This window comes from Cololabis saira, chromosome 2 (assembly GCF_033807715.1).
Source record: "Cololabis saira isolate AMF1-May2022 chromosome 2, fColSai1.1, whole genome shotgun sequence".
Lineage (NCBI taxonomy): Eukaryota > Metazoa > Chordata > Actinopteri > Beloniformes > Belonidae > Cololabis > Cololabis saira.
This window is the reverse complement of record NC_084588.1, coordinates 22,387,481-22,448,428: the sequence shown is the minus strand read 5'-3', so window position 1 is coordinate 22,448,428 and position 60,948 is coordinate 22,387,481. Positions and strand designations below refer to the sequence as shown.

General features: G+C 40.0%; 3 protein-coding genes across 3 annotated transcripts in view; 1 reads left to right on the top strand and 2 right to left on the bottom strand.

Annotated features, from left to right (window-relative positions):
• Nucleotides 1-2,443: 2,443 nt before the first annotated feature.
• On the top strand, nt 2,444-9,469 carry marchf7 (membrane-associated ring finger (C3HC4) 7). The gene is made up of 11 exons (XM_061741009.1): nt 2,444-2,479; nt 4,183-4,397; nt 5,341-5,484; nt 5,606-5,777; nt 6,130-6,318; nt 6,436-7,567; nt 7,772-7,941; nt 8,040-8,143; nt 8,278-8,382; nt 8,607-8,655; nt 8,813-9,469. The coding sequence occupies exons 2-11, from the start codon at nt 4,197-4,199 to the stop codon at nt 8,890-8,892; spliced, it is 2,346 nt and encodes a 781-aa protein (XP_061596993.1). The 5' UTR covers nt 2,444-2,479; nt 4,183-4,196; the 3' UTR covers nt 8,893-9,469.
• Nucleotides 9,470-13,966: 4,497 nt separating this feature from the next.
• ly75 (lymphocyte antigen 75) lies at nt 13,967-48,115 on the bottom strand. The gene is made up of 35 exons (XM_061740984.1): nt 47,862-48,115; nt 45,366-45,737; nt 39,443-39,616; nt 39,076-39,237; nt 37,519-37,638; nt 36,688-36,825; nt 36,371-36,565; nt 33,616-33,776; nt 32,419-32,526; nt 31,857-31,945; nt 31,577-31,734; nt 30,754-30,953; nt 30,088-30,230; nt 28,784-28,862; nt 28,261-28,332; nt 27,751-27,874; nt 27,465-27,500; nt 27,190-27,359; nt 25,151-25,215; nt 24,970-25,046; nt 24,028-24,164; nt 22,615-22,729; nt 21,888-22,048; nt 21,523-21,652; nt 20,885-21,105; nt 20,607-20,769; nt 19,390-19,554; nt 19,161-19,283; nt 18,214-18,399; nt 17,871-18,091; nt 17,526-17,733; nt 17,212-17,373; nt 16,553-16,669; nt 15,451-15,645; nt 13,967-15,135 (listed from the first exon to the last, which is right to left on the bottom strand). The coding sequence occupies exons 1-35, from the start codon at nt 47,962-47,964 to the stop codon at nt 14,963-14,965; spliced, it is 5,223 nt and encodes a 1,740-aa protein (XP_061596968.1). The 5' UTR covers nt 47,965-48,115; the 3' UTR covers nt 13,967-14,962.
• Nucleotides 48,116-50,244: 2,129 nt separating this feature from the next.
• The window catches only part of pla2r1 (phospholipase A2 receptor 1), a 33,437-nt gene continuing 22,733 nt past the window's right edge, over nt 50,245-60,948 (bottom strand). The window contains exons 19-30 of the mRNA XM_061740996.1: nt 60,626-60,729; nt 60,403-60,539; nt 59,407-59,524; nt 59,134-59,273; nt 58,734-58,875; nt 57,541-57,776; nt 54,928-55,108; nt 54,675-54,809; nt 54,185-54,307; nt 53,937-54,107; nt 51,493-51,528; nt 50,245-51,228 (exon numbers count right to left, since the gene is read on the bottom strand). Of these exons, the coding sequence (XP_061596980.1) occupies nt 51,011-51,228; nt 51,493-51,528; nt 53,937-54,107; nt 54,185-54,307; nt 54,675-54,809; nt 54,928-55,108; nt 57,541-57,776; nt 58,734-58,875; nt 59,134-59,273; nt 59,407-59,524; nt 60,403-60,539; nt 60,626-60,729 (1,741 nt within the window). The 3' untranslated portion in view covers nt 50,245-51,010. The remainder of the gene's footprint in view (nt 51,229-51,492; nt 51,529-53,936; nt 54,108-54,184; nt 54,308-54,674; nt 54,810-54,927; nt 55,109-57,540; nt 57,777-58,733; nt 58,876-59,133; nt 59,274-59,406; nt 59,525-60,402; nt 60,540-60,625; nt 60,730-60,948) is intronic.

Here is a 60,948-nt window from a genome sequence, read left to right as displayed (position 1 = left end):
TGAAAAGTAAAACTCTATTTTAGCTGTTGTTGACTTGTTCTAATTCCATAGACTTAATTTTGTTGCTATGTGTTTAGTTGTGAGATGTTAACACAATACGGTGTGATCCATGAAGCAGCAGGACTTTTTTTTAGGTCTATAGACACTGATCGTAATAGTGCAATTTGAGTCCCTTCACTTTAAAGCTAGACTACTCAACTCTGATGTGGAAAAAGAAAACCAAATAAAGTTTGAGACAGTAAATGTAAACATTTTAAGATATTTCTAATATCATATTTGTACTAGGGGACCACACTGTGTGCTTGCATAATCACAGACACTTTTATGGTTGTGTAGCTACTTTTTACATGAAATAACATTCTTAACACAGACTGTAAATATTACTTGACAGACTAGGAAGGCAAATGTTGCAAATGGGCAAAACAAACAGCCCAGGGAAGCTGACTGGAACATGGCCAAATGATCAAAGTTAGCGTGGCTACCAGACCTTCAGCTGATCCATGCCGGAGGAGCTGGAGAGCTGTTCATGAACGACAATGTCCTGTCTCAGATGTTGTTTTGGTGGCGAAAGCAGAAGTGACTGTTTTCGCCACCAAAACTGAAGCTCATGCTGGGTTGGTACAGACTACCAACTGCCTTGCTATGCTCGGTAGCATGACAATGGCTAATGAGGAAATAATGATGATGACTACACATTGGCTAAGCCTGGACTGTTGTGTAGGGTGGGAAGGGAAAAATCGAGCACTGGCATGGCTGTGTCCAACTGGACTCTCAGCAGTCTGATCAGTACTTATCCATGATAGACCCTCCTATTTGATTTCTTGCTTGTGTTGTTCTCTCAGATGTAAGTCGCTTTGGATACAAGCGTCTGCTAAATGACAGTAGTAGTGGTAGTAGTAGTAGTAGTAGTAAGCCAAATGCTAATCATATGGAGGTGCCCGTGTTATAAATAGACTGAACTAGGCTGTAAATATGTTTTTTGTTCTGCTGTTTAATTGGGCGCTTTGACAAGAGAATCAGTGGAAATTGACTCGCTTTGAGAGCCAGCCCCCAGTGATCAGTTAATGAATTACAATTTTTGTCACTTCTGTGTTGGCTTAAACCCAGAAAGATTACTGGTGTTTGACTTGGTACTGTGGCAAAAAATGAGAACATGTTTGATTACTTGCACCACATTTTATTACTTTTTTTAATGCCATTGTTTGGATCACAACATTGAGATAGTTCCTGTTAAGATAAAGAACAAACACAACTGTTCGATGATTTATTTCAAATTCTTATTTAAATTTTTCAATTTTAATTCAATTTTATTTATATAGCGTCTATTACAACAGAAGTTGTCTCTAGGCGCTTTCCAGAGACCCAGAACATGACCCCCGAGCAATTATTACATAAACATAATATAAACAATGGCAGATTAAAACTCCCCTAGTGGGAGAAAAACCTTAAGCCAAACAGTGGCAAGGAAAAACTCTGATAAGTAATAATAATAATAATAATAATAATAATAATAATAATAATAATAATAATAATAATATTATATTATTATATCTATGCAATATCTATGCAATATCTGTCTGTCTACCTCACACACATTCTACCTGCTTTTTTTGCACTGTTTTTTTTCTTTTGCACTACTTTTACTTCCATTGCAATGTACTGTATACTGTTTATATTTTGTAATTATATATATTTTTTAATTTTTACTTTTTTTTACCCCTCCCCTGCATGTGTGTTAAGTGTACTGCTGCTAAACAAGTGAGTTTCCCCATTGAGGGAGAAATAAAGGATTATCTTATCTTATCTTATCTTATCTTATCTTATCTTATCTTATCTTAATAATACTGTAATACATAATAATACAACAGAACTGCATAATAATAATAATAATAATAATAATAATAATAATAATAATAATAATAATAATAATAATAATAATAATAATAATAATAATAATAATAATAATACACAGAATCATACATCCTTGATAATAAGCCAGTCTGTCAATTAAAATAAAAAAATGAAAAAATGAAATGACTATTTTCAGCTCCATGACTGTGTTGGCGATCTCTGAGGAACCCGTTTACAGACTGAAATGCAGCCACAACGACGTCTCAGTAGTGAATAATCTTTCAAAAATGAAAAAACATCGTTCTTTGGCAATTTGGCAAAGGGATGATGAGCAGCGGTAGAAAAGTGTTTTTATGTGGCCTTGGTCTAAACTAAAGCCTGAATTATGGTTCCGCGTTAAATCGACGCAGAGTCTACGCCGTAGGATTCAGCGTAGCCTACGGTTGGCGTTGGTGTAACGCGGAACCATAAATCAGCCTTAACAGTGGGATGAACCTACTGCACAGACCGGTCCGTGAACGCACCGCTGTAGCCTCGCCCCCGGGCAGCGCGTCACGGTGACGTCACCGCGTCACCTTCAGCAGAGTGAAAACAGCCGCTAGCGCAGCCGCATCCTCCTGCACGGAAGGTGAGCGCAAATCATCCACACGCACAGTTTGTTGTGTTTGCTTTATGTAATTCCCCCACTTTGTGCCGAGAATTACTCAAACGAACGGCAGTCAATGTTCGCCTGACATTAATTGCATGAAATGTTAGGGGTTAAGGAAAACCAGCTAGCCGCGGAAGCTAACCGAGCTGTCATCCGCCGTTGCTGGGTGTTATTGATCGATTAAAAAATAGGTAATAACCTTCTATTACCGCCTCTGGGGGCAGGTAAATTGGCAGCGACGAGGTTGTTGACACAAAACGTACTTTTCTTCCCCATCTGAAGCCTGAATTATGGTTCCGCGTTTAAATCGACGCCGTACCCTACGCCGTAGTCTACGCCGTAGCCCACGGCGTAGTATGCCGTAGGCTCTGCGTTGGTGTAACGCGGAACCATAAATCAGTCTTTACTCCATCTCAATCCCAGGGCGTCGCCTGATCAGGATAACATGTTTTTGTGGCACCTGGATTTAAATATTCAATTTTCTATGCTCTGTTTTCTTTAAGTAGGCACTTAATTGTATGTTTTGAATAAATGTGCAGGATCTCTACGTGTTTCCGTGTATAGTTTTTAAGGAGGTTGGAGTTTGTTTTTGTCTTGAATTTCATCACCACGAGTGATACTAGAGTATTAATTTAGGTCATCATGACCCAACGCTTGAAACACCTTTCTCTCTAGGAAAAGATGTTTCTAAACATCGTCTCAATAACCTTTTGATGTGAATACGTTGTTTTTTTTAAATAATTAAATAGGCTGTAATGAAAGTGGTGCAGATAAGACACAAATATGAAACGTTTGAACTAGTAATGAACCACATCACTGTGCAAAAATGTATTATAGTTAGACTTTCTTGCCTTCCTAGGTCTTCTTGAAACATTTTTTGTCATTTAATGATGATAATCCAGTTAGATTTTTCTTGGATTATGTTGTGTTTTGGTCATAGAGTACATTGCTACCCTTTTTAAATGAAATAGTTTTGGCCATATTTACTATACATCATCCAGCCTGACAACCTGGTGGCGATCCAAGCTATAATTGACCACAGGTGTTGTAGTTTGCGTCGTCAGTCCACTAGGGAGTAGCTCTGCTGGACCAGCTCATGTCAAACTCTCAAGCACCAAATCAAGTCATCTGGCTCTGATGATCTTTCATTTCTTAGGGTTACCTGTAAAATATCTGAAATAACTTAACTATTCACTATCATGCTGCCATATATTAGATTAACATAATTTTAAGAGAATCTTGCTGATGTACGCCTTATCCAACAGTAAGACTTGGTCGTGTCATGTTCATGTGACAGAGTTCATAGTCCCAAATATAGGCACGGTAACTTTGATACCTAGTCCAGGAAGCAACATGCTGGCTTGTTTTTAGTGTTTACAGATGCAGACACGTGTGCCCCATCAACAAATCAAACGTGCAAGCTCACTTCCCCACCAAGCCTTGTTATCGAACGGACTGAGAAGTCAGACAGCTCAGCAGTCTTTGCAGTGAAGTGTAGAGATCCTGTCTGGTGACTGAGTTTGGAGTAATGGAAACGCTTATGAGAAAGCCAACCCCCTGTTTACTCCTCTGAGCTTTCAAATACACAAGCAGTTTTTCGATAGTGCTTTCTGATAACAACGCATCTTTTGAAAGGAGAATAATTTTTTATTTTTTATTTTTTCCAATCTTGAATTTACAAGGTTCGAGGCGATTCATGATGGACTCCAGGTCTCGCAGACTTCCTTTTTGCCTATCTGGCTCAAGGTCCTCCTACTCAACCAGTCCAACAGTGTCCTCATCTTTGGGCTCCAGCAGGGAGACAGTGCTAAGTAATGACCGCTTCCCAAGGGTATCATCATCATCATTATCATCATCATCTTCTTCAACAACTTACAAAGCAGACGTGGACAGACAGGTAAGCAGATGACGCACCCAACAGAGTGGTTTTACAGAAATGATTAAAGGCTTTGAATCAAACACATAATTGCCGTTTTATATGCAGTGCACTCCATCCTCTGAAAGATTGCCCAAATTATTTGTAATCAACAATAATTTATGGCACCAATTTTTGAGTTTTTATTGTGTGACATTTACAGTTTCATATGGCATTGACGGTGTTGAATGGAAAAGTGTTTGTATTGGGTGGATCAAACAATTCAGACCAACTACAACACTTCCTGTCCCTCTCATAGCATTTCTGATGACCTTTTAGTGTATTGTAGAGAGAGGGACCTTTCAAATTAGCTATTTTCTCACATGTTCTTTTGGGAGCATGATACAGTAGCTGAATACGCATATCAGGGTTGCAACAGCCGACACTTTGGAGGTCTTTTTATAGGACAGCCTAGATTCCTTGTGTGTATTTAAAGTCCTGCCTCTCATCAAGGTCCGTTTCAGAAGATTGTGTTACTATTTGCCAGCGCCCTTTTTCTGGTCGATCCCTATTTTGTTTTTTCACAAGATCAGGGTTGTTGGGTGGAACAAACACCCAGTTATAAATAGTAGTTAGATTAGCACAGACTCTGTTTATTTACTGGAAATACTAGTATTGTTTACAACCTTTTTTATACCCCCCCTTACCACAGCTTGGATAACATGATTGATTACCTGAAATCCATCCAGGAATGTTGACGAGTATATAGTGGATGTGTCGATTTGTAAAACGGATACAAAAACACGTTGACTCTGCACCAACCTGCTCACTGCATGTGGTTTTTTTAGTATTCTTTTTGGAGTATTTTTTGCATCCACGTGTCATGCTTATGCTTGTAGAACTGAGGTTTGAAACGCGATAAATGAAACCACTTTGGAACAAACAGGAGCACAGACTGACAATGTGTGATTTCCTTCTTTTGAAGAGTTCTCGTTTTCTGAGCTCGTCAAGAGATTACAGCAGTTCTGACTCCCGCAGCCCCAGCTGGAAGCTGCCATCTCTGGCGTCGTCCAACAGATCTTACGGGCGCCCGTGGGCTGAGTCATCTCTCAGCACCAGGAGCAAACTGGTACTGAAGTTAATTCTCTCATTTCTGTTCACAGCAGGCAATGATATAATTGGTAAATAGTTTAAGGACTGTTGCTGAACAGAGGTCAATTCAAGAGGAATTATTGTATTTGTTGTTTCAGACGGATTCTGATGGGAGATTTGGGATCTGCTCGGGGATTTTGAATGCCAATGATGATGCTGATTCTAAAAGGGCCAAACTTTCGTACACCAACAGAGGACTGTACTCAAGAACAGCTGGCACATCGGTTACAGGATCCACTTATTACAATAATGGCCTCAGCAGTAGCAGAGGTATGCAGTAATAACTCCTCAAGGTCACACAAAACAAAACAAGATAAAAAAAGATCAGAGGATAGGTTCAATTTTCTAATATGCACAATTTTTGTCCGATACTGGAAGGACATGAGACGTTGTGGCTTTATTTCAGTCTGTAAACGGGTTTCTCAGAGATTGCCAACACAATCATGGAGCTGAAAATTGTAATTTCCTTTTTTAATTGACAGACTAGCTTATTATTAAGGATGTATGATTCTGTGTGTTTATTATTCTTATTATTATTGTCATTATGCAGTTCTGTTGTATGTCATCAGTATTAGAACTTGAAATAAATCATTGAACAGTTGTTTGTTCTTTATCTGAACAGGAACAGGTGAAACCAAAAGTAGCTTACTTGATTCATCATGGAGCTCATGCCGTTTACTGTCGCGACCATCATCATCATCCTCTTCAAAGCCACTGCTGTCAAGGAGAGAGGAAGAGCCGAAAAATGAGCCTCGTCTGTCAAATTTAGGAGAAAGAAGAGTCCGGACTCCTGGATTGGTTTCATCATCGTGTAGGCATATTTGTTTTTAATCACACATGTATAATATGCACACCGCACACAACCTAAGTGTGCAATTAAACCCAGGTACTTCTACATCCGTTTTATTTATTTCTTCCTTTATTTCAGATCAAACAGACAGAGTAATGTCCACATATGCACAAGGAGCCCGCCCTAAGGAAACAAGCTACACTCCTTCTTTTTCCTCCTCCACAACGAGAGCAAGCTCACTGAATCGCCACATATCATCTTCTACTTCTCAGCGGACCTCTCCTTTGGTGCAGGATTACAGCAGCAGGAAAACAACCCCTTTGAACGGCTCATCCTCTTTCCACTCATCTCATCAACGGGCAGGACATCCTGACTCCTCCATTTCCTCCTCCTACTCCTCCCACACCCCCTGGTACTCCTCTTCCCGTGCCAGATCAGAAGCGGTGCCTCCGAGGGCGGTCCCTGAAAGTGCAGAGCCAGAGGGCCGTACCTCCACGCGGCGCCTTTTGTCCCGTCTCTTTTCCAGACGATCCAGCCAAGATTCTTCAAGTGGATCTTCCAGTTTTCGCTCCCTTGACGATGACAGTCCATCAACTAGTGGGGAGTCCGTGGACAGTGATGAAGGAACCAGGATATCAAACGTAGACCCGGACATTCAAGGCCCAGAGACGACGTTGGGCAGCCTCAGGAGTCATCGATCATACCTCTCTCCTATCCAGGAAAACAGGGACCGGTATAGCCGCGGCCCGCCTCGGCCCAGGTTGGCGTTGTGGAGAGAGCCTGGCAGTAGTAATGGGAGCAGCAGCGGAGGAGGAGGCTCTTCTGGGATCTCTTCCACTTTCCGTGGCCGCTGCCCTCCCCTCCTCTCTCGCCTCAGAAGACATGCCAGGGAAGGGAGCGCAAATTCACCCTCAAGCTCGGGAGAAAGTTCCAGCGATCCACACCCCTTACTGAGACGGTGGGATGAGCATAACGCATCAAAGGATGATGATTATGAAGATGACGAGGAGGAGGAGGATGATGATGATGATGACGAAGAGGAGGAGGGAGCAGCTGGTGCTGAGGCAACTGGTCATGGTTGCAGGCTAGAGGATGAAACATTACCTGAACTTGAAGATGGCTCAATCACATACTCACTACGTCGCAGAGTCGGGTTATTTGAAAATATTTCAGGTTCTGTGGGTCCGTTGGGAGGCGTTGAGAGCCAGCTGGAAGGCCCAAAGACCATTTCCAACAGGGATCAGGAAAAGCTTCGCATGATCAAGGAGAGGTAAAAGGATATTATTTCCCTACAATTATACATTTCCTTTATTTATTTTTGTCTCAAAGTACAGTTGAGGCAACTTCACCCCAACTGTTAATTTTCCTCTCTGTCTTTTCTATTCAGAATTCATTAGCTGGACTTTGAAACAGAATATTTACACATATACACTGTATTATGAGTGTTGATAAACGTTTTTGCTTCGTGCTGCAGACTGCTGCTGGAGGAATCTGATGAAGAAGAGGGAGACCTGTGCCGAATTTGCCAGATGGGGGAGGAGTCTTCTTCCAATCCCCTGATCCAGCCTTGCCGCTGTATGGGCAGTCTGCAGTACGTCCACCAGGACTGCATCAAGAGATGGCTTCGCTCCAAAATTGGCTCGGGTAAACACAAGTCTGATATGGTGGATGCTTTTATCTAAATTGTCTAAGACTGAAGATTAGATTTATTTATTTTTTCCTTTTGTCATCTTATCCTTCAGGCACAAACCTTGAGGCCATCACAACATGTGAGCTCTGCAAGGAGAAGCTACGCTTGAACATTGACAACTTTGATATTCAGGAGTTGTACAGGGCACACGTGCAAGTGAGTATTGTACACGTGTAACCTAGTATAGTGAAATATGCATTTAAGAAAAACAATAACGTCTTTCTTTTTGTCAACATGCAATGGAAACAAAAGCTGAAACATTTCTGAAAGGTGCTTTTCTTACTCTACAGTCAGAATATGACGAGTTCATCAGCAGTGGCCTCTATCTAGTGGTGCTGCTACATTTCTGTGAGCAGAGGTTCTCAGATGTCCTTGGAGCAGTCGATGCAGCTGGGGTGAGGAAGTGCATGCGTGTACAGACACATTTACCTGCAGGACTAAACTCGTTATTCTCTCCATCAACTCGGGCTCCAGGAGCCATTTGCTTTATTGTGAGGTTACACTTCACTTTACAGTACATGTGCAAACGTCCTCAATAACTAACCTGCAAAGTTTACAATGTTTAAGTGTTAAAATTGTGTAAGTCATGAAAAAAGACAGGTTCTCCTTTTCTCACCAGTTATTCAACCTGGTGAGAACTCTTCATGAACACATGGACAATCTTGAAAGTATGTCGTCCCCTTCTCCTTTCTTGGCTCCTGTTGCACGAACACTTTCACTTGTGTTTTTACAGCTATGTTGCAGCTCAGTGAACGTTACATGACTTCATGTTTTAAAAATGTTTGCATGACATGACTTTACAGTTTCTATATCGTTACATTGCAGTTCCCCGTGGGGAAAGCGACGAGGAGGTTCAGGACAACAGGCCGTCTGTGGACTTTTCTGACCTGGAGGATGATCTTTAAGAGGAGTACAAATAATGCAAACTTGGTGGTGGGGTAACCAAAAAAAAAACAATGGCTCATATGATCTGCCATTTGGTGGCTCACTCAGTTTTTGCACATGCTTGACAGTGTGATGTGAAGCGCGACGGCAGTGAGAGATGCCAAATGCACAGAACATTTTCCACTTTGTTGCAGGTGGCTTTCATAGATATGCAAACTTGGAATTAACTGATGTACATGTTGTTGATGCCCACATGATTTCTGTTTTACTGATGGTGCACTTTATTCAACCATAAATTAAAAAAATGCAAGTCTTTCTAATGGTTATACCACAAGTGCATTTAATTGTAAGTGAGAGACGACAATGGCGAGTGATTTGGATGTAAATTGTGATGGAAAGACGATGTTTTTAGCACAGAATATTAAAAAGTGGTGGTCATTCCTCATCTGTTTTTTTTTTTTTTCTTTCTTTTTTTTTTCTGAATTTTCCAAGCGGAAAAAGCGACCACTTAACCCCTTGACCCTCATGTTTCATAAATGCTTGTAGAAACTGGTTTCGTGCTTTTAAGTTTGGAAATAAAGATTGATCGACTGAAAACTGCCTCAAAGTCTCCCTGTTATAAACACTAAGTTACTCAGTGATGGCTCTGGTTTAAAATGGGTGGTAAAGAGTCAATTCATGTATTTCTATACACATCTTGAAATGTAAAATTATTCTTTATTTAGCCAAGGAAACTACGTCTAAATATGAAGGGAATATTCCAGATTTGTCAAAAAAGCAAATGACTTAGAAATGGCTCTATTAAGCAGCGGGGACTGGATTCCCAAGAACTTCCTGCTACAAGTGTCAGTTTAATGGGAAACTTTTCCAATAAGTAGATAAACCAACCATTGCAGTCTTTAACTTAAAGGAGACACTTTGTTCTAAAAAGTCACACTTGGATCAGAATTCCTCAGTGATATGTTTTAACACCTGATGGCAGTTTTATGTGATTGATTCGCTCAATGCTACTTCACCCATCTCTTCTGGAAGTCGTGAAATTTTTGTTGCATCTATTGTACCAACAACTTCCAAGGTACAAAAACATGCAGCATAATGCGAAGTTAAGTGGAGATAAAGGTGCAGGGGCTTGATGATTGTACTCTGATCTGGTTCCTGTGAGGTCCCAGTACTTTGGTCCACTTTGCATTATTTGAGACCTAGGTCACATTTAATTAACAAAAATTGAGGCCTATGACACCTGGGTCAGCTACCTTAATTATTTTCCTCTGATACAAAGAATTAGATTGATTACTTTGGATTTAACTTTCAAGCAGTACTAACTAATGCAAAAGAAACTGCCTCTGGACATTGTTGGATAGGCACAACTGGAGAAAGGATGTGATGTAGGCAGAGAGACGGGGAGGCTAGGATCAACAAAAGACTGCACGGTGGAGCAGGGACGCTGGTGAAGCACTGCTGTTGGTTTTGCAGTAAAACTTGTTCACAGTTCTGCAGCAATCTTGGTTGCTTTTGAAACCCCTGTACAAGTCATGGCATAAAACCTCCCTGCTGTTATTGGTTCGGTACGTTCTGTACCAGTGGTAATGGATGTGAAAGGGAGTACCACCAAACCTAGGTGCTGTGAGGGACATAATTCTAAATTAGCTTTCATATACATACAACTGGAAATGTATCCACTCACATATACAACTAAAAATGTGCTCTCAGATACTACTGAAACGCTCTTACACAAACTAGTGAAATCTGCTCATATATACAGTTGAAAAATGTTCCCTCATACACACACTGGTGGAATCCTCTCACAAACACAACTGAAAATCCTCTCACACACTGGTGAAAATTTCAGTTGAAACGGTTAGCGCAATGTTTTTTTTTTACCAGCAATTATTTTGATAGCTTGATAGAGCAATGTCTTCTCAGCACAAAAACACTTAACCCCTGTAAATAAATGGGAATGGCTCAAATTTAACATTAGAAAAATGTGTATCCCCACAAAGGTAAAAAGCAGGCTTTTTCAAAGAGACATGTGATATAAGCTTGTAATCCACACAGAGAAGAATAATGGGTCTCCAATTATCTAAAGATAGTTTGTCTTTGTTAGGTTTGGGTATAAGTGTGATTATGCCGTGTTTCATAGTTGGAGACATAGTCGAGTTGCTTATACATTCCTTAAAGGCATCATGAATCAAATCTCTAATTTCAGTCCAAAAATGTTTTAAAAATTCCGTTGTCTGGGCCAGGTGACTTTCCAACAGGCATCTGTGAGATAGCTGTGTCTAGCTCTGCTAAAGTGATTTCAGCTTCTGTTATCATTTTAAAGTTATCGTAAATTTTTGGGGTCCAGCCTTTTATCGAGTCCAAGAAAGTGTTTGAATCTTGATTAGAAAACCTAGAGCTATATAAATAAATGGGAACGGCTCAAATTTAACATTTAATTTAACCTTGATATTTAACTTCATATGGAGAAACAAAACCCATTATCTACGTAAATCGCAACTAATCAGAGGATATGAAAATGGTTTATGCCAGGGAAGCCATGGAATTTGAATCGGTTGTTGCAGCTTTTAGAGTCAAATGGTTGAAAGAATGCATCTCTCATCCTCAATCTATATGGTACCACATTCCTTACTATTTAATAAAATTGGAGGGATTACTCTATTGCTTAAATGTGATTTTGAAGTATCTAAGCTTCCTGGTAAATTATCTAACTTCCACAAACAAGCATTACTATTTGGTAAGATGTTATTTACCCATAATTTCTCACCTCACAATTCCATAATATGGAATAACAGGGTTATTACCATTTATAGAAAATCTTTGTTTAAGACTACAACAATGGTCTCACTTTTGTTTATGATTTACTGAACTCTGATGGATTATTGCTGTCCTTCGAATGTTTTAAAAGGAAATTTAACATATCTATTTCAAGAAAAGGATATGACTAAATCTGCAAGGCAATTCCCATTCCTTTACTTTGCTTAAGGACTTCTTTCCTGCCTTGACCTCAGCGGCTGCCTTTTCCATCTCCTCAAAGGATGCTTTGCCCCAGGTTGTCTTTCTGGTGTACTTTCTTGGCATTATGGCTTCTCTACAATGGTTATAACATAAATAATAAAACAAATGTTTTATTTATTTTTTAATTACTTTAAAATACCTTTCAGACTGAACTGAACTTCTTAACTTCATGATGCGGTGAAGTGACACATGTATCACTTTACCTCAAACCATTTGTCTCATTTTACCCCACAGTCACCTTTTTAGAAAAAAACACCCTCTGTAGCATTTCAGGTTAATCTCAACGAGCATCAATCACACCGTGTTATATAATGGTAGTTCATGAACATGGATGATATAAGTTTTTCTATCTGAATCAATTTGTTTTGACACAATCGTTGATTAAGTTGACAGGAAGAAATTTTACTTTTACATGCAAAAAACATATTTTTATCAAAAAAGCATGCTTACCAAATCACCATGAGGTTCTTTTCTTCATAGCCAGTGGGAAATGGGAGGGGCTTGAAAACATGATGGTCACTTGACCACAAATGTGTACCTTAGCAACCAAACATCGCTGCATTGCATTGTGGGTGGATAGCACAATGCAATCCACCCACATCTCACATCTCACGAGCGAGGGGGGGGGGGGTTGTAGTCTCTGCTGAAGCTGATATATTATTAAGTAAAGTTGTTGGTTCAGTCAGAGTTGTTTTGGGCTGCTGAGAAGACTTTGCTCTATCAAGCAATCAGAATAACTGCCGGTAAAAAAAAAAAAAATTGTGCTAACCAACCCACTTCCGTTTCAACTGAAATTTTCAGTTGTGTTTGTGAGAGGATTTCACCAGTGTGTGCATGAGGGAACATTTTTCAACTGTATACAGTATATGAGCAGATTTTTACGGAGCCCCTGTGGTAACATTTGAAAAAAATTAAATAATGCGTGGCCACGCATAAATAACTCGTGGCCACGCATTAATATCTCGTGGCCACGAGTTATTAATGCGTGGCCACCCGTTATTTTATTTTTTTCAAATGTCACATGTTATTACTACACTCGCCATGACAATACTCTTGCTCTCTAATATAAATAGACTATAATTACCGTTATTAATGATGAATAACCATGCCAGCAAGGAAGTTGGATCCACGAAGTCCAGACAGTAGGTTATAATGCCATCCATGAGTCAAATAATGCGTGGGCACGAGATACATAATGCGTGGCCAAGCATTGATTATCTCGTGGCCACGACAAGTTATTAATGCGTGGCCACGCATTATTTTATTTTTTTCAAATGTCACCAGAGGGGCTCCGTACATTTCACTAGTTTGTGTAAAAGCGTTTCAGCAGTATCTGTGAACACATTTCAGTTGTATATGTGAGTGGATACATTTCCAGTTGTTTGTATAAGAGCATTTCCCCTGTGTGTATGAGAGATTTCACAAGTGAGTGTGAGAGGTTTTCTGTATAGTGTGTAAAAGGGTTGGATTTCATATGTGTTTATGAACGCTAATTCAGAATTATGTCCCTCACGGCACCTCATATATTTTGTGAGTAACATCTTTCACAACGTGAATAGATTTGGCTGGCCAGGCGGCAGAACACAGGCCCTTTAAACACTGACAAAATGAAATATATAAAACTACGCACAATCACAGTGAAGAAGTTTTCAAAGAAAGGCAATTTTATTAAAGTTAGCATACCTGATTTAAGCTTACAAACCTGTGTAGCAGTGATGTCAAAATGAAAAAAAAGAAGCATAGTTTGCAACTTCATGAGTTTGTTAACAAGCCAGGTTGAGGCAGATTCTCAAGGAGATCTCAGGGTTTTTACATTCAAACGACTCAGAGCATCTTTGGTTCAATCTCAGTTATAAAAACACATATTTACAAAGCATTTACAGCAAACAACAGTGCAATCTGAACACCTGTGAAAACTTCGTCATGCTGTAGGAACTGAATCCCCTCAACAAACTAAAGTGCGATCTTGATCAGTAGTTAAGTGCATAGATAAGTCAGATTCACGTGAATAAATTACACAGACGGGTGTCTGATCCATCTTGAGGCTCAGACGGTCTCCGACACTCTTAAAGTTGATCTTCGTGTTTTTCTTTCGTGACCTGACAAACCTACTATAAGGCATAATTAAAATTACAGAAAAAGTAATGAATAAAAACCCGTTCACTGAGGATGTAGGAAGGCACTGTCCGAGACGAAGGGGACTGGCTACAAAAAAGGCAAAGTCCAGCTGAAATTACAGGTGTATCCTTCTTTAAGCAAAGTGTAATCTCAGTTTTATTGTGCTTTGAAACGTTTTTTTTTTTTTTTAAATGATCGCCCGGAATTCAGTCCAATAAACTGGAGCTTAGAGTCACAGTTAGAGTCTAATAAAGAAAACCAAGCACTAAAGGGCTTCATAAAGCTTGCAATAACATGTAGACTTATTAGGCGTCTGGCTGTGTCATGCATATTTGAAGGGTGGAACTACTTGGATATAAAACACGTGAAGTGAAGGACAGCAGGTAATCTTGTATTTTCAGGCACTTGTTATGTTCAGAGTGTCGTTTGCCAAATTTAAATCCTTCAACAGTCTAGTTTGATCAACCGTACATAAAATAAAAAAACATAACGGCACAGTTTGATTCTGATAGTGTAAAGCCACTCATGTCAGTGCAATTAGACCCTCTAAGACTTTTTTTTTTTTGGGGGGGGGGGGTCTAAGACAGATCAGGTTGTGTATCTCTGTGAATCAACTCAGAACATCACCTTTGTCATTGATGAACATTTGGCAGAATAAGTTCAAGCATTAGCATTAGATCTTCTTACTAAAAAACTAAACAAAGAAAAGGTCTGAAGTAACCCAAATTAAGAACCTTTGGCAGCTATTCACAACTTTCAAAACAATATATACAGTTTTACACCCAATTATAGAAAATTTTCTGGCTTAAGCAGGAAAATAAATAACCCAACAACAGGACAATAAAAAAACAATTTAAAAAGGGAGGGAGGGCATCCATGTCCACTCAATTGAGAAGTAAAATGCACGTGAGGCAGGCATATTAATACTCCCTGAGGCTGATTACTACTACAAGCTCAGTCAGCGTCTATTATACTGGTGGCGTCCAGGTCGTCGAGGGTCCTCTCGTAGCGGATCGTGGACGTGAAGTGGGACTTTTTCTTCTTGTAGACCACGAAGCCGATGGCCAGAAGCAGAGCGATGAAGACCACGATGAAGAGACCCAGTGCCACAGGACTCCCTGAAGACTCTTGAGGGCCAAGAGAGAGGTTTGTTTTTAGAGTTTTTTCTTTTCCTGCACTAAGCTCCCCATTTAGGACGGGGTAAATAATCTCAAGAATATTAGGGTGAAAATATGCAAAATCAGAAATACATTTAAGCACAAAAAGGGAGAACTGTGGTAACGACATGAACTGAATGTTGCACGTAAAGTGGAGTTTGTTTTCTGTCCTGACATGCAGTGTCGCAGGTCCACGTCTTTCTAAAAAGGTCCCAGTTTGACTTTGGTGGACTCCAACAGACATATAGACACATCTATTTGAAATAGTCTATTAGCCACACTCACTTGATTGGGTTTTGCAGACAACACGACTGCTGGTGGATTTGCAGCTGACCATATTCCAGACTCCACCATCTCCGGCCATCATGACGGGACAGCGGGCCTCCGACAGCTTCCCAGAAACATCATTAGATGGAGGTTCACCAGATTTCCAGTTAACATATTCGAGAGGTAAACCATCCTGCCAGGAAATGGGCTGGTCTGAGACAGACAAGACCGTGGTGAAAGAGAGGGGAGAGAAGGAAATATTACCTCAACACATACCGGATGTCTCAAATTCACAAAAAAATAAACAGCTGTTTGTTTGGGGTCTCTTAAGAGTATAGGCCCCTGTAGGTCTCAGCTGCCCATAACGGTTTAGCCCAACAGGGTATGCAAGTATCGATTGTGGAATTTAAAGGAGCTTGAGGCCGGATTGTGGCAAGATTTATGAAAAAAATCTGTATACATTTTAAGTTTTCTAGTAATAATGTCAGATGAAGCGTTCCAAACCCAAAAGAATGAGCCCTCTAGTGTATCTCTCCGTTGCCTTGAACAGGCTGTGTGCTGCAAAATGTGCTGCAATTCGGTCCCGAATTTCCCGCGCTGTCCTGCGGATGTGACGTCACATGACGCTGCATGCGCGTTCTCCCCGTTCTCCCGTGCCGGCTTCACTGTTGGCTGCAGTACCCCCAACGGCCGTCGTGGTGAAGGGTGGCGCTAGAGAGTCTAATTTCTTAAAAGGAGCCTCAAGCTCCTTTAAATAACAAATCAGTTGAAGATTATGCTTATTAGATAAAAATACCAGAGAAAACCTTTGTCTTGTTTCATTTGAATTTTGTCATTTTCATACGTTTCCTGCTTTATCGGGCCAGATAAATCTTGTCTCTATTTTTGTAGCAAAATAACCAATAGTATACTCACCATTTAATGTTTTTCTATCTCTTCCTTTTATTCTTTATATGTTAGCCACAACTTAGAATTAAAACTGGATTCACTGCTTTCACTCACAAAAAAGACTTCAAACTGTTTGTAAACGTTAATATAATAGGCTTATATTTTCAGTTATAGTAATACAATGAACTTGAAAATTATTTCCCCCCTGTAGTTTGTATTGAAATGTTTTTACCTTGAGAATCAAGTTTCATGTCAAGCCACAGTCGACTGGTGATGAGAGGGTTATCGGTGACGTACTTCGCCAAGAAGTCATTCTCCTCTTTGGTTTGGACGGTCAGCAGCTGAGCATCTGTCAGAGAGACAAACAAATGGTAGACTGCAGTCTGGAGAAGTGTCTGGAGTTATCTGTGGTAGAAGAAGAGCTTAGAGACAGTCCAGAGGAGGATCTACCAGATGCTTGTGAGACCAGCCCTGCTATGTGGTTTGGAGACAGCAGCAAGAGACAGGAAGCAGAGATGAAGATGTTAAGCTTTTCTCTTGGGACTGACAAGGATGGATAAGGATTTAGAATGAGCACGTTAGGAATAGCCAGGGTTAGATGCCTTGGAGATAGAGCAAAAAAGGCTACATAAAGTGACACATAAAGAGGAGCGCTGGTGAATATGTTGGTGACATGAAGCTGTCAGACAGGAGAAAAAGGAGAACACCAACAAGGAGATGTTGGATGTGTTGAAGGAGGATATGGAGCTAGTTGGTGTGGAAGCAACAGAAGAAGATTCAGAAGACGGGGTGAAATGGAAATGTTTGATCTGCTTCAGTGGAGCGAAAAGAAAAAACTACGTTTGAACCTGCACCCGTTTGAAAACAGCCTCCTAAAAGCTGAACGCTCACCTAATTTCTGGCAAATGGCCCCGGCCTGCTCCATGCTGTAGACGCTGTAGTTGTAGAAGCTCATGTCAAAGGCGTAGCAGTGATCCTGATGCTGAACCCACTTGGACGGTCCACTGCTCTGAGGGCAGTGGCTGGACTCTGCGGTCGGATTCACTGCAGCTCCTTTATAACACGAGAACATCACGGAGAACAGTCAAGGGAAGTAACAGGTAGATGTTCTACTTTTACACACTGCTACAGCTTTGCAATGATGTGCCAAATCATACGTTTTTGCACACTGGATTGTTTCTACAGAAAGCAGGTCGTAGTCTCACTTTGGTAAGCGTTGGTGATGGTGGTGGTGTAGCAGATGGCGCCTTCTTTCACAGCAGAGCAGCCGGTTCTCACCCAGGTTCCAGAGAAGTTTACAAAAACGCAGCTGGCCTCCAGCTGCCCCGAGCTGGAGCTCGCTTGTGAATCAGAGATGGTGGAAGTGTAGTTACATGTTGTTCCGTCAGACCACTCATACTCCGAACCACCGGACTGCAAAGAGAAAGATGCCGTTAACATGTTGTGAAATCGGGAGAGCAGCATTATGATGCACAAGCCTCATAAAGCCAAGCTCCTAAGCTATGTTCATTTTTAAATATGCTTAGAAGTTGGTTGCACAAAATTCTTACATGGTTTGACAGGCCAATCCAGAGCGGGAAGCCATCGGTTTTGATGATACGCTTGATATGTGCATCATGCTCGAAGTCGTGGATACTAGCTAAGTGACCACCAAGTTTACCGCACTCTTCTAGAGCCTGGTACCAGTTCAGCTTTCTTTTCACTAACTTATATGTTAAGGTGCCGTACTGCTGAAGATCCTCCGGTGAACGGAAGTACTCCTTTTTGGATTCTTTGAGAGAAGGATTTAAAAGACATAACATCATTTCAGCATCAAATTTAAATTAAGATAATAAAAAAAAAAGAAGATGGACAAAATCTTCTGATTCATGATGTGAGGCGGGGCGTACTGACCATACTCCAGCTTGCAGGTCACAATCGACCGTTGTCTGAACTGTGGGTAGATGTTTTTGTCTGTAACAAGTATCCAGTTGCCATCGGTGGTGATGCCAGCCATGAACGGCCCGTTGATATCCGGTCTGCCTCCGGGCCATTTGGAATATTGGACCATTGTTCCATCGTACCACTTTGTTTGGTTATCTGAAGCACAATAAAAACAGACACATTCATTCATTCATACACTCAATAACGCTCCTATACAAGCCCCAGTACGTCATACCTCTAACTGCTAATGCTAATAAAACAAAAATCATCCGATGTATCAGCAGACTGGAACAAAAAAAAAAGTGTAATTTGAGGAATCTTCCCTTAAAATAGTGTACAGAATAATGCATTATTAATCCCTAGAAGTGAATAATATTTCAGATAAACAGCTAAAAAAAAATCAATCAAGCTATAAAAATAACAACAGCAGTTCCTTCTCCTTAAGAGTTAGTCTTGAACATGCTCTAGCAGACACACCTCAGTAAAACACAATACCTATATCTCTGATATTTGTCCCTGTAAGCGCTCCAAGCTCAACCATTTTATGTGCCAGACCATCACCCTCAATCAAAAACACCTCCTTACTGCTTATTTGCTTCTGCTTTGCATTAGCCAATATCTGCTATTGAACTTTTCTGGAATTTGAGGTTTCACTCGAAGCATTAGCTGGGCTTTTTGAAAGCTTCACCAGCTCCTTGTGACAAAAAACTAAATAAAACGAACAAACAACAAACAAATAAACAGAACAAACTTACTACTATCATGGTTACCCTTCATACAAGTCCCAGAAGATCTAGTAGAAAATTATTTAAGCCGGAAAGAATCCAAAAATAAAAATAAAATCCTAATAAACTGCAAAGGAAAACTATTATGGAAAAACTAAAGAAATGTACACTGATTCACGATACAACACCCACCGTTTTCATCTTGGAACAGACCCAGCCAGACAAACTGCACCAAGGATTTAAAGGGTACCAGCTGACCCCTGATGAACTCGTTCTCCTCGTCGTCTCTGATGGTTAGGATCTCTGCATCTGCATCTGAACCATGAATACACCATCATGAGCAGCTGTAGCAACACCAGTTTGGTACAGAAGGTTTCTGGATAAGACCTCGACATGAAAACGCGTGTCAAATGTCTCTTACGAAGTCTCTTGCATGTATCCTGAACGTGGCCGCTGTTAAAGGCTTCCCATCTGGATCCCACCAGCTGTAAGGTGTAGCAGTTGTTCCTCCAGGGGATCCAGTTTGGGCCTTTAATATTATGAGGGCACTTAACAGCAACATCCTCTGGTGTGTTGATGATCTCCCCTGCAATACATTTGTTTGCATTTATTCTCAGTTTAAAAGAAAGAAAAAAACAACACACAATGATAATACTGGAGATAGCATGAGCAACTCTTAGAAATAGGACATTTATAGAGGAGATGAACGCTGTAAAATGTTCAGCTCACAAGACAGCAGAACCAGTAATATCCCTTAGAAGTCCTTTCAATCAAGATGTAAAGTTCATTATGGCCAACAAAAACTGAAACTTGCTGATTGGTTTTTCGTGTTTTTTTTAATAAATGTATCTTTTTATAAAAACATTAACGTGTCAACATTCGTGCTTTTATTGAGGTGAACATAAAACAGAAGCGGTTTATTGCAGTAAATCATAAACAGTTTTGTCAAAGTTCATGAGCAGATTGTTGAACCTCATTACAAATGTGTTAAACAGCCCATGCAGGGATGGATCTGGTTCCCAAGTGTCCAAGTCCCACATTCCTAAAACCAGTGAAGAAGGTCAATCTTCAATGAGAAGTAAGTTCCAGAGGATGTGAAACCTCTAAAACTTTCACATCGCAGAATCAGAAGAATAAATATATTCATGTATATATAAGATATATAGTATTCAAGGATCAATAACAACAAAAAGGAACTAATTGTTGTTAAATTACTGTGTCAAAAAGTTAAAAGTAACTAAATAAATCATACCAGGTTTGTGCTGGGTTGATTTTTGTTTCTCCCTGTGAATATTTGCATACTTGGTTTTATCAACCTCCAACTCGACATCCACCACATATCACCTGAGCTTTAGGTCAAGATTTGAGCTGAGCTTTAGTTAGAGACCCAGACCAAAAAAAGAAATAAAGAGGTTTCTAAATTTCCTCCTCTAACTGATATAACAGCCTGTTCCCAGCATCAAGGATTTTATTTTCTCTTTTTTATATGTTTTTGCATTTCCTAGAAAACCTTTGGTCAATATGCTGTTGTTTTTTTTTTCCTTGCACTTCTTTTTTTCTCTAAAATGTACATTTTGGCTTTGAGTAGGACCGGACAAAACAAGACAAGGAAACAAAATCGACATCCCGCCTACTCACTGTGTGGTTTGTGGCAGATGGCTCCTCTCATCTGCGTCTCGCAATCTGTGGCTTTCCAGAAGCCGTCGGTGTCGAGGTAAACGCAGGAGCCGCTGGCGGGTTCAGTAGACCAGCGACTGAACACCGTGTGGCTGTGGTCGGTCCAGCGGTAGTGGAGTCCATCCTGAACAAGAGACGCAGTTAAAAAAACAGAGAAAAGGTGAACTGAAATGAAGGCCTTTTTATCTCCTTCTTCTTCTTCTTCTTCTTCTTCTTCCTCCTCCCTTGGCCTTACTTACGTCTTCACTGAAGAGGCCGATCCACATGGGCGTCTGTGCGCGGCTCACGTGGACAGTGAGGGTGGACTGTACGATGGTATCTGGCACACTGGCCAGATCCATGTCTTTAGCCATGCACTGCTGCACGGCCTCAAACCAGGAGAGATTCTGGGCAACCAGCAGGAAAGTATGGTTGTTCACAGTGAAAGGATCCATGGGGATGGTGGGCTCCTCCACTTTATCTAAAAAGGAGAATGATCATTTTAAATAAAAAGAGGGAAAAAACCTATCCTGACATTAGTTGCAGGAAATGGTGAGAGAAGGAGGATGATATTTTTATTAGTTTTTACGAGTATTATTATCAGTTTTAATGGCCCAGCTTTAGTTTTTATATGTTTTGAATTGTTGTGAAACACTTTGGTAAATTTTCAGTTTTTTAAATGTGCTGTAAAAAGAAACATTGATTGATTTATTGACTGACGCGCATGAATGATCCCCTCCCGTCCTGGAACATGAATGTGGCCGTTAGGCACTTTAACCCAAAAGAGGCTGAGCTTGTTTTCGGCTCTAAATTATAAATGAATAAACAAAATCTCAACCACTTAGTCAGGAAAAATCACTTTAGTCTCTGAATTTAAGTGGTGGAAGTAAGAAATCACCTGCATAGTGTTGGCAAATGCCCACATTTCTGGAGTGGGCACAAGACGAATAGTCCCAAGTCCCCAGCATGTCAGAGCTGGGATTGTGGAGCAAGTATGCACACATGTCCAAACTCTCTGCATCCCATTTCTATGAAAAAAAAGAAGAAAGAACAATGAACATTTTCAAAAGCAACCTTCTTTTGGTAGTTTGAAGTATGTTTTTTTATTTATTTATTTATTTATTGAGGCTACAACTGTGCTTCTCTGATGTTGAAGACAGTAACATGTAACAACTTGTACTATTGTCTTATTTTAATCTCTTCAAACATGTAAAACCACTTCTCTGTTTATACAACTATGAAATAACAGTTGGAGGAACTTACGTTGATTTTTATGGCCTTGTGCATGCCCAGGAGCAGGGGGTTAAAATTGATGTAGTCAACCGGGGACTCGTCCACCCACACAGGGTCACTTTGCTGGATCTTCAGGCCAATCCAAATGTTTCGCATGTCACTCAAAGTTGGCAAGAGGGTGTTGATGAAGTCTAAAAAAGAGAAACACGCATAATCAAACATGGACACGTTAAGCCAGGTGGAAAAAGGTGACAGACATGTGACACTGCCATCAATAATTCCATGTTTCTGTCCACAGTTTAACGTTGGACTGTCCCTTTTTTTAACGACAGCTATGTTTTAATACCAATTGTGGAAGAAATTAGTGCCATAAACTGTTTCTCTAAAAGGCATATAACGTATATTTTTTTGACCAAAACATTCATGGGCTACGTTGTAAAAAGTCAGTTGTACAAATACTGTTGCGTCACTGAGGGCACAGTAAATACCAATGCAAAAAAAGAAGAAAAACTATATTTTCAAAAGGCAAAGAATCATTCAATTCAAAATGTTAAGCACAACTAGTTGTATTACGTTAAACCATAGATTAATCAACATGCAAAAATGATATGGTTATAATACAAAAATTATCATGCAAAAATGAATTGATTAAGACTTCATAGTTGTGACATATTTTCAAATGCATGAACACGTTAAACCTACACGTTTTGTTTGGCAATTTAAATTGAGTACTTTATATTAAAAAAGCAGTCCTGACCTTGTTCCACCTGATCTGATATGGTGACCAGGGTTCCCTTCACAGACTGGCACAAATCATTGGCCGTTGTGAATGAAACCGACTTCGCTGACTCCTTGTTCATCAGCATGTAGCACTGGAAAATAAAACCAATCTTGTTGTCACACCTGCATGTTTCAGATTATTAAACATATTTTAATATCAGATAAAGATAACCTCAGTAAATACAAAATGCAGTTTTTAAGTGATGATTTTCATTTCTTCAGGGAACAAAAGCTATCCAAACCAACCTGATCCTCCAACCTGAACAACTGGTTGTGCCACGCTGGTGGCAACAACCGCAGGGAAGCGTGAGCGTTAACTGCCAGTGAGGCTGTCGTGTTGCTGGGGAGGAATACTGGCCCACTCTTCTTTGCAAAATAGTTTTATTTCAGCCACACTGGAGGATTTTAAAGTAGATTTCAGTAGGGACATCACACTACAGCCATGTTTGACCGCTGGTGTAATGGTCTTTTTTGTGAAAATACTGTTAGTTTTACACCAGGTGTAACCAGGTGCACACCTTTCAAAAAGTTCCACTTTTGTCTCGTCGGTCCACAGAATACTTTCCCCAAAGTTTTGAAGAACATGAGTATGTTTTTTTTCTCCAAATAAAAGATGGGTCTTTACGTTGTTTTTGATCAGCAGTGGTTTTCACCTCGGATCTCTTCTGTGGATGCAGGTTTTTTTTTGTTTTTTTACTTAATCTCATTCTTATTGTCGAATCGTGGACACTGACCTTAACTGAGGGAAGTGAAGCCTGCAGTACTTTAGATGTGGTTTAGGGTTTGTTTGTGACTTCCTGGATGAATCATTGATGCACTCTTGGAGTAATTTTAGTTGGCCAGCGACTCCTGGGAAGGTTCACCGTCCATGTTTTCTCCTTTTGAGAATAAATGCTCTCGCTGGGGTTCGAGGGAGCCCTGAAGCATTAGAAATGGCTATTTCCAGACTGATAGATGTCAATGACTTTGTTTCTTATCTGCTCTTGAGATGTCTAAGCCTCCTTCATGTTGTCAGATGGGTTCTATTTAAGTGATTTCTTGATTCTGCAGGCCTGGCAGTAATCAAGCCTGGTTCTGGCTACAAATGCATAAGAGAGGCAATAGGAGCATTGGAGAGGTCAAAGACAGTATAGAGGATATTTCTTTGAACTCACTCTCATTGGGGTAATGTTCTTTCTCTGAAATCTTGTTAGTTTTATGCTAGATGTAACCGCTCGCGCACTAGGGCGATGGGACATTTTATTTTTCATATACAACATATGATCATATATCCTCCAGTAATGCTGTCTGATAGAATCAAACAGAATTTCAAAGATTATAAGATTTGAAGTTAATCTGTTCTTTCTCAGGTTCTCAGTGTAAAAAAAAACAAAAAAGAGAAGTTTCACACCTTATTTCGGAAGGACAGCGATCCGTTTCCACAGGGAAATCCTCCAGGATGAGGCTCCAGGGGTTGTTTCTCCACTGATGTGATGTTGTGTTTTTCACAAATGAAGGAATTTTGCTGTTGGCAACTGTCAGCCCAATCTGCAAGATAAAATATGGCAGTAATTGACTGTATTATTCATGAGAATTAAACCTATCATTAATCCACGTCCATCATATACGTCTATGAAAATTCTCTGGAGGGACCAGGGGGGGGTTTGTGATACACTAAAGACATTTCCCTTAAGTAGGTGGAAAAAATCTTTTCAAATACATACCACTGAATATTGTTACTTTTTTTTTAATCTTTTTTCTTGATCATGCCATTACAACACACTTGAATTACACTTTATAGTTTGAAAATTGCATTTGTTTGTTAATCTACACAACATAAGCAGGAAAACTGCACAACCATCTTAGCATTTGATTCTCTTATTGATGTTCTTTCTTTAAAACTGACATGTCCCGTTAAAGGTGGCTGTAGAAAAGAACAAGAATTTGATTATTTCCATGTTGTATTTTCATTTTACTGGAATTCATTTAGTCCACTTTCGTTTCAGAAAAAAAAGGCAAAGTGAGAAAGTCTTAAATAATAATAGGAAACTTTCATATTTTTTCACAAGAGAGGAAATGAACAGGAAAAAAAAACTGACATTAGGCGACATTCTCCTGGTGTGGACAACTAGCCTGGGCGAGCATATCCATTCATTTAGAAAAACATTCTCTCTCGTGAAATGGGTCTGGTACCCATCCCATTTACAGCCACTTCCAAATGTACCAAACTAGTTGGGCGGGCTACAGGAGATGGCTCATACAGGAATATCCCAGATTCAAAACAACTTTAATGGCTGAAGAATGGTTAAATATCTTTCCATATTCTCATCCAGTAGATCCTTTGTTTAATTACCTGGATAGAGATGTTCAGGACTGATGAAGGTGCATCGTCCCAAGAAAAATGAACGATAACGGTACCTCCAGATATGCCTAGAACAGACATTAAATCAGGTAATCTCAGCATGACAGTATTCATGTGTCTGACTGCATGTGTTTAACATGAAGAGTAAATGTCTGTGACTGTGTCGGCTTACGTCATAGGGATCATCCCCTCAGGTCTCATGTTCATCCACCAGTTTTGCATGGGAGAACTTGACAACTGTTCAAAACATTTTTAGGATCACATAATTATTATCAATAACTTATTGGGTTTAACAAATTGGTTTATTAAATATCATGATTAATTAAATAAAATATTTATACAGAAAAAATTGCATTATGATCTCAAGTGTCTTGATCTCAAGTTTTTGGAAAACTTCATACGATGATATTACACAGTATTTTCTCTGTGCTGTTTAACTGCTTCCACATTTATTGTCATTATAAAAAGTGCAGAATTTCTACAATTTAAAGATGGCAGGGAAATCTACCCCAGTTCTAAAGCTAAACACTAACTACAGATATGGATAAAAGTCAGGTTGGTTACGGTAATTCTGTTTAGCCTTTTACTTTTTCAACTTTTAGACCACCATTTTTATTCACCTTATGTTTCTTAATCCCACCAGGATTAACTGACGGCAGTTTTTCTTTCTTCTAACACTAAACAATGTACATTATTTTCTTTTATCACAACATCAAATATTTCGAGATTTAAATAATAGTTTAATGATTTAAGACTGAGAAAGTAATTCTTTGAATATTTCATTCCTCTGGTTTCATTATCATTGTTGTTACTATCTGTATTAAAATCGATAGTTGGCTTCAGCAAAAAGGACCAGATGAACCAGTGAGGGAGCACTATCACAGGGAGCCGTCTACATCAGGAGGCGGCTGCTACACTTGGGGGCCCGAGTGCTTGGTAGGGGACCACAACCCCCCCCCCGGGCAGGATAGTGCCAAACACCCCTCTGTTAGATGGATGTGTGGGCCCCATCACAACCCAGGGAGGAGCAGACCTCGGGCCAGCGCTCCATCAACCGCAGTCAACAGCCCTCCCAATCTAGAGGACTCCCACTGGGGAAACACTGGAGTTACAAAGTACAAAGAATGAAAAAAATGAGAGAAAACACTGGAGTTAAAAAGTACAAAGAATGAAAAAAAAAAAAAATAAGAGAAAGAGATTGATATATAAAAATAAAAAATATACAAATAATAGACAATAATAATAAATCGTAATAGAAATAGACAAATAAGTAAATAAATAAGATATCCAATAAATAAGAGTAAAATGTGTTAAAAATATTGCTGAACAGAAAATCTTAGATGGAAAGTCTACAACAGGATTAAAACAAAAAGGGATATTTGTTAAAGGCTAGATTTAAAAAGTATGTCTTGTAAAAAGGGCGGTGCCGGAGGACCGGAGGGGTTCATAAAAAACATAAAACTTGTCCTGGTTGATTTGCAAGACGTTTTCTGCCATCCACAGTTTAATATCTAAAATACAGTTTAAAAAGGTCATGTATTGGTCTTGTGTCTTAAGGAGACACGGCAAAGCTGTGCAAATTAACGCCATGTTGCCTAATTAAATTATAAAAACTGGTTTTTGTTTAAAAATGGCAAGTTGAATACTGGTCGATAGTAGGGTTGTTTGGCTGTCTGTCTGAGTTCTTTAAAGCGAAGCGGGAATTGGATCTAAAAGGCAGGTGCTGGGATTTACAGGTGACTCTACCAAGCATTTTAGCATCAACCAGTACAGAACTGCCCAGTGTTTCCTCAGGTCAAAGCAAACCTTTAATTTAACTAAAAACTGTTTTTTTTGGTAGATTAAAATATTGGTTCTAATAGAGTCAATTTTGCTCCTGAAGTGGTCTGCAAATTCTTTGCATAAGAGGTCATTGATACAAAGTCTGCATTTATTAAAGTCAGGGTTGATTAGATTGTCATTTGCAGAAAAGAAGACTGGTGTTTTTATTTGCAGTGGTTTTAGTGTGTTTAGAGAGGTACTGTGCAATTTAAAAGAGCTCTGTAAAGGGTTATGAACTTGTATGAACAGTTCATTTTCAGTGATGACTACGTTTTTTTGGACAGTGTTTTGACATGAATGCTCTACATTCTACTCTACTACTGTCATAATCATCTTAAGACTAACTGATGTGTGATGAACATCCAATTGGTGGCTAAAGGAGTCACTTACCTTTTCCAGCTGCTGCTGGATCCTTGTTAAAGCTCTGGTGCTGTCTGGAGCTGCCAGTTTACTTTCACTCGCTTCGCAGTAGAGCCTTGCCTCCTCAAAATTGACCTTTGGCTCCTTTACAAACCAAAATTCTGTTCCATCTAAAAAGACAGATGATTCATGGTGCCCACCTGAAAAGCCAGACAAATATATTTTAAATTGCAACGCACAGGTGGATGCTTAAACAGATCCACATTACACACTCAAACAACACTTTAAAATGATGTGGTCATTACCAGGATTGTACCAGTCCGGGTTTTTTGGTGTTTTTCCTGTTAATGCAGTAACAAACAATGGAGTTAGAAGCAGAATGCCACCAAAAAGACACTTAACAATTTTTATGCTGCTTTTGTTGTGAACTTCACATACATTTCTCCTCCTTTGCCTCATAATTGTCAGAAAACTAATTTTGCATCATTCCTGTTAAACTATGATAAATGAGACGCTTTAAAGCAAGACATCAACTTAAATTTGTGATTTTGTTTTTAATGCCCCTGTACATGACTATAAGAGTACTCTTACCACGGGGAATTTGGCAGACCCACTCCAGCTGAGCATCGCAGTGAAACGGCTTGGCGTGGAAAGGTGGGGCAGGTACGTCATGAAACAGAATCACTAACAAGGATGGCAAGGAACTCCTTGTTGTCTAATGTGGACACAGATTGTTTGTGAAATATTATTCAGGGAAGCAATTTCATCATTGTGACAATACATCTTGTTACTCCTGTAAAACTTGCGAGAGACTTGAAATGGATATGATTCTGATTACAGTCACTGACGTCAGAGTCTGAGAGACAAGATACAAGTGTATCTCTAAAAAGAGGAAGGAGCCAAGATAATATAAATCATGACCAAACTGATTTCTTTACTTACATTTTCTTTCAAAACAGTGAGAGGCTTGGATTAAGCCTGAAATTAGCTCATTATCAAAACAGACTAAACCAATCTTTGAAAAAAAATACTTCCGTAATTGTAAGAGGGAATAGTGGATAAAGGAGAAAATATTTAACTGTTTAAATCTATGCAGCTCACCTTGAATGCAGTGCAGTCCCGATTATACACATCATCGTCGTGGAAATTGTAGTGTAAAACATCCATAGATACCTGTTGCAATACCATAAAACAAACACACTTGTCATAAATGTAATATTGTATCACTTTTGATACCTCAATGCAGAAACTTTCTCTGAGTGATTTGGCCATCTCTGTCATAACCTGAGAGTATTTCTATTCTAAATGTAGGGTTGTTTTTTTCCAGGATAACAATGCCTGTATTCACAAGGGACAATGGACGCTGACTGACTTAGTCATGAAAATAATGCGTATCATTAATCAAAGCCTTGAAAGTGTCAAGACTTAAATCCAACTAAACATCTATGGAAAGATTTTGGCTTACATTTTACAAAGCATTTCCACAATCATTGTCAGTGGTTCAGCTCAAAAGGCACACAGAGGCTTTTCTGGCAACACATTTGTGGGTTTCCCTTTAATTCCTCATCTGCAAATATGATGCAAAATGTGTTGTGTTAGGGTTTGGGGTTGGGCTTGTACTCACAGGCCGGCCATCGCTCCACTCCCAGGAGGGATCATCTGGGTTTCTCCTGTTCAAGCCTACCCAGAAGTAGCGATTATCACTGCAACAACACCAGCACACCAGCATCAATGATGGCACTTGACCTTTGTTCCTACTAATATCTGAGGATTTGCTTTAAAAGGAATGTAAGATGGGACTATTCTTGAAGATGACCATTGAAAACTGACAATAAAGTTGAGATTTAAGTCAGAGTTTTGATCTTTTTTTTCCATTTTTGTTAAGTTCAAGTGAAGTCCTGAATGTTTATAGTATCTAAACAAAAAAAGAGCCACAGATTTAACAATACCGTCTAAGGAATTACATCTTTCTTGAAGTGACTGGTGGTGTTGGCATCATATAGGATGAATAAGGTTGTGGTAACATTTGAAAAGGAAATGCAGACAGGATTTGTGTGCATCTGGTGGGTACCTCACCAACAGCATCAACAGCAGCAAAACAGAAGCCATGCTCATCGGCACCCCACACCAGGTCAAGTCATCTCCCATCACATGCATCACCTTTTCTGGCCAGGATATCCCTCTGTCATCCGTCATCACCAACCTGGGTGTCAGAATGGACCCCCACCTCAACTATGAGGCCCACATCAATCACCTCCGTCAAACTTCCTTCTTCCACCTCAAAAACATCGCCAAACTCCGCCCCATACTGTCCCCGAAAGATGCAGAAAAACTGGTCCACGCCTTCGTCTCCTCCAGGCTAGACTACTGCAATGCACTTCTCATCGGGATCCCAAGCAAGAGCCTTCAAAAGCTCCAATACATACAGAACAGTGCTGCTAGGATCCTGATGAGAGTGCGCAAATATGACCACATCACTCCCATCCTCCACTCACTGCACTGGCTCCCCATCTCCTCCCGGACTGAATTCAAGATCTCCCTACTCACCTACCAATGCATCCACGGCAACGCTCCCCCTTACCTCAAGGAGCTGATTCATCCTCAGCTCCCCACCCGCACCCGCTCAGCAAACAACCACCTCCTCAAACCCACCAAAACCAAGCTAGTCACTATGGGTGACCGGGCCTTCTGCTCCATTGCCCCTAAACTGTGGAACACCCTCCCCACCCACCTGAGAGAACCACAGACAGTTGACACTTTCAAGAGAGGACTCAAAACTCACCTTTTTAACAAAGCATATGCCAGCTTTGATAAATGATTTTTTTATTTTATTTTTTATTTTTATTTTTATTTTTTTTTGTAAGCACTTTGAGATTTCCGAATGGAAAGTGCATTATAAATTTAATTCATTATTATTATTATTATTACCTGATAGTTTCTCTCATGGTGCTGTGGAGGGCCCGCATCTCAGCCATATTTGTGAAGCTCGGCAGATCGGCTCCTAAAGACTGGCAGAACATCTGGGCTTCCTCCCAGGAGCGTTTCCTGCTAAGCCTTTCCTTGTGAAACACCTGAGAAGGTCAAATACGTGTTAAAAATTGCTCCTAAAACATCAGATGTGAAGCAACATACATTTGTCCTGTGGTTGTCTTATTGTTGTCTTGTTGGATGGCTACAGGGTGGGTGGGGGGGACTTAAAGGTGCTATACAATTGCGTCCATAATTGTTCTATTTAATTGTATGCATCAACAAAATAATAAAAAACAGTTGAACACAAAAAAGATATGAAGCAACATACTTGTAAGATTGCAAAATAAGCCAAATCGACTTTAACATTATGTATACGGAAAATAAGTAAATAGCGACAGACAAATGATCCCTTTACATCCCATTACAGAAAGCAAGGTTGCACAAATTGCTTAGCTAGTCCTGCATAGTAGGTCTTTGCATAGTAGGAATAATATCTGTAATAAGATGCTGCTAAAAAGAAAAGGCAAGTTTCCATTTGGATCAAATTTGGCAAATCTTTAATCTTCACATTGCAATTCTTACAAATAATGTGGGATCATAGCATAAGCACACACACACACACACCTTGTAGCAATACTTGATGTTGGGCTGGGATGTCCATCCATCGGGACAGGTAGCATTAGGGTCCACCTCTGGTTCTGGAGGTGCAGGCGCACCGAGGTCTTTTCTACAAATGGTACCGGCTTTAAACAGGGTGCAGTTCTTCACCTCCCACTTGCCAAGTGGCTTTGCAGTGGAAATCACAACACAACCGCCATCCCCTTCTACATTAGAAACACAGAACATATAAATCATGTCATTAGTATGAAACACACACACAAAAAAACTAAACTAAACTAAACAAAAAACAAAGCAGAGAAATTGGGTTTGGAGTCTATTGTCTTGAAGATTAATTTACTTCACTTTAGTTTAGTTCAGTAAACTTTATTAATACCCAAAGGGAAATAACATAAATCTGTGCTACAATTTAAACTGGCGGTGTGCCACCCGTTTAAAAGTCTCACTATATTCAGACTAATGTTATCTGGCTTAGTATATATTTTCATATTGATTATATATGACCTTACGTATGCAACAAAACAACAATGCATGAAATACTGATGACAGAAATGATGAAAAGTCAATTGCTTTGAGAAAATTGCAATATTAAATATAATTAATAAATGGATGCGTTATATATAAATATACCAAATTAAATGGGTTTAAAAAAAGAAAAAAAAAAAACTTTGGACTTAAACCACCAGGTTCTGTAAAACAGGTCCAGGATTACATACAAGACAACAGGACACCATAATACCTGTGTCTGTCTTTACCCAAAACCATGTTTTGACACTAGATACGCTAATTCTGCACTTTGTGGTGCAATAGCCGGGTGGTTATTACTAACCTGGTTCAAACCAGCCCCAGTTGGAGTATGTAACCACATCTTGGCTCATCCACTGGTACTCTCCTGTGCCCTTGATGTCCTGCAGCCCTATCCAGAAATACTGAGCTTCCTTCTGCACATGTTCTACAAGCAGACGGTTGATAAAGGCTTGCTCAAACCTGGGAAGACAAAACAAACATGAATGACTATTTCCTGCTCTATTATAGTAAGACAGGCACATTTTGTGTTTAAGCAGTGGTTATAATGTGGTTCACTACAGAACAAATAAGGAAGCTCTTACCTGTTTCTTATAGTAAAGTTGCAGTGATCTTTGAAGTGTACTTGTTCAGTCTTCACTTGATAGCAGGAGTTACCATGCCTCCTCCAACCCTGGATAATTGAAAACAGCCAGACTTAGGCTACAATCAAATTACATGAAAATATGGAGAAGTATGTAGCTTCCAAAAAAACTGTTTCAGATGCACAACAAATCCTCTGCAGTTGACTCTATTACAAACTGTCATACCAGTGTCCATGTTAGCTCCTTTACTACAAATAAAAGTTTCATGGCTATATTCATACATCACTTCAGTTCTGGCAGGCAAAAAAAAAAGATGTGCAAACTTTAAACTTTGCACACTTGGATGGCATTTACACATTTTTGTGACTATCAAGGTCATGCACAACATGTGTAGAAGGACAGTTATCCCTTCCAAACATAAATATATGAAAGAAAAAGAAGCATAGACTGAGGATAACCTTCATTACATTAAGGCTAAGCTGTACAAAGTACACCAGGCGTTTTTCTTTCTCTTTATTTTAGGGGGGGAGGGGAGAAACTGGGTCATGCTGACAATACTCACATCTTCAAAGCTACATCCAGTTTGTGCCGCAGATTCATTCACTTTTCCTTGTTTTTGACACATGAAAGGCAGCCTCTGTGTACAGTCGCCAACCCGCCAAGCATGAGACTGTGGAGAACAGATGCAATTACCTTTTAATTTAAGAACATGATGAAAATAGTCATCTGATCCATACAGAGTCTTACAATGAGGTAATTACAACTTCAAATAAGCAACAACACTTAACACATTAGATGGTGTCATTATTATCTAATTAAAACTAAACCAAGATGCGGAACCAATGCCTGAAATCCAAGTACACATGATTTAATAGCCTGCAGACACACCTTCAACACAAATGAGTTGAAGCAATAATTTCTGGATGACATTATCATTGTTAGACTTAGGGTCTATTCTTTATTGCAGCATTGCTTTAATTCATTGAAGTTTGCAGGCGTTCATTTAAAATAGATCTCTTTTATCATCCTGCCACAGCATTTTAATCACACTCAGGTCGGGACTTTGACTGGGCTACTGCAACACCTTAACTCTTTTCTTTACTCTATTTCTTATTGATTATAATTGTGGCCTGTGGAGCTTCTCATCTTTGACGGTGTCTTGCCTCCTTGGCACTTGGTTAACGAGTAGGAAAACTAACAAAATGTGTGCTTTTACAGTTACCAATTAATGAAAAGCAAGTACCTGACTACCACTTGGCAGAGAAACAATATTTGAAAACAAGTACATTGTTAAATATCTTGGCATCATTTTGGTTGACCCTATAAAGCCAGATGTTACATATTTGATCCTTGAATTTCTGAGAACTCAATAATTTTACGGTAAAATAAGGACTATAACAAATAAAAAGAAGTAAAATTACCCAATCTATTCATGAGGATACAAAAATGTATTATTTAGAAATAGATTAAAAACTAAATTGGAGGAGTTTTTGTAATAATATCTACAATAATAATATATTTTTAAAATAAACACTGAAAAAAAAGATTTTCTGTGTATTATTTTATGTGCTGAATTATATAATGTATGTAATATGTCATGTTTTTTTTTATTTATCTAATAAATACGGCCCATATTCCAATACGGGAAACTTTTAGATAGTTGCATGAAGGGAAACAAATACACAGTATTGACAGTACACACCCTACAGCAGCACAAACACGGGCTGAAATCAGCAGACTGTTACAAAAACACACAAACCTCCCCAGCGTAGAAGACACAGGCCGTTTCCTGAGTGGGCTGGGTAGGTTGTTTTTGGTCCCAGTAGGTGAAGGTGACGGGGTTTGAGTCTGTCCACTTGAAAACGGTGGAGGTCATGCCGACGCCGGACAGACCGATCCACACATCCAACAAATTGCCGTCTGGAACATGACACGAAATTGAATTATTAGTCTGGCAAGAGAACAGTGTTTGTTGTAGCTTGAATAACTGTCTCAGTATAAGCCCTGATCTTTAAAGGGTATAAAGTTGAAAGGATTTCTTTCAACTTCCTTTATTACTTGGTAGTTATTACCATCCCCACAGGCAAGTAACCTAGATTGTAAATGCTTTTGTAGCAGCTAAAACTCACTTTTTTCAGGTCTGACAACAGGCTACTTAAAAAAAAAAAAAAAAGAAGGTTTTTATATAAAAAGAGTATTTGGTTGACTTGGCACTGTTGTGCAAAGCTTTCTCTCCATTAGCGGCTCAGCAGGTGATAAACCGCCCCGTAGAGGCATTCTGTTCACAGCACTCAGCTCGCTTCTGACATGGTAAAACTGTGGGCATGAACCTGCTGGCCGTACTTCATCCATGTTCTGAATGACACGTTGCACTTCTGTGTTGTTTGCTGTTGCCTCGGCAATTTGTCTAGATTTTGTGTCTGACAAAGGCAGCGCAACAAGTTCAGATAGGACTGTATGTCCTTGTCAGTTGAACTCACGCCTTCGCCTGTAGGGGCTCTGGATAGGGTGTCAGTGAGGACCAGCTGCTTTCCTGAAGTATTAATGACTTCAAAATTATCCCTTTGCATCTTCATCAACCGCTGGATCTGCGTTGACATCTCATTTAAGTTCTTTTTGATGATTGCTACCTGTAGTTGATGATCAGTCTCTGCTGTGAAAGATGGCAGACTGTACACATTGCTACGACGTTGCAGGACTGTGCTTTCAGCTGCCACGATGTAAAGGCCAATGGAGTAAAATTGATGGCCCACTTTTATGTGAATTTTACAGAATGCCAGTATGCAAGCGCCTATAGGCTCTCAAGTGGAGTTGAGGGGAGGGAATACAGTGGGACTAGTGACATGACAGCCCGGTGTCTGTTTGGTTGGCCTCTCAGGCTTCACCAACATCAGAATAGCTAGCTGGATGCAGGATATTACCTGCAGTATCACTTTACCACTCCTGCTGATGCGTTTGTAGGATGCAAATCATTTATTTGGCTCTTCAGTTCATTAACTACCTGAGTTTAGTGTGTTGCAAAGGCGCAGTCTATCATTTTAGCAGCCGGTCGCAGATCATAGTTGTGCAGTTTGCTGAGTCCTGTCCTCCATGGCTCTGAGGATGAGGGGCTTGCTGACATCCTAGTCTTGTCATCAACAAATCCCACCCATGACCCGCCACCCCACGTCAGTTTTAACTTGTTCTCCACATTTCTCCATTGTAACATCCCTGTTACAAATCCCAGAATGAGTTAATCAAAGTCTTTTTTTCTTTTAAAACCTCTAATAGCTGTTTGGGGACCTTTACACAATATGCCAGCACTGATCCATCAGTGTTTTTTCTAAATTCATGTCAATCTCTAAACTGCCATTCATACCAAAGTTCATAAGAAAGTAGTTTAAATGCAGCTCAATATATAAAAAGTTTCATATATTGTTTTTTTTTTTTTTAATGTTTGTTGAATGTTGTATTGAATGTTTAATCGTCTGATTTCAGCAGTTAACTCTGGTCACATTGCTGTTCTATTTCTTTTTCTTTTTTAACAGCTTCTTTAGATTTTGCTGAACATAACATTCTGTTTACAATAAACACTGTCTTGTTCCACTGCTTTGCTGATGATTTATAGATCTACAAGCCATTATTTCTTCTAAAGCTATTGAAATTAAGACAGAGGTCACTGTGTTTGGTCCTCTGTGCAGTCCTGAAATATACTTTGATAAGATACTTTACTGACAGATTTCATTGGTTTCCAGCTAATAGCAAAAGTAAAAGCCAACATTCACCTTAAGAAAATGTGGACTATCACACAAGCTATATAACATTTCGCTTTGATTTTTGACATGCGTCATATGTGGGCAGGGACCACTTATCTCTCAGACACCTGCAGCTGGTACTGACCACCTTGTAACAGGCGAGAGGAAGGGAGACCATATCACACTGGTGTTAGTTTCTGTTCCATACAAGGTTGATTTTAAAATCTGATCAGTAGCTTTTAAAAGCAGCTAGATAAATGAGTTACCACCTCCTTATGTCATAGTCTAGTGATGCCTCCCCCTCATTTCCTTGCTCCTGTTTCCCCCTCATAAAAAGAGCTTCAGACAATGATGAGAAAACTGGCTTCTTGCCTGTAGTTGTTGGTGCCTCCTGAGTTTATAAAAAACTAAAACAAGACAGCATCAGACTGCTTCTTAACTAGGAAACAAACTTCTACCCCATATAAGATTTCCTCCCACTTTAGGACCTTTTAAAATATTATTCAAGGTGTATCTTTTCTCCTTGGCTTTTGTCTCAAATTGACAGTTTATGAGTTTCATCATTTTTATTTATGTGGTTTTTTTAAACATGTTTAATGCATTTTCTTATGTTTTATTTTTAGATCAGTGACACACTTTGGTTTAAATAGGCTTTAAATCAGTTAATTTTATACTCCCTGAAATATTCCCGGTAAGAGAGTTTGAATGGCCCCAAACAATAAAGTTCAGATCTCATCACCAAATAAAGTAACACTAGGGAGATGAACATGGAAGCTTTACCTGGATGGAATTGAGTGCTGATCATCTCTTTGCTGTCGATGGAGTGAAAACTGGCTAAAATTCCTCCTTCTGTGGTGTTGCAGTGACTCTGGGCATCCAAAAAGCTCTTTGGCTCATCTTTCATTAACTTGTAACACCAACCGTTCCATGGCACCCACCCCTCTGCACAAAGTGTCTCCTTGTATACAAATGGCTCTGTAGAAAGAAAAAGAAAAAAAGACATTTTGGTTCATTTGGGGAAGAATTTGACTCATAGCTCCTCTGAGGTTTAAATGTGACTCAGATGGAATATACTCTCCGTGGTGTAGGAAACACACCTGTTGCTGTGTCAGAAGCATTCAGCCTCTTCTTGCAGATGTACGGCAGCCGTTTATTGCATGACTCAGATTCGTAATTCTTCCCGGAGTTCAGAACGCCACAGTCCGTCTCAATGATCATGGAAGTGGATGGCATTCCTGTCAAACGCCCCAACAACAAATGTTAATAAATATTTCCCCCGATTGTGAGCAGAGTAGAGAAGAAGAAAATACAACTGGGTATCTTTCGAGGCCAAACCGGGACAATGTTTTCAACTGATGTGAAACAATAAACACTTTGTTCCAGCAGCACTCCAACACAAAAGAGCCAGCAGCCACACTGACACATTATAAACGTCTTCAGTCATTAGGAGCCCACATCAGCGAGAGACCAGATGGCTAACACACCAACACCTTCCATAAAGCAGAAAAAAAAAACATGCCACAATAGCAAGCAGGCTTAATAAAGCCATCCATTCATTACTGTTAATGGATTATTCTGTGACACTAACAATCCCCAGTGCCCCACTGAATCCAACAACCAGGCACTCTCAGCTTCTTCCCAACACTGCTCACATTGTCTCTTTGGCTGACTTCAATTTTTATATCAACGGCACACAGACCTCAGACTGCAAAAGAGTAGCAAGTGTTGCAAGGAAGTGAAGCCGCAAAATACAAAGCACAAGGTGCAAAGTCTTATGATCATGCCACTATGCAATTTAGAAATTTCAACAGTACAACTTTTACTGTGGGACAACGATGACGCTCATAGCAATTTACACAGTTGGAGAGATTACGAAGAAACACAGGGGCAGCCCCCCCACCCCCCCAAAAAAAAAGTAATTGCTGTACCTTGTTCCCAACGCAAGATGGAGAGCGGGGAGCCGTCGGACCACTGCCAACCCTGAGAGGTGTCCAACTGGTGAAGGCCGATCCACATCTTCTTAGGCATGTCACCAAGGCCATCCAACACTGTACAGGGCAAAACCACGGGAGACGTACGTTCAAGAAAGCAGATGGGTAGCTAAAATGAATAAATACCTATTAAGGATCATCTAAAACTCTTACAACCAAGTGTCTATTCTCATATAAAATGCAAAAGCTATGAAGGAATTTAAAAAACATATAGCAAGTGTTTTCATTCACATAAGATTTGCATAATCACCACAGATTTAAACTGCACCCAGAAGTGGCGCCAAAACAGGATAAGGACACAATCTCAAGTTCTTATCCAGAGTTAACGTGTTAAATTGTGACCTAGACATTTCTTTTGCAGAAAAATAACATGTTATTGCAATGAATTCTTAAGTCTTGAGCCAAAAAAAGCTTTCATGAGACAATCATATTTGATTAACAGCATTTGTCCCCAATGTCAGTTCCTCACTGTGTCCCCAGAAACAGCTGGTGCCAACAGGAAGGAAAACAACAAACACAGATATAATAGGAGGTGATTAAGAAGGAGAGATGGCGTTTGAGGAATATCTATCACATGTCACCATCAGCAGTTGAATCTAATGACGACAGGCTTGATAGCAACACACTCCTGTTGTCTTGCTGCTCCTTATTTAGTCTCATCTTCACAAAACGAGCGGTTTAATTGTCACCAATACAAAGTATGCACAGCCTGCAGCATCAATGCAAGATATTTTGGATATAAGTCGCTTGAAGTCTAGGGATAAGCTTAGATAACAATGACGTGAATGCCACAAAAGCTTAAACAAAAGAGGTAATGAAGTTTGGGTTTTTGTTTTGTTTTTTTTTCAGATTTCTAAAGATGGCTGTTTGAAAATTACAAACATCAAGGTGGCAAGTGGGGTTGCCACCTTGCCACACATCGCAAGCCTTCAGAGCTGTTTAAATATGTCACAAGTGTTTGAACTTGTTTTAACAGTTTTCAGTTGATCGTCTCTGCAATACGTCTGTGGAAATCCCACAGCATGGCATTGGAGGAGAAAAGCAAGAAAAGTGGAACAAAAAGCAGAAGAAGATAAAAGGGTTCTGTCTCAACTAGGTTAACAGTTGCCTCAATTTATCGAGATTTTATGCAGAAGTGGCCGTGTGACTAATTTTCACACAAATAGGACCATAAGTAGGGGACAGTCATGGACGAAAGTGACAAAAGCACACACAGACACACACAGACACACACACACCAAATGAGTAACACAAACAGATATTCTGGACGAAGGAAAACAAAGGAAAGCCCCCTGTCAAAACAACTTCTACAAAGTAAGAGAGTCACTTTACATCTGAAATCACTTTTGGTTGAAATTTTAAAGGTGCGATAATGCTGGACACATGAAATCGTCATGACGTCGGTAACAGTTTTCGTTTTTATAGATAGACAGATGACTGGAAGCGAGACCAAATAGGGGAAGGTGACATTCACAGTACTCAGTCAAGTCTTACAAGTTTTGGAGTTAAGATCATCGGACTCCGTTACACTGAGCAAATCCGCTCCCTGACTACGACACGAATCCAAAGCTTCATGCCAGGTCACGGCTGCAGTGGAAACAAACTCATAACAGGAATCCCCTTCTGGGCCAGCAAACAGGGAGTGGCAGCCGTCTTCTGCAAAGTCAGAGACACAGCGTTAGTGTGAGGGTGATAATGACCTGTAGACACTGAGTATTATTGGTACACTTCAGGTCAGTGATTGTGTTTTGGAAAACATCCAATTATCCACTGAAAATGCAAGGAAGAACTAAGTATTTAATATTTTTTTAAAAAGCAAGAAAAAAGCAATAGAATAGAATAGATAAAAAAGGAAACATGCCAGGTATTAGACAGTGCCCCTTCTTCTTTTCTTGGTCATAGTCTGAGGAAGTAGCACACCAGGACAGTCCTGGGAGATCTGCATCGGGAAGGCATCCGTGATACCAGCTGCCGTTGTATTTGAAGGGGAACTCGCAGGGGGTTCCAGCTGAGTTCCCACCAGAGGTGTGGACGACTGCACGCAGAGAAGACGAGAACAAAGTCAAAGATCTCTTGCAAACACCTTGTGTTCGCTGCACATGTCAAACACTTCTTTTCAAGATGCAAACTGTTAAGTATGTCAGCGAAGGAATTAGATGACTGTGAACACGGAATATTAAAGAGTGAACAAAATCAGAAACTAGAACAGCAGGAACCGCTGGGGAAAATCAAGTCATACAGGCTTTTTGCAGTGAAACATTTCCGATGCAGTTAAATGTAAAAAAACAGACGCACGTATACATTTTCATCCCATTCTAAAACAGTGAAACTATTTGCTGTACATATTTTATGTTTATCTTTCATTCGATATTCAGTTTCAGTGAACAAGAGCTGATTTTTGTGCTGTTATGGTTCAAAAAGGTTTAGTTTTTCTTATTTTGTAGATTGCTGCAGCAGCTGTTGCCCGGCTCACACTGAAATGTGCTAAAATGTCTTCTTTACACATGAAAGGAGGAATTGAAATTGCCAAATCAGATATCCTCGTTTCTTTCACATCAGTCTGAAGCAAATTTATTGGACTTTTCTCTGTCGACTCCAGTCTCAATAGAGATCTGTTTTCAGATTTTGGCGGATTGTCTTTTTTGTCCCATATGATTTGTTTGCTGTTCTTCTGGTTATTTTTTTTTACCTTACACACTTTAAAAAAAAAAAATGTTTTGGTATGTTTTACTGTAAAATCAATTTATTGAAGATTTCTCAACACGGTATACTGCTTCCTTTTACTGACCTCATTCTTCCCTCTTTTAATTGAGAACAAAAAAAAAAAAACATCCAGCCACTTGACAAAATCCTTTAACACTTAAGTTTCAATCTGATTTTTCACCGCCGAGTTTTGAGCTCTTGAAGAAGAAGCCTCCGCAAGTGAGATATAAAAAATTTAAAAAAAGAAGCAGTTTCTGCATCGCTGGAGGAGGAATGACGTGAGATAAATTTAGGCCGTTTCTGAAACTGAATACTACATTACTCACGCATACAGATTTCACCAAAATGAAGTACTCAGTATGCAGAATGCAAGTGTTGGACCACTGTCATGTGGTCATGTGATCATGTGAACTCTTAAGAATGTTTGAACATTTGTTTCTCGGTGAAATTTAACTTTAAAGCTGTCCGAATCCTCATCTGGGGATCAGCTTTAAAGCTTCACCTAAGATTGCCGCTTTGTGAAGGTCTCCAAATCCCAGCCTGCTTTGCAGGTGTGAAATAAGGTGGCGCCCGAAGGGCGCGCGTCCAATCACTGACCAGGCGCTGATGACGTCACTGCAGCCCGCGGAACGCAAAACCTCAGTTTTCCCCAGCTCACTCTCTTTTTCCCAGCCCAGGATAGATCTATCCTGCCGACCAGCGCACCCGGACCACGTCTCCCCATTTTTCCTGACAGCTGGAGCGGGGAGGGAGCCGCTTGGACCCGGATTGACCGGCCAAACGTAAGCTTCGATCCGAGTGCGGCGCACTCTCTGACTTTCCTGTTCTCTAACCCTTTTCCATTCCGAGCCTCTCCTTCACCAGGAACCGTGGCGTTCCAGGGACGATCGCCAAAGTGAACCAGAATCCGCCGCAGAAGCTCCAGCCTTGGACCCGTGAAGCCAACGCAGCCCGGCAACACAGACGGACGAGCCGCAATTCCGACGGACGGAACCGGCCCCGTGCGCAGCGAGGCAGCGTTTAGAGGCTCCGTGGACCGGCACCAGGGAGCCGGCGTGAGGCACGCTGCAGCTACTGTCCCTTTTCTTTCCAGAATTGGAAGCAGAGAGAAACGAGGCCGCCTCGGACTGAAACCCCGGTCAGAGCCCGCAGCCCCAGATCCGGAGACCGGAAGGCGTGAGGTTTCATGGTTTTGGGCGATCAGTTTAATTTAGAGCGGTTTAGAGCTAACTTTGTGTGCAACGTTAAGTCTAACTACAAACGCATGGAGTGCTGCTGGGTGTATGAAAAGTATACTTCAGGTGCTCTTCGGCAACAATTTAGAAAAATCGAGGCACTCAAGAAGTTAGAAAAACATAAAAAGCCTTTATTGAATCATGGCTAAGTAAAAGTTAAAAATGCCAACATGTTTCGGCCATGTAGGTCTTCTTCAAGGCAGATAACAAAGACAAAGGGTTCTCCTTCAAGCAGGTCTTTAAACACAGGTAAACAGTCACATGATCAGCTCATGTAAGCAGTCACATGATCAGCTCAGGTAAGCAGTCACATGATCAGCTCAGGTAAGCAGTCACATGATCAGCTCAGGTAAGCAGTCACGTGATCAGCTCAGGTAAGCAGTCACATGATCAGCTCAGGTAAGCAGTCACATGATCAGCTCAGGTAAGCAGTCACGTGATCAGCTCAGGTAAGCAGTCACATGATCAGCTCAGGTAAGCAGTCACATGATCAGCTCAGGTAAGCAGTCACATGATCAGCTCAGGTAAGCAGTCACATGATCAGCTCAGGTAAGCAGTCACGTGATCAGCTCAGGTAAGCAGTCACATGATCAGCTCAGGTAAGCAGTCACGTGATCAGCTCAGGTAAGCAGTCACATGATCAGCTCAGGTAAGCAGTCACATGATCAGCTCAGGTAAGCAGTCACGTGATCAGCTCAGGTAAGCAGTCACATGATCAGCTCAGGTAAGCAGTCACATGATCAGCTCAGGTAAGCAGTCACATGATCAGCTCAGGTAAGCAGTCACGTGATCAGCTCAGGTAAGCAGTCACATGATCAGCTCAGGTAAGCAGTCACATGATCAGCTCAGGTAAGCAGTCACGTGATCAGCTCAGGTAAGCAGTCACATGATCAGCTCAGGTAAGCAGTCACATGATCAGCTCAGGTAAGCAGTCACATGATCAGCTCAGGTAAGCAGTCACATGATCAGCTCAGGTAAGCAGTCACGTGATCAGCTCAGGTAAGCAGTCACATGATCAGCTCAGGTAAGCAGTCACGTGATCAGCTCAGGTAAGCAGTCACATGATCAGCTCAGGTAAGCAGTCACATGATCAGCTCAGGTAAGCAGTCACGTGATCAGCTCAGGTAAGCAGTCACATGATCAGCTCAGGTAAGCAGTCACATGATCAGCTCAGGTAAGCAGTCACATGATCAGCTCAGGTAAGCAGTCACATGATCAGCTCAGGTAAGCAGTCACGTGATCAGCTCAGGTAAGCAGTCACATGATCAGCTCAGGTAAGCAGTCACATGATCAGCTCAGGTGGTATCAATTAACCTGGTAGGAGCAAACAGGCACATCAATCAGATGCAGAGGAGAACAAACAACCAATCAGCATAAGCAGCAAAGAAAGACACAAACAGCAATACAAACAATAATAATACAAGACAACCGAAAAATAAATTATATATATTTGTGTGCAACGTTGTTTACTATATGCATATTACTGTTGTTGTTCATTTTGTAGCGCCGTTTCGCCAGTTGATCACGGTTTAAACACCGCAATCGCCATTTCTCTCATTGCACGTGGTGTCACGATGGCGCAGCCATCTTTGCCAGCCACGTGGAGCCAGTTGTTTTGGAACACAGATGATCGGAAGTTTTGTACCACGTGTTTATTATTTTTGATTTCTTTTTCTTTGTGCAGTTAACGTTTTATTCCTGTTGTTTCTTTATGGTTAGTGTTTTATGTTTTTAATGTAGAGTGCCGTCAGGATTTATTAGATGGTGTCGCTTTTCCACCTGCTTGACACCTGGATGTAAATAAATTCTGATTGATTTTGATGAGAGAAGTCGTTTGTGTTGTTTTACATATATTTTGTTACAATGGCTGGTTTGACAGAGCTAGAGCCGAACTGGTAATTGTCTTCAACGAATTGCTACTCTGCAGAATAATCCCTATTTTTGAGACTGATCCCGCTGTTAAATTATCATTTTCCTGGTTAAATCCCAGGTGGTGCCCCGAAAATAATTAAGTCATTTTGAATAATTCAATTTGATAAATAATCTACTTTATTAATTATTAATAATAATTAATAACTCTTGATAACTGAAACAGCGCCCCCTATCTGTGGCACAACACAAGCAACTGCACACAATAAAAAAAGTATCCAGATAGCACGATAATGTTGGGAAAATCTTTACCGTAAACTAACCAGCCTATTCACCATACCCCATAATGCAAGGCGTTTTCATAGTAGCATACTACATATGGACAAATACTACATAAGGAAAGCATTGTAGTCAGGAGTATGTAGCGTAAAGTTTTGAAAAAAAAAAAAAGCTTCAGTTAGTTAGAAACACCACCATCTTTTTCAGCTCATGTTGTTTTAAAGCCTCTTTTATGTGGTATGAGGCAGCAGCCCAATCTTTGATGTAAAACCTACAAGTTTCCTGCTGATGTGGTAAACGAACAGGAAGTTGTGAATGCAAACATTTCAGGCACCTCAGTAGAACTGTCCAGACTCCCAAACAAACTGAAAACAGGGAAAACCCTCAAAAAACATTCTGAAATCAAATTAAACCTTCTAAATAGTACTGCAATTTAATCAAAAATTGTTTTAACAATCCCTTACAATCTCTCTAGACGATTTCCAATGTGAAAACAAGGGTTTAGTGAAGCTAGTATAAGTGTTTCTCCTGAAAAGAAAGTGAAAGCGAGTGTTAACATTGGCATACACCTCAGAAATGCTGTAATGTGCCGTTACAAACGGCACGAAGTCCTTGAAAATACAGAGGTCGTCCAAAGAGCTTACATACTGGCATGCTGTAACCTTTCCGTAAAAGTGGGACACCAAATTTACTCCACTGGTGTTTACATACTGGCTCAGGAAAGAGGGAAAAATACCATAATTGTTTGTCCTTACATAGACGAACCAGCACTCGTTTCACGTTGTGTGCGTGAAACGAGACAGACGGCATCAATCACCTTAATATTAATAAAAATAAAAACAGCCGAGGAGAAGATGCCATCAACTTTCTTTATATTCTTACGGTCCTTTTGACAGGGGCGTGCGTAAGCAGCCTGAGAGAGTGTGACTGTGTGTGTGCTGATGTGGGGAGGTTGACCGGGAAGGTTTGAATACTGTAACGAGACAGATTCAGCTGCATGTACAGCATCAGTACAGGGAAAAAAGCGTTGCAGCTCCTCCAGCTGGAAGTGTCCGGGTCTTCCTCACCTGCTGCTGTTTCATTTGTAAGCAGGTTTTAACTAAGAGCGCTGCTTTTCCCTGGAGTATGGTCAGCACGCCTACAGTGTGATCAGAAAAATGTTAAATTCTCACATTTCTCACTCGATTAAGGAATGGGGGGGGTGGCCTTACATACACGACTGGCCTCTCTTTTTTCACACCTTTTGGTCTACCTCGGGTGCGCGTTTCCAGAAAGTGGATCTTACATACAAGCACCGTGACGGGCAAAAGGGACATAGCCTATTCCGCAAAGAAATGCCAGTATGTAAGCGCCTAATACGTAAGTACTTTGCATGTAGGCGACCCAAGTCAACTCCCTAAACTGGAATTTGCTATGTCATGTTATGCTCTTGTAAAAAGAGGCAATCAGCTCAGAGGAATGACAACTTTGTTTAAAATGCATCAGAACCTGTTTCTGTGGATATTATGTACCAAAAGATCGAAATAACTTCACTTCCAGTTCAGGAGGAGATTCTGCCACATTTAATCTGGTAAACTCAACACAAACTGAATTTAATACTACTTCCTCTTCTTTTCTCAACCGACAGTCAAGCATTAAACAGGCTGGGTACTGAAAGGCCTTAGTCTCTTTAGAGAAGAGAGAGCAGGCCACACTTACCCCGATAAGGCTTCTGGCAAATGTTGTTTTGGGTTCCTCCCCTTACCCAAGTGTCATTGACGTCTCGCTTCACCGTAACTTTGCCCTCGCTGACCGCCAGGCCCATCTGGTAAACGGTGTAAACTTGTCCGTGCAGGCACTGCCACTGCAGGCCGATACTGGAGCCACAGTCAACCAGGGCCAGAGCCTTAGAGTGAACGTCCAGCGCCAAGCAGCGCGCCGTGGCCACGTGGAACAGCCGGTGACCCGAGCCCCACTTCCACAGCTGAGATGTGCTGGTTGAGTTGCAGGTGACGAGGCTCAAGTTTGCCGAGTCCTTTTTACCCAAACACTTCCCCGTGCTTGCGTGCTGAATGGCCAAAGCATCCTCGTCTGAGATGATGTGCAGACAGAAAAAAGAACGAAAAACAAAAATGAGCTGATTAAATATTTTACATTGATACATGCTATGCTTGAACCATTTTGTTGCCATATGCATCTGAATGGGTTTCCTTTTGCAAAATGATCAATCAGATTCAAAACAAACCAAATTCAACAAATGGGCTCAAAGCTGAGAATTAAAGGACAGAAATTGCCTTATGTGATCACTGATGCATTTTTGAAAACCACGTAATTGAAATGTCCACATAAATAAAATTAGAACTGATTTCCATTGAGTTTTTTGCATGAACACGAAAATAAAATGACTTGCAAAGACTGGAACTCTTAGTTTTGGCCCTCTGTGTTTAACATGGATTGTGACGTCTAAACAAAATCTGAAAAGGGAGACTTGGAGATTAGATAGGAATAATAATCTGGAGGTTCAACATCCCTGATCCGAGATACAGTGGCTGTCCTAATGAAAAGACACCTCTAACAGTGTACTACTTGCATCCCCTAGCTCCTGACTACATGGAAAAGCACTTCGGCCTTGGCATGAGCGTTATCAGTGGATACCAGTGTCTTTATGACAGCTAGACATCACGAGGAGAACTCAATCTGTAGTTTAAGGGGGAAAAAGGTCAAACAAAAGAAGCTTTAACATTAAAAGCACATACTTTGATCAATTAAATCAAAACTAGTTAAGTAAGTCATAAAGGCTGTGTCAAGGAGAAGCCTACCACTGTGAAGGAAGGAGGTGGGAGTATAATGATGTGGACCTGGGGACCAATAAATATACTAAACCTGTTAAAGACCAGAGTTAATACCCTAGAAATAATGCAGTAAGGTTGTTCACGTTAAATGCTGACAAACTATAAGGGATAAGGCAGAAATATAAATAAAATGTTGACAAAAGGAGGATGCACATTACAGTTTGAGAAAATGTTTAAGAGTTTTTAGCTGAAAGTGAATAAAAACCCCAGTTTAATGTACAATAGGCACACGCAGACCTTTCAAGATAGATAATAGTAGGCTATTATTATTATTATATTACAGCTTGGTCTCTCCGCCACTCACTGGTACTAACACCAGTACTCGAGTTGTAAAATAAAATCAGGGGGGATGGTGGATTTGATCATATGCGGACAGATAATTTGTGCTGATTACAAATAATATAATATATTACAAATAGCACTGACCAAAACACCTGCAGAAATACTGCAGGAATGACATAGCAACAGTTAAATGCAGCATTCTGTAAGCTTTAAATATCCACTGGGATTACATCAAATACATCAAAACACAACAATAAAAAACAGTTTTCTGAACTTATCAATATGACTCTGTCCTTCACAGGATAGGTAAAATGGATCACTGCAAAAACTCAAAATCTTAACAAGAATATTTGTCTTATTTCTAGTTAAAATGTCTCATTTTAGTAAAACAATCTCATTACACTTAAAACAAGACTCATCACTGGAAAAAACAACAATTTTCACCTGTTTCAAGTAGATTTTCACTTAAAATAAGTAGAAAAATCTGCCAGTGGAACAAGATTTTTTGCTTGTAATAAGAAGATAAATCTTGTCCCACTGGCAGATTTTTCTACTTATTTCAAGTGAAAATGTACTTGAAACAGGTGAAAATTGTCAAATAAGTTATTTTTCTGGTGTTATTTTTCTGGTGATGACTCTAAATGTTGAAATAGCAGTAAAACCACATTCATTGATGAAATGACATAAGGGATGGAAAGGGGGGATGGCAGTTTTAAAGGGGAGATGATTTGGACTGTTTTTATTTCAGGGGGGGATGCCATCCCCCCTCATCCCCCCTCAACTCCAGTACTGACTAACACTCGAGTAAACAGTGAAGATAATGTAACATGACAGACCCAGAGCTGCTAAGATATAGGATGAGTGCGCAGTTTATCCTACCTGAAACAAAACTGAAATTATAAAAAACTGCTAACCGAGATAAAGAAACCCCGGTTTGCATCTGCCTTGTTGTTGTCAGGGAAGTTTACAAATGCTCTGGACAAACTTATCCAACAATGACAGGTGAGAAACAGCTCGGCCAGAGCTGAACAATCTGCGAAGTTGCGCCGAAAATGAAAGCAAAGTGTAGCAGATTACTTACCAAAACCTCGAGGGCTGGCCGGTGAACAAGAGCCCCAGTTTGTGTTGGTGTCCAGCACCGCGAACACACACAACCACAGTGTCGCTCCGGATAGTTTCCACATGGTCAAGCCAGCTTTTTTGATGGATTCATGAAGGATCTGCCCCTCTCAGTCTGGAGCAGTAAAATTGGACGGATCGATCGACACGCGAGCTCCAAACAGAAAGTGGAGAGATATAAAACCTCACCCTGCAACTCCCAGCTGTCAGATGTAACTACAAGTGGCGTCGTCAAGTTACATGTGGAACTTCCGGTTTACATCGCGAGGGCAAGAAAATAAAATCACTAAATTACGACCCACTATGAAAGTATAAAAGAGTATAAAAGTAAGCAAAATAGCAGAAAATAAATCAATAAATAAATAAATACATACAAAAAAAACTTTATCGAGTATTTCAGGTGTAGCTAATGAAGTAGCTGGGAAGTTGGTAGATACACAGCCATGGGTGCAGATCCCGGGGGGGACGGGGGGGACATGTCCCCCCCAATTTCTGAAAAACATGAATTGTCCCCCCCAATAAAAATACCCTAAATTATTCAAAATTGAACAAATGTATTTTCAGACAGGTTGAATATGTAAAATATTTATTAAAAATATATTTCTAAAAAAATAATACATCCATGGTGCGTTTTGAGGTGTACAGAATGAAAGTATTGCTACTCCATACATTTTTTTTTTATTCTGAATTAATATTTTTAAAATTTTTGACGTGCTCGACGATGAGTTTTTGTCAACGTTCTGTTTACATTCGTACCTGCCTGTAGCCAACATGTGGTTGTTTTCCTGCCTCCTCCCGGTCGTATGCGTCTGTTTTCAACGAAGCCTTTTCAATAATCAATTGGTGGATCAATGGATTATCATATACCAGTTAGGATGGGTGTATTTGTGTAGTCTTATCTGTCATAAACACGTAATTAAAATCACGTTGGTGTCCCCCCCAATCCTGACATCGGATCTGCACCCCTGTACACAGCCTATAATGAAATTAAAAGAAATTAGTCAAATGAAGTTGAATCCAGATTTATGAAAGTCTAGAAAAAAAAGATCATACAGAAAATACAAAGACATAGTTGAGACAAAAATATTTGCAAAATAATGATCCCACAAAAAGCTAAAACTGCCCAGATAAATACAAAAGTTTGAGGTATGAAATAAAAAATGCAGGACTACTGCTGAAAAACATGTGGCAAGAGGCAAAGTAAAAAAAAAAGAAATTAAGATAATTAGATGTTTTGTTCAACCACTTAAATAATTAAGTGATAATAATAATAATAATAATAATAATAATAATAATAATAATAATAATAATAATAATAATAATAATAATAATAATGTATTTCTTTTACAATTTAGACTTTATAAATGCGTTTTATGTGAGGGTTTTATTCTGAAGGGGAATGTATTGTACTTCCGGCTGTCTTGGCTCCTCCACGTTTGGTCGTAATATGAATATTTTTCTCCACTCCGCTTCCATTTGCTCCGTCCTGGCAGCGGCAGTAATGACCCCATCGCTCATTCCCGGCCTCGGGCTTGAGAACGACGTTTATGTGCCATGAATTATTAATTACTCGACGTCAGATGGAGACTGTCGAAACTTCACCACATAGATGCAATCTAATGGGTAAGTTTTACAGAGATCAATAAACATTAGATGCTGATATTATGACGCACATGCCTTCAAACTGTTTACACAAAGGGAATGTCTGTACTCACATAAATTACATCTATTCGAAAAAAAAACCCCGAGAATAATAGCATACTTGGTCTAATGCCATATAATTATTATTTCTGTACGGCATTTAAGGTCTGAATTGTGACTTCTCTAAAGCTTTTACCGGACATGGAAGAATGTCAGCTCAGCGCAAAAGCTTTATCAATCCATTTAAATGATCTTCTGCATGCTTTTTTCATTTTATATATCTTTTTTATAGTAGGTCTTGTAAAGTATATTCTTTTTATAGAGCTGTAAAACAAAAAAATACTGTACAATTTCTCCCCTTTATATGCCGGTCATTTATTCAAAGTGGATGAATTTTAAATCAAAACATGAGCCCTTTAACTTGTGAATGAATGGTTAAATAATTTGGATTAAAGCATAAAATAATAAAATAGTTTGTAATATAAAATAAAAATAATATACTTTGTTCTTGTTTTAGTAGCCTACTATTTTTTTTAAACTTCTCTTATATTATGGGGAAATACACAACTGTCACCACAATTGGGTATTTCCTCCCAGAGGAAGAATTATGGTGTCCTGCCACACACAAAAAAAGTAAATCAGAAAGAAAAAAGCATTTTTTAGACTCTTGTGTTACACAGCAGACCTCAGGGATGAAAATAAAATCATTCAATATAACTTCAGTTTATTCAAGTCTGAATAAAACTTTGCAAGGCACTTTAAACTTGCTTTGCGTCAGCAGTCAAATTAGAAAAAAAATCCAGTCATGAGTCATGCCTTACACATTTTGCTGCTGGTTTTGGTGATGTAAAAGCTTCTGGCATAAATGTACAGCATTCATAGCTTAATAAAAATGTAAAAGTAATACTGATAACGTTGCAGCAACCCATGTACAAAACAAACAGCTCAGTTCTGAATGGCATTTACAAAATTACACAACATACTGTAGTTTACATTTTATCATCCATTTCTTTGTTTTTGGAAAGTATTACTTTTCACAAGTAAACAAAGAATTTCCTCGGCTTGTTTAAACCCGACAAAAATCAATTGTCTAATGTATTCTGCACAAAACTGTTTACAAATGAAGGTGAATAAATCCTCATTCTTCACGAATATACACATGTGTTGAGTCCCTCTTAACACATGTAAAGCCCTCAAGCATTCCTTATTCAGCATTTTCATAAATGCAAACTTTGTTGGTTCAAACATAAATTAAAATGTATCAAAATGAGAAATTATTCACTTTTGTCTTATTTAAATATTTTGAATAAATCTGAAATGGAGAGCAGGTGCGATCCTTCATGCATGTTTTCCATCTTCTCAGCACAGTCCTGAGGATTTGGCATCACAGCTTTACAGTATCACATGGCTTTCATGGCCAGGTGTGAGGGCACAGGTAGAGACTTGGGAGATGAACTTTAATCGTGAATGCTATTCTCCTGAGTAAGCTTCTAGGTCAGTGATCAGCACATTTCCATCCGACTCTGTCGACTGAGAGCTGGTTTGTCTGTAATAAGCGCTGCCAAGAGTAGGAAGCCCGCGAAAACGTCTGTTGTTCCTCTTGTATAGAAACCACATTGCCCCTGCCAGCAGGACAAAGATCAGCACAGCCACCAGCACTGCAGCAGGGACGATGCCGTGATGCAGAGCTGAAATACACAACAAAAAATTTGAATGGATGGTGAACCAAAAGAAACATATAATGAATTTCAAAGTAAATACATAAATATTGATATTTGTATTACTTCTTCTGTGAACAACTCTATCTAAGTACATTTATAACATCCTCTTTTCTCTCTGAGTTACCAACTGAGCACAGTCTCAAAATAAAGAAAATGTTGAAGCTTATACAGTAGCTGTTCCACACATTGAAGCTTAAGTTTTGATCTTATTTAATTTCAACAGCACTTTACCATTTAACGGTTTCACTTCCACCTCAGAAGTCCCATCTGCAAAAGAACAAGTACATTTAAGTTCAGTGAAACTCATCATGTTTCATCTTAAGCAAATAAAGAATATCTACATTACTTCTCACATGTGAAATGTGAACTTGTTAAAAACTGGAGCCCCCATCATTATCAATCAGGATGAAGACTTTATTCATATTTCTCATACATTGTCTGCTATGTATTTTTGTGTGCATATGGTCTTTCTTAGGTACGTACCATACAGCAATTCAATGAAGGATTCTTAAATATTTGAGGGAAAAGGCAGTTTAGTGATACTGGAATTAACTCTGGTTTTACCAGTAGAGTTTAAAATTTTTGAGAAAGAAAATAAAATAAAAGTTCAAATCTAACACCTCAACTGATAAAAGGGTCCTCCATGAAATGCTGGATTGCGGCGGCCGTGATAATAGCAGGATTACATTCTTTAAAAAGGTAAAAAAGGAGCTGCAATGCACTGATTCCTATTCCTTTTTCCTTTTAAAGAAAACAGATCATTCTGTCCCAAACATTCTTACAGCTTTAACGTTGGAAGCAGAACTGGATGTTTTTCTGTGCAATCACACAAGATGAGTCATGCAGATAAACATACAGCAAATGAAGCTCGATGTGAAGTTTGGTTTATATAAAAAAAAGAGGATGGATAATATTTATCTAATCTGGGTCTGTAACGTCACATAGAGTAATGTGACGGAAATCTGAATATCTCACTGATGAGGAATTTGTTTGGTCATAGGCCCCCTCAAACAAAGTAGTAGGGTTGTGTTATTTTAGTTGATAATGATTTCAAACACCCAAATAAATGCCCTCAAGCACAGAAAACAGATTTTTATTAAAATGTGCTCTCTTTTAAAGAAAGGTGTGTCAATGATTCAAGTGTCAGATGAAATATCACTGGAGCATCCTCAAAGAAAGGAAGTGAGACAATGCTGCCCACAATTCCCTGTAGCCACAACATTCAAAACATCTGGGATATCAGTGGCAACATACTTCCCTTCTGTGGCTTTTCTTTCCTTTTTTACAGTTTAAAATGACCAACTGTCACTAAATTGTTTACAGCCTGGTGAAGTGATTCCATCTTTAAAACATTCATAGTTTCAACACATGAAACTAACATCACAGGATAGTGCAAGTGTGGATGGATTATGATTGCAGTGAGGTCTTCTTTTCTTTGTCCAAACTGTCCCCCAACCTGGTGACTTTTTACCGAGTCAATGTTAAAAAAGATGTAGGGCTTTTTTTTTTAAACTGACTCGAGCTTTGATGGATTTTTATGGGAGACAGCGTTACAGTAGTCCAGTGTACTGAAGATAAAAGCGTGGACAAGACATCAGTCCTCTAATCATCAATATGTTCTTCAGGTGATAATAGGCTGACTTCACTGCTGTCTTAATGGGCTGATAATCAGCTAAAGAACCAACACACAGCGTCAGGCAGCCTGGTCTGAGCCAGCACACACTTAAATATCTACAGTACTTCACTGCAAAGACAGACTCGTCAAATGCAGAGATCTCGATGACTGAATTGTTGAAGTTACAAATTGCTCTCATATTCACAACTACACTCAACCAGAGCCAGAAATAAACACCTTCAAACACCTAAACAAATAGACACACACACACAAACACGTAATAGCACCATTAAACAAAAAGGTACTAGAACCACTAACATCAGTGAAGCAAACACAAAAAAATAAGGAACCTCGCAAGGAAAGAGAAACAAACAACAACTGCAACTCACAACTCAGCTAACAACAGTAACAAGTGATTCCCCACAATACTAAACCCTGTATCGCACTAAAACCAGACAAGACACACACACATCGTTATCATGTGGATACGTGTAAATCTTGACCTAGACGTCCCAAACTGTGGTCATGTCTACACACTGATGAAACTGTACAATGAACAGTGAAGCTCATTTTACACAGCAAAGGTTTGACAAAAACAAAGCAAACTTGACAAAACTTTAACAGCACAGGTCACAAAAACACAGGGCTCTCAGTAGTCTATCAGAGTTGAAGTGAGCCTAACCTCTAAACTCATGAACAGGCCACAAAACAGAGACACATATATGTTGACACCTGCACAGATAGAATAAATGAAGACGACTGATATACTGAAGCAGAAGAGGGGGCTCGTGATAAATTCAGATTATTGATTATAACAACCAGAAGGTGCAATCATATGATTGTTGAAACGCTTAATGCAATTATGTCCTAGTTCTAAAGGATAACTTTTAGCCAGCTAAATGATTTTCTTTAAAATCTATATTTTCACAAATCTAGGTTGATAGACTAGCACTTTTTACAGGAAAACCTGCCAATGGTGTATAGATTTTCGGAGTCAAAGCTAAAGAAAGCCAACTCTGAGGTGCTGAACCAGAACCTTGCAGCGCTGGATTCTACCTACCTGAGATGATTTTGCAGACGAAGCCCAGACGTTCTGAGCATGTCGATAGGTGCCAAACACCATCAGCAACGGTAATGCAAGCATCTGAATTCAGCAGTTTGGTGTCCGGGGCTTTGTTGGCCCAGTTGGTGTAGTCCATTGGCGAACCATCTACCCAGGCCATGGAATCAGCTGGAAGCACATCCCAACAGTTAAATGACATGGGCTTATGATTATCCGATGGGTATAAAAAGGTGATAGACCCTTACTGTCGATGTTAAAGTACATCCCCAACCAAATGGTCTGGTGAACAGTCCCTGATGACCAAAGCTGCTCCAAGACAAAGCGATTCTCCGTCTCGCTCTCGATGGTGAGCACATCGGAGGTGTTGACTGGAGGATGAAAGTTGCACAACAACCTTACAACTGCTGCTGCACGATTCAAAGAAGTGCTCAGCATGCTATTATTCTGCTTTCTTAATGAGATGTAGACAGTTTTTGAACATATACTAAATGTAAAGTGACAACCACACAGACACCCTGGCCCGTCATGCCTGTGAGGTTGCCAGGCAACAACCTGATACTCAAGCAGGTCAATATGTACATCTAAGAAGTCTCTACATAAACCTGTGTGAAGTATTTTTCCTTAGCTAAACTAAGGTAAGTGCTTCATATTTTCTGTGCAAACATGAGAACGGTGCAAGACGATGAAGATGGTGGCACCACAAGCAACTGAACCGACGCCTTGTAAACAACTTACCTTTATGCCTGCAGTGTTCTCTTGACTCCTCAAAAGTAAGTTTCTCCACCACGGGCTCAAAGCTGTAACATCCATGTCCGAATTTCACCCAAGTGGAGGGACATGCCATCTCATATGAGATAAACGGTTTGTTACCTGTGAGAAACAGCAGTAGAACTGGTGTATGTCTTCACACGATTGATTGTGAACAGAAAAAAAAAGAAGCAAAGAGCTGAGCGATCAGATTTTCATGGTTCACTCGGGTGGCACTGACTCGGTGGGGGGACATGACACAGGGCTCCTGGTAGCAGAGCTTCACAGTCAGCTCGCCGCCAGCCTCCGCTCACGTCGATGTACACGCACTCTCCGTTCACAAAGTCATCGTCGTCATCAGCCTGGTCCCAGTGCGTGTACACCGTGTCACTGCCGTCGGACCACTGATAATTGATGCCATCCTGTAACAATTCCAAATCGCCAGCATGTTAGTAGAGAAACTGGACAATTTAATAAAGCTGATAATTTAGTTCACATCTGGAAGATAATAATAATGACTTGGATTTATATAGCGCCCTTCTAGGGGCCCAGAGCGCTTTACAGAAATCATTCATACATACACATTCTCTCTGGTGGTGGTAAGCTACGTTTGTAGCCACAGCTGCCCTGGGGCAGACTGACGGAAGCGTGGCTGCCATATCGCGCCTAACGGCCCCTCCGACCACCACCAACATTCATACACATTCACACGAGGCACGAGGTAAGGTGCCTTGCCCAAGGACACTACGACAGCAAACTGGGACAGAGTGGGATTTGAACCGCCGACTCATTGGACGACCCGCTCTACCACCTGAGCTACTGCCGCCCCATATAGCCCAGATAATCCAAACTATCTCATATCTGCATTGTGAGTTCATCTCTGAACCAGTTGGCTCAGTTAGCTTTATTTCCTCTGTGAATTTAATTACTTGGCAATAGCTTTAATTTCTTAGCCAAAACAGTCTAGGCTGAGTAATTAATAACACTTTTTCCGTAATGGGAAAAATTAAGAATGTGTTTTCTTTTCTGCTTTACTCTAATTTTAGGTAATATGATAAGTTATTATCAAAGAACCTTGATAGTAAATGAATAAACAAGTGTGAAAACACTAGAAAAAACTGAGTCATAGGGAAAAAAATGAACTCCCTCGTTTCCTGTGTTTATTTCCCTGCTCGACTAAAATATTCCACTGGGGCTGAGAAACACAGTCTGAATGTTAAGTCTCTGACTGTTTGCTGGAAAAGCACTTACGAGTAAATATACACGCTGAGAGAAACTCACCCTCATACCCCCATACTCACAAGAGACAACAGAAAATACTGTAAATCAAATTAATAGCACAGTTACTGGGTAGAGGTCAAATTATAGACTCATTTTTTTTTAATCTTTTGTGATAATTTCCTTTGCATCTTTGACCTGTGGGTAATATATTTTCCTTTAGTCAAATTTAGCTCCATGCTGTTTTGTTCTGACTGCGTGCAGAGTTGTGGTCAGGAGTTTTGTCAGTCATACAAATTTTAGTTTTTGCAAAAGTTACAATGTTTGCTGCTTCAGTGCCCTTTAGATTTAGTCAAAAAGGTGCTATTTTACAGTGTTGACACTTTTTTTGCAACTCACCTAGTCTTGTTGGATATCAATTTCTGGGCCAAATCCTGCATGATGGACATGTTTTCTTTACTGCATTTGTGCTTTAAGTTCATCAAAATGAGCAATTTCCTGCCTGACTACAGCTTGCTAATGGGTTGAACCCTTTATAGAGCGGTCAATAAAATGTGTGAAATTTCAAAATTGAGACTATGAAAGGTTATTGGAGAATATTAAAGAACCTATATTAACATTGTAACTTCTTTTTGTAATAGTCATAGGAGTTTCCTGGCCACACATCCAAAATATCAGTGCCAGGATCTCTGAGACATATTACTATCACTTTTGCCGGGAGAAGTTTTCCACAATATTCATGACAACATCTATTTGTAGAATTGTAACTGAGTAAGTGTAACCCAGAGCATCGACTGTCTCAGGATGTTTCACTGCTGGAATACTGCAAGAGTCACAGTAGCATTTACATTTTCCTCTCCGGAGAAATCGATTTTTCCAGATTTCACAAACAGCTAGAAGGGGGGGACTTCACTGCGGAAAATAATAGCAGTGGTGTTCTGTTCAATTTTTGCATTTCTTGCAGGATTTCAGTCTGTCCTGGATGAGTTTTCTGGAAGAGAAATAGCTTCTATGCTGTCACTTCTTGACTTCAGGTGTTGTTTGGGTGTTTGCCTCACTCGGCTGCAGATGCTCGACACCCACCAGCTGCCATCCCTGAGAAACCTCTGCACTGGTTGTGGCATGAATCCTAAGCTGAATGCTCACACTGAAATAGTCCTCGTGCTTGTTGGACATCTTGAACCTTTTTTAATTGAAAATGGTTCTTTGAGGTTTAATGTGACATGCAAGAAATTTTTTATCAAAGCAATGATGGCGTTTCCTTAGAGGCAACCATCTCCAACCATCTACCTATACCAAAGTGGTTTCAGCTGACTTGTACTCATTAACAACAACTGTGTCATTCCAGGGTTTGGGGAATTTTGTGATTAAGTTCATTTTTTTCCCAGTGGTGCTTTTCGCAATATATCTAAGTACATATAACAGTCTAGAAAACACACCCAAAGACTGAAGCACCAAAAAGTTTACCCGTGACTATATACATGACTCAAACACAAGTGATACACAAGACACACACACACACACACACACACACACACACACACACACACACACACACACACACACACACACACACACACACACACACACACACACACACAGATATTAAGGACATACTGTAAAACAGGATACATACGTCTTGACTATACAGTCCAATCCAGTGTGGGACTGCCAATCTATTGACAAGGACAGTAAGGAAAGCCTGGTGGTAGGCATCTGTAACGCTCACTAGGTCAGAATCATTCTCTATGCACATATGCATCGCGTCGTACCAGCTCATGTTGCCAGACACAACCTTGTAGCTGCGGCTCCTGTACTCAATATTTTCAGGGAGAGGGTGGTGATAGGAGTGGGTGGGGGGTTTGGATTTATCTGCAAAAAAGAAAAAAAACAAGGAGAAAAATAAGGATGATGTGTGGGGCAATACAGTGACATACGAGCAATTGTGAATTAGAAGGATAACTTCAAGATGTTAAGATGTTTGGGACAAATGGATATAAATGGATCATGCTTTCACGAAAAGGTTTTGTTCTGATCATCAGGATACTGATTCAGAGTCCCCCTTGACAGGTTGCCAAGCCACCAGGGGATACTCCAAAAAATACTATAACACTCTTGTTAGTTGGCTGTAAATGAGCCGATGGCTAACCATTATTATTAGGGTTGCAGCCACAGAACAGTTACAGTAACAGTTTGTGCTGCCTTCAGTTTGGCCTTTGAGAGGAATGTAGCTCAGTTATTTGACCTTCACCTTAAAAAGTTCTTTACTTGCTTTCCCCTTTTGTTTAGGTTTTCATGCAGAGCGATTAAGGTTTCCGAGTACACACAGATCTCCCATAGCATGGATGTTGTTTTACATGTTTTACCGTGAAGACTAAGAAAGAGTGCTTTAACCTTCTGATGCATTCAAGGCTTTTTCTTCATCTTGCACAATTTCCAGTGCTCCTTGACGCTCTTGCTTGAGAATTTTATCTTTTTGATTTATCACTTGGTAAAATGTGAGGACAAATAACTCAATTTCATATATGATAAAGAAGTACGAGGCCACAATTCTCATGATAGCAAGTTGCTGCCTGTGACCACAAAAAGGAGGTTACAATCCACTCAAATCTGTCAAATCAACATTAAATGCAGACAAATTTGTCTGCATTAATGTTGAAAGTTTAATGTTTTCGGATTTGCAGACAAAATAAAATAAAAGCTCCTTAAAGTTGAAAACTAGAGTACCCTCATAGGAACGGGAAAAGATGGATGCAAAAAAAACACACAGGTAAAGGAGGACACACTAACATAACAATAACTGAACAGAAAGAAAGTGATAGGCCTTACCTTGAGGTTTCTGACAAACAAAGCCATATCCACTTTCGCTGCACTTCTCATCGTACCACTTCCCAGTAAGGTGGAAATTGTGGTTGTTGGACAAAACAGTGCAAAGTGGTTCATCAGCAAAGCCAGAGAGCCACTCATCCTCCTGACAGTTACACACAAACAGACACACATGCTTTCACAAGTAGACTTAGGACAGGTGTCTTTAAAATCAAATCACAACCTTTACCGGTGCTCTGTGCACAGATTCAGTTCTGGCGGTTATATCAGTGCATTTAAAATGGTGCACAGTATATAACCCTCCCTTTACAGATGAAAAGATTTAAGAGACTGTGTGAAAAAACCATGACTGTTGTGCTCAAGGGGCTCAGAGAGTGAACCTGAAGTATTTGCTGGGACCTACTGTGAGATAGCTCTTTGGTTCAATTGGAGACCAGTTAGTATAGCTGACTGGTTTCCCATTTTTCCATTTCATGGTGTCCCCATCCCGCAGACCAATCCACACACCTACAGAACTCCCTTGCAGCAACATGGTGATGTAGGCTGCAGAAATGGTGGCACGACAACAGAGAAATGACAGATATAAAACACAGAGCAGTGCTGAGAATCACCAAAAGAAATGTTACCTGTTTGTACATGAGATGAGGCTTTTTTGCATGGATCACTTTGCACCTACCTTGTTCAATCTCATCTTCTATGGCAACCAGCGAGCCTTTGAACGACGAGCAGATGGACTGGGCATCTTTCCAACTCTTTCCCTCCTTTGGGCTGGCAGGGAGGTGAAGTAAAAGACACTGCCAACACACACATACACATGAATATCACAATGTGAAAAACTAATCTGCATTCATCTTGGACTTTTGTTCGGAGTTGCCAGGATTCAAAGCTAAAGAAACAAATGGGGGGGTGGGGGGGTTTGTCCACTGACTTTTAAGAATCAGTAACAGCTCGAAAAGGTCTGTACTTTGAGTCCAGCCGTTATGTTCGTTTCTCTCTCCCCATTTTCTCTCACCAATCCAATAAAGTCATAAAAGAAAGCGCAAATGCATTTTATCTGGTATAACACAGTTCATGCCCAGCTTATCGAGCTAAATATTTTTCATAAATGATACTCCATATATCATGGCTCAGCAGAATATGGCTACAGAAATGAAGACATTGCGTCCTCTGATTGAAGAGACAATCAGTTTCTATTTATTTTCTTTTTTGTGTGTGGTTGATGCAGCTTGAAGTCCATCAGCAGGGGGTTTATTCTCATGCCTGCGACAAACCTCACCCAGAAACAGTGAATGGAAATGAAAACATCCTCCTTGAACTTCAGATGCAGCTGAGAATTTAGGGAACTGATTGTTTTAAAGCTCTTTATTGGGGAAAGAACAATATGAAGTGGGCGTTTGTTTTCATTTTGCATGATTCAAGTATGTAGTAAGATGCAGTAGTGTTTGAAAGCTCTGTAACTCAAGTGGGAAAACACTAGCAAAAAGCTACAGAGCATAGTATTGATTGGTATAGCTATGTCAACTTAACGAAGCCTCCAAAATAAGAGCTCAGACATAGTAATGTTTTAGATTTATTTTCAATCATGAGAACTGGATAAAATGATTACACTCCTGTGAGGTTGATCTAAGTTTAGTCATGTAGTGTATGTGCATTTGTGAGCTTTCATTTGCACCTTGTGTCCAAAGTACAGCCATTTCTCTGGACATCCACCGATGTAGTGTGGCTCCCTGGGGGTCTCCACCACCGACACGGTCTTTCTCTTGCACACGTAGCTGTGAAGGTTGCTACATTTACTCGTCGACCACTTCCCTGCGAGACACCAAGCATATGTCTCAGTGCTGCCACGTGCTACGTATGTGCTAGGTATGCATGAACCACAGTGTGCACAAGTTTACCTGTCAAGGTAGACATGCTCACACAAGTGCCGCTTTTTCTGAGGCCACCGCGAACACTCGCATCAGCCCAGTTCTGAAATTCCACCTCTGTCTTGTCGCTCCACCTGAAAAAGAAGTCCCTTGTTAAGTTTATTGAACACTGTTGCAAGTCGTGTTGTGTTGTTCAGCCTTAATGACGATGTTACTGAATTTCCATCCATCCATCCATCCATCCATCCATCCATATATATATATATATATATATATATATATATATACATATATATATATATATATATATATATATATACCGTATTTTCACGACCATATGGCGCACTGTGTGG

Coding starts and splice junctions, on each gene's coding strand:
- marchf7 (XM_061741009.1), top strand. CDS start 4,197: ATGATGGACTCCAGGTCTCGCAGACTTCCTTTTTGCCTATCTGGCTCA. Junction 8,383..8,606: donor GAGCAGTCGATGCAGCTGGG/GTGAGGAAGTGC, acceptor TTTTCTCACCAG/TTATTCAACCTGGTGAGAAC. Junction 8,656..8,812: donor ACACATGGACAATCTTGAAA/GTATGTCGTCCC, acceptor GTTACATTGCAG/TTCCCCGTGGGGAAAGCGAC.
- ly75 (XM_061740984.1), bottom strand. CDS start 47,964: ATGTGGAAACTATCCGGAGCGACACTGTGGTTGTGTGTGTTCGCGGTG. Junction 37,639..39,075: donor TGATCTTAACTCCAAAACTT/GTAAGACTTGAC, acceptor TGCCCTGTACAG/TGTTGGATGGCCTTGGTGAC. Junction 28,863..30,087: donor ACCATGAGAGAAACTATCAG/GTAATAATAATA, acceptor GTGTTGTTGCAG/TGATAATCGCTACTTCTGGG.